Source organism: Euleptes europaea, chromosome 11, assembly GCF_029931775.1.
Source record: "Euleptes europaea isolate rEulEur1 chromosome 11, rEulEur1.hap1, whole genome shotgun sequence".
Classification (NCBI taxonomy): domain Eukaryota; kingdom Metazoa; phylum Chordata; class Lepidosauria; order Squamata; family Sphaerodactylidae; genus Euleptes; species Euleptes europaea.
The window spans coordinates 74,678,192-74,736,272 of NC_079322.1; the positions used below are offsets into that span (position 1 = coordinate 74,678,192).

Consider the following 58,081-nt stretch of genomic DNA (forward strand, 5'->3'; position numbering starts at 1 on the left):
TGTGCATCCGATGTTTACCAAGGAAGCCAACGTAATAGGACAGCATTACGACACAAAAGGCACCAGGAACCAAGACACGTCCCTTACGTTGATATCAAAGAAGAAGTTGCCAAGTGGGGAATGTTAGTCCAAGTTAAGATATTTATGCTTTAGGAATCTGTGAGGCTGGAGAGGATTAGGAGGGGGATTGGGACTCTTTCATCTAGGGGATAACCAAAAGTCCTAAGATGCCGAAGCATTGGGAATCAGAGGAATTGGGTGTTTCTGTGGGATTTATTATTGTGTGCTATGCCTCATTTAAGCCGCAAGTCCAGAGGTGAATGACTTTCACATAGGAAGCCTCCCTCTGGCTTAATCTCCTCTTGTGATCTTCCTGAATGAAGATTTTTCTCGAATTTTCAGCCCAGGTTCCGCCTTCCAGTATCTTACACACCCTCTGCTTCTGGCCCTGTCCTCAGTGGGTCAGATGAGCAAGCAGTTCTTTTCCTCATTCATAGCACCAGAGAGTTGGAAGGGACCACCACGGTCATCTAGTCCAACCCCCTGCACAATGCAGGAAATTCACAACTACCTCCCCCTACACACACCCCTGGTGACCCCTACTCCATGCCCAGAAGATGGCCACACAACCCCTCCAGGATTCCTGGCCAATCTGGCCTGGAGAAAATTACTTCCTGACCCCAAAGTGTTAATTGGCACTACCCTGGGCATGCAAAAAAGGGCCACGAGAGTCAAGTGCGGATGCAAACCTTTCTGCCCTCCCTCTCACGATCTGCCTAAGGTCACAGAATCAGCATTGCTGACAGATGGCCATCTAGCATTCCAGGAATGACTGAATTCCTCTTCTCTGCTATTTGGACTTGAAAATCCTTGTTTCGATTTGGCTTCTTCCTGGAACAAATTGAACCAGTGAGCCTTTATTTTCCCCATTTTCTCCCTCTTAGTGCTGTTATGTTTCCCATTAAATGTATCCCATTTCTAAACTTTCCCCAGAAGTGACATCATCACAATGGTGGCAACGCCCTCTCACCATGTCCTCACCATCACCCTTTGAAACTCCTAAAGGTAGAGAAAAGTGGTTTATAAAAACCAACTTTTCTTCTTATAGCATGCAGCAAATTCTGGACTATGCCATTTCATATTGCTGTGGATGGCTCCTTTTAATTTTTTATTTAAAAAAATTATAAATTTGCAGAAAACTGGTGTATGAGGAGGCTAGCTTTCTTCCTAGTGAGCTAGCTTTCTACATGCAAGGCCTTTTACATGAGTGAGCATTTATTTAAAAAGACACACACACCCTGAAGTGGGACAGTCGAGAATATTTATCACTTCAGTCTTCCAACCCATTCTGTGTTATGGGATGAAAGCAGGAAGAAGAAGAAGAAGAAGAAGAAGAAGAAGAAGAAGACCACCACCACCACCACCACCAGGAGGAGGAGGAGGAGTTGGAGTTCGGCCATTTATGCAGGATCGATTCTGCTCCTCGCTCAATGCTGATTTTTTAAATCTTACCTTTAAAATGACTATTCACGGTCCTGATGCAAGAGGAGAAAGTCAAACAAATTCCACCCCCCCACTCACCTGCTCCTTCGTTCCTTCGTTTGCATAGCTATTAGAATCATAGAATCATAGAGTTGGAAGGGACCACCATGGTCATCTAGTCCAACCCCCTGCACAATGCATGAATTAACAACTACCTCCCCCCAACATCTAGTCCCCTGCGCAATGCATGAATTAACAACTACCTCCCCCCCACATCCCCCCAGCCTCTGCTTAAAGACCACCAAAGACGGGGACTCCACCACCCTCCGAGGCAGAGCATTCCACCATCAAACAGCCCTCACCGTCAGGAAGTTCTTCCTAATGTTTACGTGGAATCACTTTTCTCTTAGTTTAAATCCATTACTCCATGTCCTAGTCTCTGGAGCAACAGAGAACAAGCTAGTTCCCTCTTTAACATGAAATCCCTTCAAATATTTAAACATGGCTATCATGTCTCTCCTTAACCTTCTCTTCTCCAAACTAAACAAACCCAACTCCCTAAGTCTCTCCTCATAGGGCATGGATTCCAGACCTTTGACTATTCTGGTCGCCCCCCTTTGGACACGCTCCAACTTGTCAACATCCTTCTTAAATTGTGGAGCCCAAAACTGGACACAGTATTCCAAGTGAGGTCTGACCAATGCAGAATACAGTGGTAGTATTACTTCCCTTGATCTAGACACAATACTTTTTTTGATGCAGCCCAGAATTGCATTGGCCTTCTTAGCCGCCATATCACACTGTTGACTCATGTTCAGTTTGTGGTCCACTAAGACTCCCAGATCTCTTTCACATGTACTGTTGTCAAGCCAACTATCTCCCATCCCGTACCTGTGCCTTAAGTTGTTTCTGCCTAGGTGAAGTACCTTACACTTCTCCCTATTGAAATCCATTTTATTACTTATGGGCCAGCTCTCCAGTCTATCAAGGTCATTCTGAACTCTCACCCTACCCTCCGGGGTATTAACTACCCCTTCTAACTTGGTGTAATCTGCAAATTTGATTAGCATGCTCTCTATCCCATCATCCAAGTCATTTATAAAAATATTAAATAGTACCGGTCCCAGGACAGACCCCTGTGGCACCCCACTGGTCACTCCTCTCCAGGATGAAGTTGTGTCATTAATGAGCACCCTTTGGGTTCGGTTGGTCAACCAATTGCCAATCCACCTAACAGTAGCAGTGTCCAGCCCACATTTTACTAGCTTTGTTTCAAGAAGATCATGGGGGACTTTATCAAAGGCTTTACTGAAATCAAAGTACACTACATCTACAGCATTCCCTTCATCTACCATACTTGTCACTCTTTCAAAAAAAGATATGAGATTAGTTTGGCATGACCTGTTTTTGAGAAACCCATGTTGACTGTCAGTGATCACGGCATTTCTTTCTAAGTGCTTACAGACTGTCTGTTTAATTATCTGTTCTAGTATTTTACCTGGTACTGATGTCAGGCTGAATGGGCGATAATTGTTTGGGATTTCTTTTTCCCCCTTTTTAAAGATGGGGACCACATTTGCCCTCCTCCAGTAGGAGAACATGTGGAAGAATGTTACTTCTGCTCTCCAATGTAGGAATAGGCGAGTGTTGGTTATTGTTATTTGACCCTCCTCCTCTTGCCCTCCCAAGAGGCTTTCAAGAGTTTGGTCCATGAACTCCTCCCCCTTAGCAATAGTCGTTTGCAATAGTCGTTTGCATAGCTAAGCCGCAGTTGTGATTCTTCATGCTTCCTTCAGAAGAAGAGTTGGTTTGTATATGCCGACTTCTCCACTGCTTAAGGGAGAATCAAACCAGTTTACAATCACCTTCCCTTCCCCTCCCCACAACAGACCCCTTGTGAGGTAGGTTGGGGCTGAGAGAGAGTGACTTGCCAAAGGTCACCCAGCTAGCATCATGTGGAAGAGTGGGGAAACCAACCCAGGTCACCAGATTAGCCTCCACCACTCATGTGGAGGAGTGGGGAATCAGACCCGGTTCTCTAGATCAGAGTCCACCACTCCAAACCACCGCTTTTAACCATTACACCACGCTAACCTACTCTCATGCCTTCAACAGCAACTCAGTTTGCCGAAATAAGGAGGGGACACTTTATAGTGCATGGAAGTCAGAGTCATCACCATCCCGAGCCTGCAGATTGAGCTGTTGCTAAAGGCATAGGAGCAGAGGCCAGTAAGAAACTTGGCAACACTACCGTGCATGCCTCCTCCCAGCCTCGAGGGAGCTGACTTCGGCCATCGCCTGAAGCCAAATTATTTTCCAGCTTCCCTTGAAAAGGCCGTGGCCTTCGCAACCTGTGGGACCAGCACTGGGTTACTTTGTCTGGATATCTCATTAACTGTGTAGCCTTCCAGAAGTCCGCACTCCCTGGACAGGATATGGAGGCAGCCAGCAGAATCGCTGAACTCTTTAAAAAGCCATGTTTTTTCCCACAGAATGAAGAAGTGATTTTTTAAAACATGGGGTTGCCAACCTCAAGGGGAGGCCTGGAGACCTCCCAGAATTACAACTGATCTCCAGGCTACAAATAGCAGTTCGGAAGAAAATGGCTGCTGTGGAGGGTGGACCCTATGGCATTGTACGTACCCCAATGAGGTCCCTCCCCTTCCCAACCCCTGCCTTCTCTAAGCTCCACCCCCAAAATCTCCAGGAATTTCCCAACCCAGAGCTGGCAACCCTACATTCCAATGTCAAAATTGTCAACAGACATAAGAATCTGCCATATGATACAAATTTCTCTTGTACGAATAAATGTAGCCTTAAAAAAAAAAAAAGTCAGGAAATGCAATCCCTGCTTTTTTCACCATATGTGGGCTCTTTGCTTCAGGAGCCAGCATGGCGTAGTGGTTAAGAGTGGTGCACTCTATTCTGGCGAACCAGGTTTGATTCCCCAGTCCTCCACATGAGTGGCAGACTCTGACCTGGAGAACTGGGTTTGATTCCCCACTCATGAAGCCTGCTGGGTGACCTTGGGCTAGTCACAGTTCTCTCTGAGCTCTCTCAGCCCCACCTACCTCACAGGGTGCCTATTGTGGGGAGAGGAAGGCAAGGAGAGTGTAAGCCAGTTTGATCCTTAAAAGGTAGAGAAAGTTGGCATATAAAAACCAACTCTTCTTAAGAACATAAGAAAAGCCCTGCTGGATCAGACCAAGGCCCATCAAGTCCAGCAGTTCGTTCACACAGTGGCCAACCAGGTGCCTCTTCTTCTCCTTCTTCTTTCCAGTAGCCCCAATGGCCGCTGCTGTAATTAAAATAAAATAAAAAAACTCCTACCATTCCACTCAGTAATGTTTTTCCAATAGGACCCAAGCCACGTCCAGGATCTTCTAACGTTGCTGTTAAAAATATATCACATTAAAGAACCATCTAGTTCACATTAGAGATGCTTACTAAAGCCTTGGGTGTGGTTTGTCCACAAATGAACAAGCATGTGCAAGAAAAAGAAATAACCTACTGCCGGCAGATATCAGGAACTTGGGAGGGGGAACTGCGGAGTTGTTATTCCTGCCCTCCCTGGATTACAGGATTGATAGGGCTGCCAACCTCCAGGTTGTAATAGAAAAAGCAGACACCACTGCACTGATACTGAGTTAGTTAGGAAATTAGCACAGGAGCGACACAATATCAAGTTGCAAGGTGCAAAAAAGTTCTATTAGAAAAGTTACACATGGTAAAGAACATCAATGCAAAAAAAAAACAATTTATCCAATGTGATCCTATATCTACAAAGTCCAATAGTTACTGATGTATGTATCTTCAAGGTAATAAAGCAGAAGCAACGCTGCAACTTGATATTGTGTCGCTCCTGTGCTAATTTCCTAACCTCCAAGTGGTAGCTGGAGATCTCCTGGTATTTCAGCTAATCTCCAGGTAACAGAGAGCAGTTCACCTGGAGAAAATGGCCACTTTGGAAGGTGGACTCCATGCCATTATACCTCAATGAAGTCTCTCCCCTCCCCAACCTGGATTAATTCCCCACTCCTCCACATGAGCGGCAGACTCTAATCTGGTGAACCGGGTTTGATTCCCCACTCCTCTATACGAAGCCTGCTGGTGGGTGACCTTGGGCCAGTCACAGTTCTCTTCGAGCTCTCTCAACCCCACCTACCTCACAAGGTGTCTGTTGTTGGGAGAGGAAGAAGAGGAGATAGTAAGCTGGTTTGAGACTCCTTGAAAGGTAGAGAAAGTCAGCATATAAAAACCAACTCTTCTTTAAACCCTGCCCTCCTCAGGATCCACCCCCAAAATCTCCAGGTATTTCCCATCCCAGAGCTGGCAACCCTAAAGTTTGAGGAAGCACCCATACAATTTTCATTAGAGATCTCAGCCATGTAAACATTAAGGCATTTTAAAAGGGGGAGGGTTTCTAGATTCCTTTGGCTATTGAAGATGAATGGGAGATCCTTGAAATCTGTGGGATGATCATCAGATCGAATTCCAAAAAGTAAACAGACACTGGATGAAGACAGTGTATACTGCCCACCCCTTGATTTCTTTGTCTTCATTCAGCTGCTTAGATTTGTTGGCAGGAAATTAAATCCTATGTTATGCTTGTGTGCATCCTATTTTAATTGCTTCACTTCAATTTTTTAATAGAAGAAAGTCAGTTTATATCTTGATGCTATTTTTGAGAGCTGGTATGGAGTTGTGGTTAGATTGTCAGACTAGGAGCTGGGAGGCTCAGGTTAGAATCCCCACTCTGACATGGAAGCTTGCCAGGTGAACTGGGGCCAGTTGTACACTCTTGGCCTAAGCTACCTCACAGAGTGGTTGTGTTAGTCCCCATTTGGGAGGAAGGGGGTTTACAAATGAAGTTGCTAACTAAATAAGTTAGTGACCAGTGGGGTGCCACAGGGTCTGTCCTGGGACTGGTGCTATTTAATATTTTTATAAATGACTTGGAGGATGGAATAGAGGACATGATAATTACATTTGCAGATGATACCAAGTTGGGAGGGGTAATTAATACCCCAGAGAACAGGGTCAGAGTTCAGAATGACCTTGGTAGACTGGAGAGCTAGGCCATAAACAATAAAATGGTTTTCTATAGGGAGAAGTGTAAGGTACTTCACCTAGGCAGAAACAACTTAAGGCACAGGTACAGGATGGGAGAGAGTTGGCTTGACAACAGTACACGTGAAAGAGATCTGGGAGTCTTAGTGGACCACAAACTGAACATGAGTCAACAGTGTGATATGGTGGCTAAGAAGGCCAATGCAATTCTGGGCTGAATCAATAGGAGTATTGTGTCTAGATCAAGGGAAGTAAAACTACCACTGTATTCTGCATTGGTCAGACCTCACTTGGAATACTGTATCCAGTTTTGGGCTCCACAATTTAAGAAGGATGTTGTGTCCAGAGGAGAGTGACCAGAATGGTCAAAGGTCTGGAATCCATGCCCTATGAGGAGAGACTTAAGGAGCTGGGTTTGTTTAGTCTGGAGAAGAGAAGGTTAAGGGGTGACATGATATCCATGTTTAAATATTTGAAGGCATGTCATGTTAATGAGGGAACTAGCTTGTTCTCTGTTGCTTCAGAGACTAGGACACGGAGTAATGGATTTAAACTCAGAGAAAAGCGATTCCACCTAAACATTAGGAAGAGCTTTCTGACGGTGAGGGCTGTTTGATGGTGGAATGCTCTGCCTCGGAGGGTGGTGGAGTTCCCGTCTTTGGAGGTCTTTAAGCTCAGGTTGAATGGCCATCTGTCGGGAGCGCTTTGATTGTGGGATCCTGCATGGCAGGGGTTGGACTGGATGGCCTTTGTGGTCTCTTTCAACCTTTTGTGATTTTTGTGAAATAATTGGAAGTTTTAATATTGTGCCTTGCCTGATGACTGATGATCAATAATCAGAACAAATGACCTGATTTGAGGCAGCTTCACATGTTCCCTGTGAGTTTCTCATGGGTCCCTGCATGTCAAAGCCTGTAAACCAGGCTTGTCCAAACTGCGGCCCCTTGGCTGCATGCGGCCCAGGATGACTCTGAATGTGGCCCAACACAAAATCGTAAACTTGCTTAAAATATTATGAATCAGCTATCGTTAGTGTGAGGGTCTCTGTGTCTCTGCTTTCCATCACCTGCTTTGTTATCAGTGAACTCGTAAAAGCAGTTCACACCTTCTGGTCCCAGGCGCCTGGCCTGATTGCCCCAAGTATCTCCCCCCCGCTGTTCTTCCTGCCAGTACTCCCTCAGGCCGATGCGGCCTTGGAAGTGTGATAGCTTCAGCAGACTTCCTGGGACTCGTTTGATGTTTTGTATTATGCCAAGCTTGTAACTTCCCATAACAATAAGTGTGAACCCCAGTGCCCCTGTGCCCTGGAGTCAATATATTCTGTAAACCCGATAAGCCCCTCACTTGCAACTTTCTACCTGTGCCTGTCTCATCTCCTGATGTCTTCAATAAATCTGTTGTTTCCGTATCAACGTCTGAGCAATTGATTTGGAGAAATAGACTCAGAGAGGGGGAACTCTCACATTAAGTTGCAAGTCCTTGCCTCTCGGACTGCAGCTGTACCTGTTGGGACAGAATGTCAGCCGACGAGGAAACCACCCCTACCCCGGAGGAACCGGAGGTGCCGGAGAAACCGGACCCCAAGGAGGAAGGCGCCAAGCCAAAGATTCCTAGGGGTCCCATCCCCGACCAGGGCCGGGAAGGGCGCCCCCGGGGACTCTTCAACAACTGGCTGGACTCCCCCAAAGGTTGGTCTCTTTCGCGGACTGCGGCGAAGGAACGCCGGTTGGCCTTTCCCAGTACGGGACTCGAGGGAGATCCGGCACGCAAGGAGGCCGTAATGGAGGAAGAACGGCGGCAGTGGCAGGAGGACCGCCAAGCTATGCAGGAGCAGATGGAGACCATGCAGCGCGTGATGGGTGAGATGGCAGCGGCCCTCGACGCACTGAAAGTGCAACCGCCCGCCGGCAACCCCCCGGACGGGGCGCCGGCAGCTCCTCCCGCACCTCCTAGCCTCCCGTCCCGTCGGGACCTGAAAGTCACGTATGACGGTTCAGGGGACCAGTTGACCTTTTTTATGGTCCAAGTGGACATTTTTATGCGAGAACAAGGTCGGACCTTCACTTCCGAGGAGTCCCGGGTGCAGTACGTGGCTTCCTTACTGCAAGGGGAGGCGGCCGCCTGGATGGTGTTGCAGTATGAACTCCGTTCGCCGGTACTGCGGACCCTGGACGAGTTTATGATAGCACTCCGAAACCGCTTCGAGGACCCGACTCTGGGTGAGCGGGCTAAAGCCTCCCTGATGCAGCTGCGCCAAGGGACCAAGTCGGTGGCGCAGTATGCAAGTGAGTTCCAGTCACTGGCTAGCCGAATCCTGGACTGGAGTGAGGCCACTCTGGTACAGTGTTTCAGGGAGGGTCTCAACCCAGACCTCCAACATTGGGCCTTCATGCAAGGGAACCCCCCGGATGTGGAAGGTTGGGTTCGCCACGCTGCGGACATTGAGAATCGTAAACAGCTCCTGAATTTGTCTAAGCAGCGCATCGGACGAGACCCGAGACCCCGGAGTGACCGGGGCCGGGACTTCCGACCGGGAGGAAGCGGGGGTCCCTCGGCCGCTGAACGCCGCAAGCGTTTTGAAACCGGTGTCTGCCTGACCTGCGGAGGAAAGGGACACTTTGCGTCGCAATGCCCCTCTCGTTCGGGCCGTCCCAACCCCCCACGCCAAGCCCCGACCGAACCGCAGAAGGCAGCTGCCGAGGACCAGCCCCGCCGCAGGAGCGGACCACCGGGCCGACGTTCAGGCGCACCCTCCGCTCTCCATGCGCGCCCCCAGGACGGGGTTTCCACCTCTACAGGCCCAACGGGGTCCCGGATTACAAGTACTACCTTTGATTCGGACGGGTCCCCGACCGCCACCACTCCATCCCCCTCTTCCAGCAAGGAGGAAGAGTGGGAACAGCTGGCAAAAAACGCCGTCGGTCTGCTGTAGAGGGGGCTCCGCAGCAGACCGCCCCTGTCGTTGTGCAAGGAGCTCCACCGATGGTAAGCGCCCAAGAGGACAATGTGTATGTGCGTGTTCACTTATCCCTACCAAAAGGGGGTCCCAGTTTAGAATTCCCCGCTTTGGTTGACTCGGGGTGTGCCCGCACCATGATTAGTGAGGAAGCTGCCAAGAAACTGGGTGTCCGGCGCAAGCGGCTTCCGGGACCCCTCCGCTTTTCCCAAATGGACGGGAGTGATTTTAAACGGGGCCCGGTGACCCACAGAACTGCAGCAGTGATTATGTCGGTGGGGGAACATTGGGAACGCTTGTATTTTACCATCGCCCCTATTGTAACCCCTGTGGTGTTGGGGATGAACTGGCTACGGGGACACAACCCCTCCATCGACTGGGTTAAACGGGTGCTCTCGTTTCCCGAAAGCCCCTGTGGGTTACATGACAAGGAACGGGTACTCAGGACGCCGGCCGCCGCATTGGTAGGGTCCCCCACCCAAGCCTCCGTTCCTCCCCAACTGCCCACCGAATACTCGCAGTTTGCAGATGTTTTTGATGTTAGGGAATGTGACGAACTACCCCCCCACAGAGAGACGGACTGTGCCATCGAAATAGTGGGGGAAGGCAAGCTGTCCAAAGGGAAGGTCTACCCCATGAGCCCTAGTGAGAAGGCGGTGTTACGGGACTATCTGGATGCCAACTTGGCGAGGGGTTTCATACGCCCTTCCAAGGCTCCTTATTCGGCCCCAGCCTTCTTTGTGAAGAAAAAGACGGGAGATTTAAGACTGTGTATTGACTTTCGTAGGCTAAACGCAGTCACCCAGTCTAACGCTTACCCTCTCCCTCTTATTCCCGACCTTCTAGCACAATTAAAGGAGGGCCGAATCTTCACCAAACTGGACTTAGTGGAAGCATACCACCGCATTCGCATTAAAGAAGGAGACGAGCCCAAAACGGCCTTTTCCAGTTGTTTTGGAATGTTTGAATACCTAGTCATGCCGTTCGGACTTTCGGGGGCTCCCAGTGTTTTTATGCAATTAATTAATGAGGTTTTACATGATTTGCTGTTTCGGGGGGTGGTGGTATTTCTCGATGACATCCTTATTTACTCTGAAACCATGGAAGAACATGTGCGTCTGGTGCGAGACGTGCTCCAGCGGCTGCGGGAGCACAAACTGTATGCTAAAGTGTCCAAATGTGAATTCCACCAACCTTCCATTACTTTTCTTGGGTACGTGATCTCCCACCAGGGTTTGGAAATGGACCCCGCTAAGGTCCAAGCGGTGCGGGAATGGGAAACCCCCACTACCCGTCGCCAACTTCAGCAGTTTTTGGGGTTCGCCAACTTTTACCGCAACTTCATTCCTAACTTTGCCCAAGTTGCGCTTCCCCTCACTGCCCTGTTGCGTACCAAAGACAAGGGGGCTAGCGCCGCGCTTCCCTCGGCCCGTTTGCAATGGTCCCCCCAGTGCCAGCAGGCTTTTGAACGTTTAAAGCTACTTTTTTCATCCGAGCCCGTTTTAGCACACCCGGATTGCACCAAGCCTTTTGTGGTGCAAGTGGATGCCTCGGATGTGGCCATGGGCGGGGCCTTATTGCAAAGGGATGAAGGGGGGCGGCTGCGGCCATGCGCCTACTTCTCCAAGAAGTTTTCCCAGTCCGAAATCAACTGGGCTATTTGGGAGAAGGAGGCGGCAGCGGTCAAACATGCCCTCACCATATGGAGGCACTTCTTAGAAGGAGCCGAACTGCCCTTTGAAGTGTGTACCGATCACAAGAATCTTGAGGCTCTCAAGGGAGCTAGAAAGCTCAACGCCAAACAAATTCGGTGGGCTCAATTTTTCGCTAAATTCCGGTTCACCCTCAAACATGTCCCTGGCAAAGAAAACGCCCTAGCCGATGCTCTGTCACGACTTCCCCAGTATCGCAACGATTTCGATCGCCCGGTCGACTCCCTGTTCACTCCCGAGCAGCGAGGGGAGGTCCCAAGCTTAGCCGTCACTACCCGGTCCCAAGCCCATCAACCAGGGACCCCCCCTACGCTCAAGGGTATCCCAGAAGCTTTCCAACAGCGGCTCCGGAACGCCTCCTTACAGGAGGAGGAGCACCATCTCCTCCCCACTGGCATGGAACGAACGAACACCTGGTGGGTACAAGGGGGAAAGCTATATGTCCCATCTTCCCTTCGCAAAGAGGTGTTGGGACTCGTACATGGTGCCAGGTTGGCGGGTCATTTTGGCTTCATAAAGACTCTTCACCTAGTAAGGAGGCAATTCTGGTGGCCCGGTATGAGATCCGATGTGGAGTTGTATGTGCGCAGCTGCCCCACTTGCGCCACAGCTAAGAAACGGATGGGAAAACCCCCCGGGCTTCTCAAACCGCTTGAGAACCCCTCCCGTCCCTGGGAAGTCATAGCCATGGATTTTATCACCGACCTACCTCCCAGTCGGGGAAAGACGGTTCTTTGGGTAATCACGGACCTTTTCTCCAAACAGGTCCATTTCGTTCCATGTGCGGGTCTTCCTTCGGCCCAGGGCTTGGCCAAACTATTTGTCACGCACGTCCTTAGACTACACTCGATCCCGAGGAAGGTCCTCTCCGACCGGGGGGTCCAGTTTGTAGCCAAATTCTGGCGAGCCTTCCTAAAATTGATGGGGGTGGAGGAACAGGGCCTCTCTTCCGCCTACCACCCCCAAACTGATGGTCAAACTGAACGTGTAAACGCGGTGGTAGAATGTTATTTGCGTTGCTATGTAAATTTTCACCAGGACGACTGGGTGGACCTGCTGCCATTTGCCGAATATGCGTACAACAACGCGCCCCATTCCTCTACCGGCTTTAGTCCCTTCCAAGTGATATACGGGACGGAATTCGGTCCTTTCGGTTCCGCCCCCGTCACGCCAGATCTCCAGTCCACCCCTGATCTTCAGGAGTGGATTCAGGTAGTTAAATCTACCTGGCCGTGGCTGCTCAAAAACCTTGAGAGGGCAAAAAGCAAGTACAAGGAACAGGCAGACAAACACCGGTCTCCGGGATGGGAACTTAAGGTGGGGGAGCAAGTTTATCTGTCCACCAAAAACCTCCGCTCTCTTCGTCCCTGCAAAAAACTGAGCGACCGTTATGTGGGACCTTTCCCCATTACCAGAGTGATCAACGAAGTTACCGTGGAACTTGAACTCCCAAAGACCCTCAAGGGAGTCCATCCGGTCTTTCACATAAGCCTCCTCAAACCTTATGTGGCAGCTCCCCAGTTCCACCCCCCTCCCGAACACGAGATTCCTACCGTGGTGGGAGGGGATACCCATTTGGAAGTGTCCAAGGTTTTAGATTCCAAATGGAAGAAAGGGAAACTGTTTTACTTTGTTCGTTGGAAAAACCTTGGGTCCGCGCACGACGAGTGGGTGGCCGCACCCCACATGGCGGCCCCTCGCTTGATCCGAGAATTCCACCTCGCTTATCCCGATAAGCCTCGCCCTCTCGAGGACCCCGGAGGGGGGCCTTAAGGGGGGCAGAATGTGAGGGTCTCTGTGTCTCTGCTTTCCATCACCTGCTTTGTTATCAGTGAACTCGTAAAAGCAGTTCACACCTTCTGGTCCCAGGCGCCTGGCCTGATTGCCCCAAGTATCTCCCCCCCGCTGTTCTTCCTGCCAGTACTCCCTCAGGCCGATGCGGCCTTGGAAGTGTGATAGCTTCAGCAGACTTCCTGGGACTCGTTTGATGTTTTGTATTATGCCAAGCTTGTAACTTCCCATAACAATAAGTGTGAACCCCAGTGCCCCTGTGCCCTGGAGTCAATATATTCTGTAAACCCGATAAGCCCCTCACTTGCAACTTTCTACCTGTGCCTGTCTCATCTCCTGATGTCTTCAATAAATCTGTTGTTTCCGTATCAACGTCTGAGCAATTGATTTGGAGAAATAGACTCAGAGAGGGGGAACTCTCACAGTTAGTGTATTTTATGTGTGGCCCAAGACAATTCTTCTTCTTCCAATGTGGCCCAGGGAAGCCAAAAGATTGGACACCCCTGCTGTAAACCATGATGAGTACATGGAACCTCCATGTTCAGGAGCAATGTACCTCTGAATGCCAATGACCACTAGTGCTTGCTTGAAGGCTTTCCATCAGCATGTGGTTGGCCACTGTGGGAAACTGCATGTTGGACTGATCCAGCATAGCTCTCTTGCTATTCCGATGAGTTAGTTCAGAACTGAAGATCAAGTGGTTTTTAAAATATATATATGTGTTTTTTTTTAATTTCCCAAGTCAGAGATTACAGACTTGGGAGGGTTGTGGCGCAAGTCTCCCTTTCCACACCCGACGATTGATGCAAAGCATATGTGCTCTGGTACACTGGAGAAATTGTTCGAGAACATTTTCTCCTAGTGGAAACATTCCTTCTGCATTTTTGCCAAAGATCTTGAGAACCAAGGTAAGGAATTGGCTTAGGAAATGAGGCCGATGCAAGCAAGACCCACCTGCAGGGCCGGGAGAGCATCTGGCAGTTAATCCAGGCCAAACATGCACCGAACAGTAGATGAGGATGGACAGCTGCCCGTCGCTGATGGGGCATGTGCCCAGAGACATGCCACAGACATGGCTGGCCTTCTGCAGCGGTTTTGCCTATTTTTCTAACTGTTAGAAAGTTCTTCCTAATGTCTAGATGGACAGCTGTTCATCCCAGTGGTTGGGAGGGAGGGGAGTGTTGCTAGCTCCAGGTTTGGAATTACCTGGAGATTTTAGGGGTGGATCCTGAGAAGGGTGGAGTTTGGGGAAAGGAGGGACTTCAGTGCAAGAGTCCACCTTCCAAAACAGCCATTTTCTCCAGGTGAACTGATCTCTATTGCCTGGAGCTCAGCTGTAATAGCAGGAGATCTCCAGCCACCAGCTGGAGGCTGGCAACCCTATGGGAGGGGGATGTCTTGGCATCGGAAACAAACCGGCCAGAAAATGAGACTTACCATGCCAGATTATGCAGTGGGTTGTTGAAATTCACCTGTGTGACAATTACGTCCTAGTGGTGGTGGAAAGTGCTGACTTATGGCAACCCCCATGGGGTTTTCAAGGCAAGAAATATTCAGAAGTGGTTTGCCATTGCCCGCCTATGCATTGCAACCCTCTACTTCCTTGGTGGTCTCCCATCCAAACACTAAACAGGGCCAACCCTGCTTAGCTTCTGAGATCTGAGGAGATAGAGATCGGGCTAGCCTGGGCCATCCAGATGGGGGCAATTACATCCTAGATATCCCATAATACTCTAGCGCAACTCAATCAGCTATGCAATGACTTTGCAATCTTGTTTGCCGGGGTTGTAGAATATATAAAGTTTCTAGTGGCATTTTCCATAGGTCCCAATGTTGAAATAGAAATCTAGGGGAGGGGCTGTGGCTCAGTGGTGGAACATCTGCTTGGCATGCAGAAGGTCCCCGGTTCAATCCCCAGCATCTCCAGTTAAAGGGACTAGTCAAGTAGGTAATGTGAAAGACCTTTGCCTGAGACGCTGGAGAGCCGCTGCCGGTCTGAGTAGATGATGCTGACTTTGATGGACCACGAGTCTGATTCAGTATAAGGCAGCTTCATGTGTTCATTTGTGTGTTTAATTTCCGGGTTGGCATCTCGACAGGTTGTAAAGCAGGTATTTTCTTCCTTGTGTGCTAGGATCCCCAGCACGGCCTAGGCAGATGCCAGCAGAATTGGAGGGCAGTGCCGGAGGAGCCTTCTGAGGAGGGTTAATTGAAAGGGGCTGTGGCTCAGTGGAAGGGCCTCTGCTTTGCATGCAGAAGGTTCCCAATCCGTGACATCTCCAGTTAAAAGGGCCAGGCAGTAGGTGATACCAAAGACCTCTGCCACCTGGAGAGCCACGGTCAGTCTAAGCACACAATACTGACCTTGATGGACCAATGGTCTGATTCAGTATAAGGCAAATTCATGTGTAAATATTGGGGAAGGGCTGTGGCTCAGTGGTAGAGCATCTGCTTGGCATGCAGAAGGTCCCAGGTTCAGTCCCCAGCATCTTCAGCTAAAAGGACCAGGTGGTAGGTGAGGTGAAAAGTCTCTGCCTTAGACCCTGGAGAACGTCTGCCAGTCTGAGTAGACAACACTGACCTTGATGGACTGATGGTGTGAGTCAGTGTAAGGCAGCTTCATCTGTGTAGTTGGTGACACAAAAGATCTTCACCTGAGTCCGTGGGGAGCCCCAGCCAGTCTGAGTAGACAATACTGGCTTTAATGGACCAATGGTCTAAGTCAGTAGAAGGCAGCTTCCTGTCTGTTCTTGAGAAATAGCAGCAAGTAGCTCATGGATACATAGGGAGGGACCATGGCTCATTGGCAAAGCATCTGCTTGGCATGCAGAAGGTCCCAGGTTCAATCCCTGGCATCTCCAGTTAAAGGGACTAGGCAAGTAGGTGATGGGAAAGTCCTCTGCCTGAGACCCTGGAGAGCCACTGCCGGTCTGAGTAGACAATACTGACTTTGATGGACCGAGGGTCTGATTCAGTATAAGGCAGCTTCATGTGTTCATGTGTGGTTTGTGGCTAAGCAGGGATCTGAACCCTGGTTTCCCAAAGCCTAAAGCCTACCACCACACTGGCTATCTCACACTGGTGAGTGAGAACATTTTGTAAAGGTCGAGACAAGTATTCCTCCTCTCTTGGCTGAGCGGGCCTGTCCCTCTCAGTGTTTCATTTCAAAGGCCATTCTTCTCAAAATCACAGTGGGGCACCGAGTCCCCCCATCCTGCTGCTTGTATCGGCCCTTTGATGGAGATAATTTCAGCCTCCTAAAGCTTATTATGTGTGTCGCCTTTCAGAATATATTGAGATCACTTCATTCCAATTTCCCACTGACAAGCTTTCCATTATATGCCTAGGAACATTAATTATGGCGTTGGGGCTGAGTGCTTGGGGTTTTTCATCAAACGCCTTCTAACCTCCGACAATTGCCTGGGCCTCTGAGCTGACGTCCAGATGGTAGCATGGGGAACTGGGGAAAGGCAATGACAAACCACCACATAAACATAGTCAGTCTAGTAAATGTTGGGATGTGACATCACTCCGTGGGTCAGTAAGCCAGCAAGGTGTAGTGGTTAAGAGCAGTGGTTTGGAGCAGTGGACTGTGATCTGGAGAACCGGGTTTGATTTCCCACTCCTCCACATGAGCGGCGGAGGCTAATGTGGTGAACTGGATTTGTGTCCCCGCTCCCACACACGAAGCCAGCTGGGTGACCTTGGCCAAGTTACAGCTCTCTTAGAGCTCTCTCAGTCCCACCTACCACACAGGGTGTCTGTTGTGGGGAGGGGAAAGGAAGGTTGTTTGAGTCTCCTTTAAGAGAAAGTCGGCATATAAAAACCAACTCTTCTTCTTCTTCTTCTTCCTCCTCCTCCTCCTCCTCCACAGGGGACTACCTTTACCTTTTTAATGTACCTTCTGGTTGTAGACTGTAATAATAAAGGTCAGATCAGGCAAGAGAAAAACCTTTTTATTCTCTTTCAAAAGAAGTTATCTTTCATCTCTCTCTGATTTGTCTTATATTTTTCTGTTACACCTCTACGAGCCCTTTTGTAACTTCAGCCGAAAGTTGCCAGCTCCAGGTTGGGAAATACCTGGAGATTTTTGAGGCAGAGCCTGAGCAGGGCGCAGTTTGGGGAGGGGAGGGACTTCAGTGCCATAGAGTCCAATGGCCAAAGAGGCCATTTTATCCAGTGGGAGTTCTCCAGCCACAACCTGGAGGCTGGCAACCCTTCTTCAGCCCTTGCAATCCCACAGGGTAGGTGGAAGCCCCTGGGGGCATCTAAAGTCAAGCTTTGGATCCAGCACATTGCTAATACCTTCCAAATTCGTAAGGAGCTGGAAGCCTGTATATGCACAGTCGGTTGCTTTATGTAACTGAATCTGCTCACCAAACATGAATTTCCTTGGCACCGAATGTCCACCAACCTGATATAAAAACTTGCTTGCTAATTATCTTTTCTTTACTTTGCAATATGCTGTAATGTAGATGTACAATTCATCTATGGATTAAGAATCTGGAACCCAAACAGTTCTACTGCTAGTGGATTCCATGTACTTTTTAAAAAAGAGAAAATATCCATTTGCCCCCCCCCCTTTTTTTTTGATGATATAAAATACGGTGCTCTAGCAGGAGGGTAGGAACATTTCGGAAGACGCTGTCTGCCTCTGAGCCTCTGCAGAGTGAAATTCCAAAATGTTGTAGAACCTCCCCTCTTGCCAATCCTCTTTTCAGGTTTCTCTTTTGATTAAAATTGAATTGATTTGAAACTGACTCCAGATTCCTAAAAAGAGGAAAAGAAAGTGTTGGAATTGAAGGAGAAATTGGGTAATTAGGAGTTAACAGAATTCCTGTTTACAATGCTAGTTGTTATTCCTGCTGCCTGGAAAGAAATGGGATCATTCACATACCCCAAGCCTACTTTGAGCACTGCCTTGCCTTTAATTGACATGTGTTTAAACTGCCAGGAGATGTGCCTAATTGCCAATAAAGCTGCAATTCTTGCCCAATCTGCCTGCAAATTTGCTAGGAGTTTCCTTTGGGGAGAATCTTTGAAGTTGGAAATTGTTTCCCATCGAAAGCAACAGAAGTGAAAGCCAAAGAAATAATAACAAACAGGAATAATAAAGCATGCAATAAAATCTAACAACACCTTGGAAACAAATGTTGTGAGCTGTTGGGGTGGGATCTAAATCAAATAAATAAATAGATTAGGGTTGCCAACTCTGGGTTGGGAAATACCTGGAGATTTTTGGGGTGAAGCCTGAGGCGGGCTGGGTTTGGGGAGGGACTTCAATGCCGTAGAGTCCAATTGCCAAAGTGGCGATTTTCTCCAGGTGAACTGATCTCTATCGGCTGGAGGTCAGTTGTAATAGCTGGAGATCTCCAGCTAGTACCTGGAAGTTGGCAACCCTTAGATAGATAGATAGATAGATAGATAGATAGATAGATAGATAGACAGACAGACAGACAGACAGACAGAATTTGTTTTTTATATGCCGACTTTATCTTTTTTAAGGAGTCTCAAACCGGTTTACGATCTCTTTCCCTTCCTCTCCCCACAACAGACACCCTGTGAGGTAGGTGGGGCTGAGAGAGCTCAGAGAGAACTGTGACTAGCCCAAGGTCACCCAGCAGGCTTCATGTGGAGTGGGGAAACCAACCCGGTTCACCAGATTAGAGTCTGCCACTCACGTGGAGGAGTGGGGAATCAAACCTGGTTGGTTCTCCAGATTAGAGTCCACCGCTCTTATCCACTACACCACATTTGGAAAATGTTTGCCTATGCTTAGAGATTAGGGTTGTTTTTCCCCATGGCAGGGGTCCTTTGCCATTCACTGATGTCACTTTCCCTTGACTTATATTGGAAAAATTATTGCCCATCTTTGCAGAACAGAGAGGCCTATGCAATATCAAAAAAATAAAAACCATATCACAAGAAGAACACTGGAATGCAAACGGGCTACTTTGCCAACAGAAAACACATTCTACAGATGCCTTTACGACCCCACTCCTGAAGCTATCTGATGGGAACAATTTCTGCTTTTACATTCCCATTACTGGAGATGAAGATCTCCCAATTGCCTTCAGCTTCCCCAATCGGCTCTGGAGTTTTGGCCAAGTGGAATAACATTACGTTGGACATAAATCCAACATGAAAAACCACAATACTCAAATCCAGTGGGAGACCATTTTAATCATACCATTGCTGACCTAAGAGTATCAGTCCTCTAACAGAGAAGCTTCAAGGGGTGATTTCAATGTGAGATTGATGAACTTGAGAGTTCATTTGCAAGTTAAGAAGAATGGACCCCCAGGGCTGAATAGGGACGTAGGATTCTTATCTCACTACAGATGATAATTTTCTGTCCCCAAGTATTTCCCCTGTGTGCTAATCAAGCTGATCACATTTTGCATTGTACCTCAGCATCCTGAGTTCCTTTTTTGCAACACCCCTCCCACCTTCTGAAAGGGATAGGAGGACTCAGAGATCTCCATTCCAACTTGTATCTGAGGAAGGGAGTTTTGACTCTTGAAAGCTCATACCCCCCAAATCTCGTCAGTCTCTAAGGTGCTACTGGACTTGAATCTGGCTGTTCTACTGCAGACCAACATGGCTACACTCTAAAACTATCATTCCCTTCGGCGCCAAAACTAGGGTTGCCAACCTCCAGGTACTAGCTGGAGATCTCCTGCTATTACAGCTGATCTCCAGGTGACAGAGGTCAGTTCACCTGGAGAAAATGGCCACTTTGGCAATTGGACTCTATGGCATTGAAGTCCCTCCCCTCCCCAAACCCCGCCCTCCTCAGACTCCACCCCCAAAACCTCCTGCCGGTGGTGAAAAGGAACCTGGCCACCCTAGCCAAAACTCAGCAAGGAGGAAAGGTAGGGTTGCCAGATCCTACCTTTCCTCCAGCGAGAGCTTGCTTCGTGCAGGACTCCTTACTAGCGATGCGTGCGCGTGTGTGAGCATGATTCAGCATCATGCGGGGACGCTCTAGCACTTCCCTCCAAAAACCCTATGGAAACCACAGAATTTTTTCGGGGGGGGGGAGAGCTAGAGCGCCGCTGGCACTTCTGGGTCAAACACGGAAGTGTCAAAATTGTGCCACATGCGTACCCCGTGCGTGGATTGCCACCCCCCTGCTGGCCTACTTCAGCCCGCCAGCCAGCTGAGGGGCAGCAGGCAGCTTGATAAGTTGGCGGGCAATTGCCACAGTCACTGGGCAGTTGGGAGGGGCTGTGGCTCAGTTTGTCGAGCATCTGCTTGGCATGCAGAAGGTCCCAGGTTCAATCCCCAGCATCCCCAGTTAAAGGGACTAGGCAAGTAGGTGATGTGAAAGACCCCTGCCTGAGACCCTGGAGAGCCGCTGCAGGTCAGAGTAGACGATACTGGCTTTGATGGACCAAGAGTCTGATTCAGTATAAGGTATCTTCATGGGTTCATGTGTTCATGATAGGAAGGTTGGGGAGGGGCTGTGGCTCAGTGGTGGAACCTCTGCTTGGCATGCAGAAGGTCCCAGGTTCAATCCCCGGCATCTCCAGTTAAAAGGGACTAGGCAAGTAGGTATTGTGAAAGACCTCTGCATGAGACCCTGGAGAGTTTAAGGGAGGGGCTGTGGCTCAGCGGTAGAGCCTCTGCGTGGCATGCAGAAGGCCCCAGGTTCAATCCCTGGCATCTCCAGTTAAAGGGACTAGGCAAGTAGGTGATGTGAAAGACCTCTGCCTGAGACCCAGGAGAACCGCTCCCGGTCTGAGTAGACAAGACTGACTTTGTCGGACCAAGGGTCTGATTCAGTACAAGGTAGCTTCATGTGTTACTTCCGCTACTTGCTCTTCTTTTCACTGAGGGTTTCCCGAAAACGTCTGACTCCTAGGACAGCATTTGCAAACCACTGCCCTTGGATACCTTGGCTAGATGACCTCTCGGGATTTCAATCTCGCTCTGCCGCAGGACCTCGGTCACACTCCCTGTCCCCATTTAATGACTTGGCTCAAAGGCTGGCGCCCTTTGCCAGTGTCATCGGGTTCTCATTAGCAGAGATAGGGGAAAGAACATTGCTCCACGGGTATCTGTAACTCTAGGAATGTGTTCCTGGCATCCAAAGAGATGAAGAGGATTAAGGAGAAAGGTAGAAAGGTAGAAAGAGAAATCAAGGACAGGGGAAGCAGGGAGAAGATTGGAAGGGGTACGGGAACTCTGCTGCTATTTAAGGCTGACTACGTAAGTGCAAAGATGTGCGTAAACCTAACTGTTTGGGGAATACACCTTCATCCTCAGATGCCTCAGAAGGCTTGTGAATAGGGTTGCCAACCTCCAGGTGGTGGCTCGAGATCTCCAGGCATCAGAGATAAGTCCTCCTGGAGAAAATGACTGCTTTGAGAAGTGGATTCGATGGCATTATTCCCCAATGAAGTCCCTCCCCTCCCCAAACCCTCCCCTCCTCAGGCTCCAACCCCAAAATCTCCAGGTATTTCCCAACCTGGACCTGGCAACCCTACTTGTGAATTAGGCCTACCTGGGTTCTTATCAATACACCCTACTCCAGCCATCCTGTGTTATGGTCTAACCTGTCATAGGGCCAGGCTAAGGTTGCCAGCTTCAAGGTGGTGGCTGGAGGTCTCCTGCTATTACAACTAATCTCCAGGTGACAGAGATCAGTTCCCCTGGAGATAATGGCCACTTTGGCCATTGGATTCTATGACACTGAAGTCCCTCCTCTCTCCAAGCTCCGCCCTCCTCAGGCTCCACCCCCAGAATCTCCAGGTAATTCCCAACCCGGAGCTGGCAATAGAGTTGCCAGGTCCCTCTTTGCAACCGGTGGGATTTTTGGGGCGGCGGGGCCTGAGTAGGGCAAGGTTTGGCAAGGGGAGGGACTTCAATGCCATAGAGTCCAATTGTTAAAATGGCCATTTTTCTAGGTGAACTGATCTCTATCGGCTGGAGAACCTGGAGGTTGCAACCATAGCTGACAACCCTTGCTTTCAGGGAAGGGAAAGAGGAAGCAGTGGGGAAGGGGGAATTAGATGTTCCCTGCACATCTTTGCAGGTCTTCCACTTGTATTTTACAAACAAACAGCAAACCTTATGGAAACTCAACAGGATGTGCTTAAAAATTAAAAGCCAGCTGAATCTGAATGGGTTTCATGTTCCAAGGTTTCTTTTTGTTCCTTGCTGGATCCGCTCAGCTGAGAAAAGGGCTGTCAGCATTTCACAAAGAATATACAAAAACTCTTTTAAAAATAATTCTGCAAAAAGTGTTAAGGCTCCGATAGGCAACAGTATTACACAGACCAAAATGCATTCGTGGGGGAGGTTTCTTCGTGGTCTTAAAAAGATTCTTCAGTTTGGCACCGGCAGGAAACTTTCTTTGCAAATGTAGCCTGGCCTGCCCTTTATTTTATTTTATTTTATTTTTCACCCTCTGCTCTCTGTCATCGCTTGTCTCTGTGGGCCTACGTGGAATAGATGCAGAATCCAGGCTCCCTGGTAATAGCAGAGGCAGCTGCCTTTGGGGAAAAAAGGTCTGCTCTAAAATATGCGGTGTGAAATTTAAGCAAGGAGTTCCTGGAGAGTCATTTAAGAAAGGGGGGAGGGAAAATATCTTGCACACTTCTTGCTGGTCTATACTCTAAGGTTGCCAACCTCTAGGTAGTAGCTGGAGATCTCCTGCTATTGCAACTGATCTCCAGCCGATAGAGATCAGTTCAGGGAGGGGAGGGGCCATGGCTCAGTGGTAGAGCATCTGCTTGGCATGCAGAAGTTCCCAGGTTAAATCACCAGCATCTCCAGTTAAAGGGAACAGGCAGGTAGGTGATGTAAAAGATTTCTGCCTGCGATCCTGGAGAGCCGCTGCCGGTCTGAGTAGACAATACTGACTCTGATGGACCGAGGGTCTGATTCAGTACAAGGCAGCTTCATGTGTTCATGCGTTCACAAAGTGGTTGTGAGGATAAAAGAGGGGGTAACTGAACTTTTGGGGAGGGGCTGTGGCTCAGAGGTAGAGCATCTGCTTGGCATCTGCTTGGCATGCAGAAGGTCCCAGGTTCAATCCCCGGCATCTCCAGTTAAAGGGAACAGGCAAGTAGGCGATGTGAAAGACCCCTGCCTGAGACCCTGGAAAGCTGCTGCTGGTCTGAGTAGACAATACTGACTTTGATGGACCGAGGGTCCGATTCAGTATAAGGCAGCTTCATGTGTTCACCTGGAGAAAATGGCTGTGGTGGGTAGGACTATGGTTGGCACGCTGAGCTTCTTGGAAGAAGATTTGGATAAAAACGCAGAATGTAGAATGAAGTGAAGTCCTGGACTGGGTTTGGAGGTTTCTGCTCAGAAGAAAGATGTATGGAATTTCCAGTGAAGGAAAAAGAGTTCTGATAGAGCCAGCAATAATTTCTCATGGGCAATGCTCACAGAGATCAGAACATACATTGAGCCCTGCTGCATTAGATGAAAGGGCCACCTAGGCCAGGGTTTTTCAACCCCACAGTGACAAATCGGATGCCTCCGGAAACCCACAAGCAGGTCATCATGGCAACAGCCTCCCCCCCAGGTTGCCCCTCCCCAGCAAGGTGGCATTCTGCCACCGACATTAGGGTTACGAGCCTCCAGGTGGGGCCGGGAAGTCTCATACACACATATGAACACATGAAGCTGCCTCATACTGAATCAGACCCTCAGTCCATCAAAGTCAGTATTGTCTACTCAGACCGGCAGCGGCTCTCCAGGGTCTCAGGCAGAGGTCTTTCCCATCACCTACTCGCCTAGTCCCTTTAACTGGAGATACCAGGGATTGAACCTGGGGCCTTCTGCATTTCAAGCAGAGGCTCTGCCACTGAGCCACAACCCCTCCCTTCCACATCACCTACTGCCAGATCCTTTTAACTGGAGAAGCCGGGGATTGAACCTGGGACCTTCGGCGTACCAATCAGATGTCCTGCCTCTGACCCACAGCCCCTCCCCTAGCCAATAGCTATTGATCAGCCTCTCCTCCATGAGTTTGCCCCCTGTTCAATCCATAGATGCTCGAGGCTATCACTACCTCTTGTGGCGAGGGATCCCACACGTCAATTATACATTGTGCAAAGCGCTGCAAAAGCGTGTGCAAATTGGGCAATTTCTTTCATCAAGGACTTGTTCGCAGAAGGGTTCTTTAAAAAATTTTCTTTTACTGTGTTCATCTAGTGGGCCATCCACACAGAAATGCAGACAGCTGTCAAGATCGGAAGCAAATGTTTAAACGACGCAGATCAAACTTGGCAGACTCTTCCTAGAAGTCCTTGGAGGAAAGTCCCTGGGGAAAGACTGAGACATATTTCAGAAACCTCACCAAATTCCCTGGAGTAAAAATAAACTGGAGTCTTGTAGCACCTTTATTTTATTCTACCACAAGCTTTCTTAGACTACAGTCGTGTGGAATGATCTCCCCAGACTCTAACAGATGCCTCCGCATTTTATTATCAAGAAAACTTGCCCTCTTTGGGCAGTCTGAATTCGCAATCCTGTCTACCCTATTTATGCACCACAGATAGTGCTAAACAGGGAGCCAGCGTGGTGTAGTGGTTAAGAGCGGTGGTTTGGAGCAGTGGAGTCTGATCTGGAGAACCGGGTTTGATTCCCCACTCCTCCACATGAGCGGGAGGTGAACAGGATTTGTTTCCCCGCTCTGGTGAACTGGATTTGTTTCCACATGAAGCCAGCTGGGTGACCTCGGGCTAGTCACAGCTCTCTCAGCCCCACCCACCTCACGGGGTGTCTGTTGTGGGGAGGGGAAGGGAAGGAGATTGTAAGCTGGTTTGAGTCTCCCGTAAGTGGTAGAGAAAGTCGGCATATAAAAACCAACTCTTCTTCTTCTAAAGATGCCAGTCTTGATTTCTTGAGTTCAGGCATTCCTCTACATCCCCTACAGCAAGAACAAAACCGGTAGCCCGCGAGCATGTCAAGAGACCTCATCCAGTCCCTGGAGAGATGAGAAAGTCCGGTAAGAGATTTCACTCCTGTCCGTTTGCTAGATCTAGAGAGTGAATGAAGGATGCCCTGGATTCCTGAGGCATGCATTCCCCATCTCCTTTTGAATAAGGATTTCTTTAAAAGCCTTTTTTAAAAATACAGCATCAGGGAGCGGAGAGTTTGCTAAGGAAGATGGGGGAGGAGGATGGGGGGCGAAGCCAAAGAGGAGGGGAAAAAATGATCTGGCAAGCAACTGGTGCTGTGTGTGTTTCAGTCAGCATCTCCCTCCACTTTCTTTCCTCCCTTTGTGTAACACCCCTTCCCTCCTACAGACCACCCAAAGCCCTATAAATAATTGGAGCGCTCTGCTTCTTCCACAGTCTTCAGCCTGGCAGCCGGTTCAGAGGGAGAGAGGTAGGTGATAAGAGAGGAGGGAGGGAAGGAAGAGAGAGACGGAGAAGAAGAAGAAGAAGAAGAGAGGAGTAGAGAAGTAGAGGAAAGAGTGGGCCAGCAGAAGGGGCCGGGAGAAGCCACAATGGCCAGCGAATTCAAGAAGAAGGTCTTCTGGAGGGCGGTGGTGGCCGAGTTCTTCGCCATGACCCTCTTCATCTTCATCAGCATCGGTGCGGCCCTGGGCTTCGAGTTCCCCATCGAGAGCAACCCGGGCAACGTGAGCAAGACGCGTGTCCAGGACAACGTGAAGGTCTCGCTGGCCTTCGGGCTCTCCATCGCTACCATGGCCCAAAGCGTCGGCCACATCAGCGGGGCCCACCTGAACCCGGCCGTCACCCTGGGCCTTCTCCTGAACTGCCAGATCAGCATCTTGCGGGCGATCATGTACATTATTGCCCAGTGCCTGGGCGCCATCGTAGGCACGGCGATTCTTTCGGGAGTCACCAGCTCTCTGAAGGACAACACGCTTGGCCTCAATACGGTAAGGGGACCTTTCTTTTTCTATTCCTCCTTTTGTGTGCCGTCGAACAGACTGGAACACACGGCTTCCAGCCGATTGAGTGTCTCTCCCTGAGCTGTATATCACAGCTGGTTATGTTCGGTGTGATCTTTCAGTTAGGGTTGCCAGCTCCGGGTTTATTCTGGAGCAGAGGAGGTTGAGGGGTGGACAAGATTGCTCTCTTGAAGTATTTGAAGGGCTGTCACTTAGAGGAGGGCAGGGAGCTGTTCCTGTTGGCAGCAGAGGACAGGTCTCACAATAATGGGTTTAAACTGAGGGTGGAGAGGTACTGGCTGGATATTAGGAAAAAATTTTTTTACAGTAAGAGTTGTTTGATAGTCGAATCAGCTACCTAGGGAGGTAGTGAGCTCCTCCTCCCTGGCAGTCTTTAAGCAGAGGTTAGATGAACACTTGTCAGGGATGCTGTAGGCTGATCCTGCATTGAGCAGGGGGTTGGACTAGATGGCCTGTATGGCCCCTTCTAACTCTATGATTCTATAAACCAGGGGAAAACCAATGGTGCTTCTTTGGTGCAATGAAGTCATCCATAGACTACTCTGGAGCAGAGGAGGATGAGGGGGGCCATGATTGCTTTCTTTAAGTATTTGAAGGGCTGCCACTTGGGGAAGGGCTGCTCCTGTTGGCAGCAGAGGATAGGATTCACAATAATGGGTTTACATTGCGGGAGGAAAGGTACCGATTGAATATTAGGGAAACATTTTTTACAGTAAGAGTTTGACAGTGGAATCCGCTACCCAGGGAGGTGGTGAGCTCCTCCCTCATTGGCAGTCTTTAAGCAGAGGCTGGACAAGCACTTGTCAGGGATGCTCTAGGTTGACCCTGCATTAAGCAGGGGGTTGGACTAGATGGCCTGTCTGGCCCCTTCCAAATCTATGATTCTATGAAATACCTGGAGATTTGTGGGGCAGAGCCTGGGGAGGGCAGGGTTTGGGGAAGGACTCCCCAGGGTATAATGCCATGGAGTCCACCTTCTAGAGGGGATATTTTCTCCTGGGGAACTGATCTCTATTGCCTGGAGATCAGTTGTAATAGTGAGAGATCTCCAGGTGCCACCTGGAGGTTGGCCACCCTACTTTTAATGCACTCTGTTAGCAATTGATCATTTGGCCATTGACTGCTGTGAAGCCTTGGTTTAAACTCGTCCCAACTTTCTTCTGTGAGGGGACTGGAAGTTGCAGATTCGGGAGAGCAAGGGCTGGCAAAGAGGGGTGAGTGGAGAAAGCTTAGGGCTGCCAACTTTTCTTTGCTAGGGCTTCTGCACAGGGTGAGACCGAAATCGAGCAGGGGAAGCTTTTTTCCTAACTGTGTGGGAGAGGAAAACAGGGCTGTCCCGTGCCTTTAGTCATTCTGTAGGCAGATGGAATTCGTCATACCAAGGTCACCAAAACTGAATCTGCTAGAAAGTCCCTGTTTTACAGAATTGTTCTGGGGTTGCATCCTTGCTGGGGTTGCCAACCGCCAGGTGGGGCCTGAAGACCTTCTTTCAATTATAGTTGCTCTCCGGGTGACAGAGATCAGTTCACCTGGAGAAAATGGGTGGGCTCCATGGGCGCTTTCACACATGCTAAATAATGCACTTTCAATCTACTTTCAATGCACTTTAATGATTGTTTGCAAGTGGGTTTTGCTGTTTCACACAGTAAATTCCAGCAGCAAGGTGCATTGAAAGTGGATTGAAAGGGCATTATTTGGCATGTGTGGAAAGTGCAGTATGGCAATATACCCCACTGAGCTCCCTTCTCCTTCCCAAACCACACTATCTGTGGCTCTGACCCCAAAATCTACCGGAATTTCTCAATGTGGAGTTGGCAACCCTAATCCTCGCTGGGAAAGCTTCTTGGATTTCTGCTTGCCACATGGCTGTCAAAGGCACAGGGTGGCTACCAGAACAAAGCTGGCAACCGGTGTGTGTCTGTTCTTTTCTGCACTGGTTTTGGAAACTGTCAAGCTAGGAGCCTTGAATATGAGATTAAGGTGTTCATAGAATCATAGACTCATAGAGTTGGAAGGGACCACCAGGGTCATCTAGTCCCTGCACAGTGCAGGAAATTCACAACTACCGCCCTCCCCCCCACACCCCCAGTGACCCCTATTCCATGCCCAGAGGATGGCCAAGATGCCCTCCCTCTCATGATCTGCCTAAGGTCATAGAATAAGCATTGCTGACAGATGGCCATCTAGCCTCTGCTTAAAAACCTCCAGGGAAGGAGAGCCCACCACCTCCCGAGGAAGCCTGTTCCACTGAGGAACCGCTCTAACTGTCAGAAAATTCTTGCTAATGTTTAGATGGAAACTCTTTGGATTTAATTTCAACCCGTTGGTTCTGGTCCGACCTTCTGGGGCAACAGAAAACAACTCTGCACCATCCTGTATATGACAGCCCTTCAAGTGTTTGGTGTATGTGTGTGTACAGTGCCATCAAGTCGTAGCCAACTTCTGGCGACCCTGTAGGGTTGTCAAGGCACGAGTCTAACAGAGGTGGTTTGCCAGTGCCTTCCTCTGCATAGCGACTCTGGTATTCCTTGGTGGTCTCCCATCCAAGTACTAACCAGGACTGACCTTGGTTAACTTCTGAGATCTGACGTTCTAGGTACTTAAAAAAAAATCCCACCTTTCATCTGGCAGGGCTTATATGGTTTAAAGGCTGCAGCAACAGGCAGAAATCGAACAGCATTTCCCCAGTGATGCAACCCCACCAGTTGATTTTCTGCCTGTGATGCAGCCGGGAGCCAGGAGTGAAAAGCACCGGCCTTTATCTTCGGCCTGCCTGCTCTTTCAGGCGCTGTTTCAGAAAGGCTTTTACCAATGTGGGTTTTTTTTTTCTTTAATGGATGTACTAATTACTGTTGCTTGCTAGAGAAAGTAGTGCCCTAAATGAAGGATCTGATGAATGCATTTGAAGAAAAAAACAAAACAGGGAACGGTTCCATTTCTCTGAGTCCAGCAGGTCATTATATTGTAATTATCCATATTGGATTAATTCTTATCTTATCTCACTGTCTAACTGTCGTGAGATACTAGAAATCACCAAAACCTTTTAGGGCTTCTCTACCATTACAGCCAGCGTGGTGTAGTGGTTAAAAGCAGTGGACTCTATTCTGGAGAACCGGGTTTGATTCCCCACTCCTCCACATGAAGCCTGTCCTTGGGCTGGTCACAGTTCTCTCAGGACTCTCTCAACCGCACCTACCTCACAAGGTGTCTGTTGTGGGGAGGGGGAGGCGTCTGTAAGCCGGTTTGAGACTCCTCAAAGGTAGAGAAAATCGTGGTATAAAAACCATTTCTTCTTCTTCTTCTTCTTATCTTTCTTCCTCTTCTTTAAGAGATGCGAACAGGAGAGGATATTGCTGGATGTAGATTTTCCTATATGTTTACAGCCAGAGGAAAAGCTCGACTTCTGTACTTATGGTCTCTGACCATACTTGCCCAAGACAAACAATCCTTTGCTGAACCATGCATAGAAAAAGATCCAAATCTGCATGTAGGAGTTTCTCAGCTATCCACCTATGCATTTTTTAAAAATCAAATCTGTCCTCTGAGAAGCTCCCATTTTATCCCTACAGTAACCCTGTGAAGTAGGTCAGGCTCAGAGAAATGGAGAGACTGGCTCAGAGTCATTCAGTGAACTTCAGAGCAGAGTGCAGAATTTGAACCCACATCTCCCAGGGTCTAGTCCAATGCTCTAACCACTACAGACAGTGTGGTGCAATGGTTAAGAGCGGTGGTTTGGTGTGGTGGAGTCTGATCTGGAGAACCGGGTTTGATTCCCCACTCCTCCACGCAAGTGGCGGAGGCTAATCTGGTGAACCGGATTGGTTTCCCCACTCCTACACACGTCACATCACAACGTTTGCTAGGCAGACTGTGGTTACAGGGTGGTTTGCCATTGCCTGCCCCAGTCATCTAGGGTCTGGAGAAAATATCCTTTACATTTAATCAAGGCTTAACATGTGGAAATGGGCAGCTGAAGTTATTCATGGTAAATAAGTTCCCCCGATAAATTCCCTTTACCATTGATTCTCTATTAAAGGGAAGAACATCTTTCCCCAGGCCAGATGGCCACGTAACATTTGTGAGAGACACTTCTAGTGTCGACTAGTGACATGTTCCTCCTTGCAAGCAGTAATCACTATATTATCGGCTGGGGGGACCATCTCTAGCAGTGATAGTGGGCGTGGAAAGTGCTGTCTAGTCACAGCCAACTTATGGCGATCCAGGGCTGTCGAACTCAGTTGTTATGAGGGCTGGATATGACATAAATGTCACTTGGTCAGCTGGGCCATGCCTCGCCAGCCCAGATGGAGAGTGGGGTGGGGGTGGGTGGCTGCCTTGGCTGCCTCGTGGGCTGGATAAGGGGCCAGATCCGTCCCTTGGGCCTTATGTTTGACACCCCTGCTGTAGGGTTTTCAAGGCCAAAGACATTCAGAGGTGGTTTGCCATTGTCTGTCCCTGCATAGCAGCCCTGGGTGTCCTTGGTGGTCTCCCATCCAAGTACTAAACAGGGCCGATCGTGCTTCGCTTCCAAGATCTGATGAGATTGGGCTAGTCGGGGCCATCCAGGTCAGGGCTTTTGTAGCAGTAGCTGGAACGAATCCCCTGGAGTCTACAACCTAGTGTGTGTGTATATGTTAAGTGCAGTCAAGTCGCTTCCGACTCATGGTGACCCTCTGAATCAATGTCCTCCAAAATGTCCTGCCCTTAACAGCCTTGCTCAGGTCTTGCAAACTGATGGCCGTGGCTGCCTTTATAGAGTCAATCCATCTCTTGTTGGGTCTTCCTCTTTTCCTGCTGCCTTCCACTTTTCCTAGCATGATTGTCTTTTCTAGTGACTCTTGTCTTCTCATAATGTGACCATAATGTGACTCAGTTTAGTCATTTTAGCTTCTAGGCTTGATTCGATTTATAACCCTTCAACCTACAACCTAGTAGAAAGAGAGAGTCTACTCTGAGTGGACAGCAGCTTCTCTCCAGCAGCCTTATGGGGTACAGTTGCTACAGTGGCAACCCAGTTTTCCCTGCAAAGCCGCTGATGGGGCTGGTGAGGCATGGAGTTAAAGAAAACCCTCAATCCTAAATGGATTTTTCATCAGTGGGAACAAACGTCTTTGTATCCCCCCCCAGCAACAGGTGAAAAACATGTTCGAGTAGGTGAGTTTAAGCAGGAAAAAGACTGGGGGTGGGGGGAAGAGTTATGCAGCTCCCTTTTCCTTCCTTTCTTCAGCTCAGATAGGGCTTCCCCCAGGGCTGCTTTGGGTTAAGAACAACCACCCGTGGAGGAGCGGGGCGAGCCGAGGACCTTGGCCCAATGTTGAGCTCGAGTCTCGGAGCCCTTTGGAATACTGAAAAGCTGGGGAGGAGCTCTCTCCCCTCAACCAGCTGGCTGGCCTCTAAAGCACCAGTGCAAAAAAACCAAAATAAAACAAGAACCCTGCCAAAGTGCTCCAAACATTGACTCGACTTAAGCAAATCTGTTATCCGCGGCTACTGCGGAGTCATAAACGTTGGGCTACCGCTGCTGGGAATTCTGACGGAGGGAGCATGCGTGGGGAAGGGCTCCTCCCCTAAATACTTTCTTAATATATGGACACATGAAGCTGCCTTATACTGAGTCAGACCCTTGGTCATCAAGGTCAGTATTGTCTACTCAGACGGGCAGTGGCTCTCCACGGTCTCATCTTCTACCTGGTCCTTTTAACTGGAGATGCCAGGGATCGAACTGGGGACCTTCTGTGTGCAAAGTAGAGGCTCTTCCACTGAGCCGCAGCCCCTCACGTGAAGTTGCCTTATATTGAATCAGACCGTTGGTCCATCAAAACCAGTATTTTCTACTTAGACTGGCAGCAGCTCTCCAGGGTCTCAGGTAGAGATAATCTTCTACCTGGTCCTTTTAACTGGAGATGCCGGGGATCGAACTGGGGACCTTCTGTGTGCAAAGTAGAGGCTCTTCCACTGAGCCGCAGCCCCTCAAGTGAAGTTGCCTTATATTGAATCAGACCGTTGGTCCATCAAAACCAGTATTTTCTACTCAGACTGGCAGCAGCTCTCCAGGGTCTCAGGTAGAGATAATCTTCTACCTGGTCCTTTTAACTGGAGATGCCGGGGATTGAACTGGGGACCTTCTGTGTGCAAAGCAGAGGCTCTTCCACTGAGCCGCAGCCCATCACAGGAAGGTAGCTTGTATTGAATCTGACCATTGGTACATCAAAGTCAGTATTTTCTACTCAGACTGGCAGGGGCTCTCCTGGGTCTCAGGCTGAGGTCTTTCACATCTCCTGTGCCACCTGATCCTTTTAACTGGAGATACTGGGGATCGAACTGGGGTCCTTCTGCATGCCAAGCAGATGCTCTGCCACTGAGCCACACCCCTTCCACAAGGACAGATGGGCTGCAGAGCAAGGAAAGAGACCATGGAGAATGACGGACGGTCAGAGCTAGCAGTAGCGAGCCAGCTGGCCCGACTCAGGTGGCTGAAGAGAACCGCAACGGAGAGTTCAGCACGCTGCCAACAGCCGCGTCTGATCTCCTTTCAGATTAACATCTGTCTCTAGCACAACAGGGCACTGCAATTTAAGAAGGATGTAGACAAACTGGAGAGTGTCCAGAGAAGGGCATCAAAGATGGTGAGGAGTCTGGGGACCAAGAAGAAAGGTTGAAAGAGCTGGTTATGTTTAGCCTGGAGAGGAGAAGACTGAGAGGGGACACGATAACCATCTTCAAGTACTTGAAGGGCTGCCATATAGAGGACGGTGTCAAGTTGTTTTCTGTTGCCCCAGAATACCAGAACCGATGGGTTGAAATTAAATCAAAAGAGTTTTTGTCTAAACATTAGGAAGAACTTTCTGACAGTTAGAGCGGTTCCTCAGTGGAACAGGCTTCCTCGGGAGGTGGTGGGCTCTCCTTCCCTGTAGGTTTTGAAGCAAAGGCTAGATGGCCATCTGTCAGCAATGCTGATTCTATGACCTTAGGCAGATGAAGAGAGGGAGGGCATCTTGGCCATCTTCTGGGCATGGAGTAGGGGTCACTGGGGGTGTGAGGGGGGAGGTAGTTGTGAATTTCCTGCATTGTTCAGGAAGTTGGACTAGATGACCCTGGTGGTCCCATCCAACTCTATGATTCTGTGATTCTAGGAAATCACACCCTGAGAGTCCATGCTTATAAATTCTTGCACACCTCCCTGGTTGCTGCTCCAGCCGCTGATTCCTTCTCTCTCTTTGGCTGAGAAACAAACCGCCGTGCAGCTGTGCACCACAAATGGAAAGAGGTTGCCCCCACTTCCAGCACAAGGATGAATTACTCATGACTTTCCCCTCTTCCTCTGTGACCATGACATGATTTTGTGATCTTCTGCCAATGCAGCCGGTGGGGGCGGGTGGGCGGGCAGGCTGCTTTTTCAAGGAGGAGGAAAATTAGGGAAGAGGAGTCCTTTAGGCCGCTTACTTCCCCAGTCTTTTTCCTGTTGAAAAACCCATAGTCAAATTCGCTTCTGCCCCCACCCCCCATTCTTGTTTCTCGAGGTTTATTTTCAACAGGGAAATGGCAGGAAAGAAAAACACGACTGCTTCTCTTGTCTCCCCGACTATTGTTTCCTCCTTTTTAGTAGTAAACTCTGGCAGCTGCGTTTTTCAAAAAGAAAAAAAAAGTTGTGTAAAGTGAAAACGGGGGCGGCGTGGGTGGGTGGTGGGTGGGAGAGAACTAATGAGGGCGAGTGTGGGATTGTGGTTAGCAGGTTAGTATGGGATCTTAGACTCCCAGGTTCAAATCCCCACCCTATGGCCATTTATTCAAGACTGTTTCCCTCATAGTCACCCCACTGACTGTTTCGGGATCCCTCGCCAATCTGTCCTGGAGGAAAATTGCTTCCTGAACCCCAAAGTGGAGATCGGCATTTCCCTGGGCATGTAAGAAGGGCTTCTGATGAAGCCCACTGCACACAATGAGAATTACTTCTGAGTAATCATGCATTGGATCGGGATTAAAGGAGACAGTCCGGAGGGGTAGCTGCATCACACTGAAACCCTACATAGGGTTTCTTTCTTTCTTTCTTTCTTTCTTTCTTTCTTTCTTTCTTTCTTTCTTTCTTGCTTGCTTGCTTGCTTGCTTGCTTGCTTGCTTGCTTGCTTGCTTGCTTGCTTTCGCCATCAAGTCACAGCCGACTTATGGAACCACCATGGGGCTAGCAAGACAAGAGACGGACAGAAGTGGTTTGCCATTGCCTGCCTCTGAGTAGCGACTCTGGACTCTGGATTATGACATGTACAGTTAGAAAAGATGGATCGGTTCTATAAAGGAAGCCAGGGCGCTCAGTGCCTTATCCAGTTCTTCCTCCACCATTTTTCTCCACACAACAATCCTGGGAGGTAGATTAGGCCAAGAGAAAATGCCCGAAATTGCCTGGTGAGTTTCATAGCTGACAGGTGGATGTGAATTGGGGTGTCCCAGGTTCTGGTCTGACATTCAGACCATTACCTCATGCTTGGGAGTAAATTCCACTGAAAGTACCAGGACGCACTTCCAAGTCGACATGTTTAACCGTTGGCTTCAACGCCCAAACTGAATTCCAGCTGCTCTCCAAAGCAGCCATCCCATTAACCTGAAAGCGCTCGGGCCGGGGCCGTCAAACAGAGGCTTGCTCATTCCCTCCGAAACCGCTGCCCTGGAGAACTCACCCACGCGGCAGAAAAAACGGGCCTCCCGAAAAGGGCTAACGGACAGCGTCTCCGACAGATGTGTGGTCTGGTTTCCAAGGGTGTTGGCATCTGGGTTGCTCAGCCCGCATTCGCACGTGTCATTCAGCTCAGGGGCTCTGGGTTTCCTCGGTGTGGAGACAGCTCTGGAAAGTAAAGGCAAGCAGCTGCCTGAGAGAGAATTCCCCCTGAACCTCTGAGTCCCATTGCAAAGTTTTAAAGCAGAAATGCTTGCCCAGATGCATCAGTGGAAAGCCCTCTTGGGAATGGGTATTAGGGGGTATAGTTAAAGGTGTGGGAGTGAGGCACCTTTCCGCACCTTATTCTGCAGGTATCAGAAAGGTATCGGAGGAAAAAAATGCCCAAATAGCATCAAAATTCCCATGAAAATCCAGGGACGAGCTACAAAGATCCTCTGCCAGACCCTCTCCGCTTTGCTCAAAATGCTCATACTTTTCTTCAAAGACTCTTTTTGACGTCTGTCGAAATTCCTCCGAGGGTTCACCTGTGGCAAAATCCCCCCACCCCAATTTGCTTTGAATTTTGCTTCTGGTCAAATTTCAGTGGTGATTTCAGAGAGGGGGAGAGGAGACGAGAGGGTGGAAAGACGGTTTGGAGAACGAATCGCGCATTATTCCTGCATGGAGGGACAGACAAGAAAACTAAAAATATTATACTCTCTTGGGGTGGGGGGGGGGAGAAAACCACATTCTTAAGTAGCTCTCAGGACTAAGCTTTTAGTTACATACCTGAATATTTAATGGTAAGTTCTCCAGCCCCGTCTGCCCCCCCCGCCCCCATCTCCTGCCTGCCAGTCACTCTATTTATACTGTTTCTCACTATATTATTAACTGTCCCTGGAGTCTTAAACATTTCCACAGACGTGCAGGAACATATGAATAACACTGAAGGAGGCCAAATGTGGGCAGCCAGATACCTCTGGGAAGCTCGCTCGCTGGATACACAATGGATGTAGCCCTCCTGGCCTCATATAGTCCCAGCATCTGGGAATCAGGTACACTGTTTTTAAGCATGGAGTTTCTACTCTTAGCTTATTCTTTTGCTACTTAACAAAAATGCAATAAGGTCAAGCGTGCCATGTCGCAGAACATACTGCTGGGTCATTTTTCAGGCTTGGATCATGTGTCAGGCTTCGTTCCCTCGAGTTGCTGGGGAAATGTAATTTTGTGTTCCTTGATGGAGCTTTGTTGGTTGCTATATGAGTCTGGGGGCTGACATGGTAAGCCTCTGAGTCCACACTGAATGGAGAAAAGTGGATTAAAATGCCTGTGGGTGTTCTTTGCTGTCAAGTTGCTTCGATTTGTGGTGGCGCTATGAATTAAAGACCTCCAAAATGTCCTATTATTAACAGCCATGCTCAGGTCTTGCAAATGGAAGGCAGGGGCTGCTTCCTTTATCGGGTCAATCCATCTCATGTTGGGTCATTCTCCTACCACCTTCAACTTTTCCTAGCATTAATGTCTTCTCCAGTGCATCTGGTCCTCTCAGAACGTGTCTAAAGTACGATAGCCTCAGTTGAGTCATTTTGGCTCCTAGGGAAAAGTTAGACTTCATTTGATCTCGAATCCACTTATTTGTCTTTTTGGTGGTCCACGGTATCTGTAAAACTCTCCCCCAGAGCCACATTTCAAATTAATCACACAGGTCATTTATACATGGGAGATTTTGCCTTGAATTTGCCCCTCTCTAGATGCACATTTTCCCCATCTGAATTCTCAAAACTCTGCCTGGGGGCTTATTTTTGAGTTCTGAGAATTCGGATGGGGAAAATGTGCATCTAGAGAGGGGCAAATCCTAGGCAAAACTTCCCATGCATAAACAGCCACAGAGAATCTCCCTTGTGCTTGGCGTGCGCTTGTCACTTGAGGCTTGTCGCTCGAGGTAGGAGAGGAGGCGGGATCGGCATGGAGATGGGTAGGGCACAGCAGCTGTTGTTTCCTGCAAAGAGAACAAGAGGAGGAAGTTTATACACCCCGAGATTGGTTTTGTAGGAAAGGCAGTAATGGTAGGAGGTCACATTCAGCACGGGAGGAAACAATGCTATAGAAGTCTGGAAGTAGATTTCCCAGGACTGATCACAAAATGTGCTATGGAAAAATTATCACTTGGGCTCAAGCCGTCACTATGATAACCACAAATGGCACAGGGTGAAATGGCGACCATGGCCTTGCACAGACATAACCTAAGGTTGCTGAGATGTCATCTAATGTTCACCTACATTCCAACTTCTGAGGGGGAAGGGACATTCAGGGAATGTTGACATTAAGCTTCAAGGGGAGAGGAGGATGCTGGTAGTAGGAGCAATAGTTACCTAGGATGAGGGTTGCCAGCTCTGGGTTGGGAGATTTTGTGGGTGGAGGTATAATACTATACAGTCCACCTTCCAAAGCCGCCATTTTTTCCAGGGGATCTCTGTTGCCTAGAGATCAGTTGTAATAGTGGGAGATCTAGGGTTGCCAACCTCCTGGTACTAGCTGGTAGGTTTGCCAGGTCCCTCTTCGCCACCGGCAGGAGATTTTTGGGGGCGGAGCCTGAGGAGGGCAGGGTTTGGGGAGGGGAGGGACTTCAATGCCGTAGAGTCCAGTTGCCAAAGCAGCCATTTTCTACAGGTGAACTGATCTCTATTGGCTGGAGATCAGTTGTAATAGCAGGCGATCTCCAGCTAGAACCTGGAGGTTGGCAACTCTATAAAGCAGCCATGGTAGTATTCAAAAGTATGATTGAGCTGAGAAAACAACTGCTATAAAACTTAAAGCTTATAAAAATAAGGCTTATAAAATCAATAAAGACTGGCAGCTAGGGTTGCCAGCCCTGGAGATTTTGGGAGTGGAGCCTGAGGAGGGAGGGGTTTGGGGAAGGGAAGGACCTCAGCAGGGTACAATGCCATAGAGTCCGCCCTCCAAAGCAGCCATTTTCACCAGGGGAACTAGAGATCAGTTGTTTTAGTGGGAGATTTCCAGGCCCTACCTGGAGATTGGCATCCTTACATCCAGCAGATGATACTGAATTATAAGAAATGTGTTTTTAAGGCCAGGAGCTGGATTTGCAATATAATAATGAAAAGAGTACATTTGCGCACGCAAAGAGTGCCTTTCCTTCACCAGTAGGGTTGCCATCTCTGGGTTGGGAAATACCTGGAGATTTTGGGATTGGAGCCTGAGGAGGGCAGGGTTTGGGGAGGGGAGGGGGACTTCAATGTCACAGAGTCCAATTGCCAAAGCAGCCATTTTCTCCAGGGGAACTGATCTCTATCGGCTGGAGATCAGTTGTAATAGCGGGAGATCTCCAGCTACTACCTAGAGCAGCAATGGCGAACCTTTCACAGACCGAGTGCCCAAACTGCAACCCAAAACCCACTTATTTATTGCAAAGTGCCAACACTTTGTGCAGGGAAGGAGGCGGGAGTTCTGAACCGCTCCGCGCAGCAGCGCACCGCGGTTCAAAGCCCCAGCTGCCCAGCTGGGCGGCGGGGAGTGCAGGGAAGGGGGCGGGAGTTTTGAACCGCTCTGCGCCGCATCGCTGCGCGGTTCAAAGCCCCTGCCGCCCAGCTGGGTGGCGGGGAGTGCAGGGAAGGGGGTGGGAGCCGCGCATACCGGCAGAGAGGGCTACGCATGCCGGAGTTGGCACGCGTGCCATAGGTTCGCCAACACGGACCTAGAAGTTGGCAACCCTATTCACCAGTCAGTGACTGTTTCCTAACCCTGTTCAGCTGGGATTTTGGCAAAGGATTTACAGAACCGAAGGACTGGCTTCCTGGCACGTTCCTTATGTTCTGGAAACTTTCGTTTTGGAAAAGGTCACCTTTTTGCCTTCCAAACTGTAGCAGGCGCTCAGCCGAGGAGCAAAATAGTCCAAGAAGGATGGGAGAGCCGAACGAAAAGGTGTCTGTGTCTTACAAAGTGTTTGCTTACATCTGTCAAGTGCCAGACTTACCACGGGAATGGTCGAAAAGGCTTCATTCAACCTTTGTCGTGTCCCCTGGAAATGCCTTTTGATTTGGAGCCAGCAGCTAAAAGTAGGGAATGCAAATATGTGTATTTAAATGGTCTGACCCCTTCAGATGTCTAGGCAGGCAAAGGTGATTGACGGTGACCCCAGTGCTCTTTTCTTGACGTCTCTCTTCCAGCTGGCTTCTGGGTTTTTCCTAATATCTCAGATGCTTTTGCAGGGTGGGGGGCTGGGGGGGATCCCTCACAGTTTTCAATATTACAGTAAGAAATATTTCAGTATTTCAATAACATTTCACTACGAAAGCCAGTGTGGTCTAGGGGTTTGTGTGTTGGACTAGGATCTAGGAATAGGGTTGCCAACTTCCGGGTACTGAAATCAACCTGCAAAACTAGTGCCAAAGATAGAAGGTCATGCAAACAAAACGGCACTTATGGCAAAAAAGCAAGGAACTACTAAAGGCTTAACCATGAATTTCAATATAATGTAAGCACAAAAATGCAAGCACAAAACATGACAGCACAAAACATGACACAAAACATGACTCTTCCAGAACCAAGGCATGCCGTAGATTCGCCATCCGCTTGTATTAGGTGGCTACATGCCTTGTTTCTGGAAGATATGTTCTGTGGAATTATGATTGATTGTCGCTGGATTGCCAGAGTTGAAAAAGCTAACGCGAAATAGGACTCAGTACCGGAAACCTATCTTATTCTTGGCATTCTTGGACTTTATCTATTCTTTTATGTCTTCTATGGACATTGTTGTCATATTTTGTGCTTGCATTTTTGTGCTTACATTATATTGAAATTCATGGTTAAGCCTTTAGTAGTTCCTTGCTTTTTTGCCATAAGTGCCATTTTGTTTGCATGAACTTTCAGGTACTAGCTGGAGATCTCCTGCTATGACAACTGATCTCCAGCCGATAGAGATCAGTTCACCTGGAGAAAATGGCTGCTTTGGCAATTGGACTCTAAGGCATTGAAGTCCCTCCCCTCCCCAAACTTTGCCCTCCTCAGGCTCTGCCCCCCAAAATCTCCCGGTATTTCCCATCCCAAAGTTGGCAACCCTATCCAGGAAGCCCAGGTTAAAATGGAGGAGAAGAATGCAAGCCATCTTGGATTCCCAATTGGAGTGATAGGTGGGATATAAATGGAGTAAATAAATAAGTAATATTAAAGGATTTCCCAATATGTGGGAGGATTCTGTCATACAACCTGCTGTGTAATGTGGTACAGTCCACACACGTTTATCAAGTCCCTAAGAACATGGCTTAAACATTCTTTAGAACGGTTGAGTTGGAGGTGGTGGAGATCTTTTTATTGCATTGTAGATCTTACCGTTGCCAGCTCCAGGTTGGGAAATACGTGGAGTACAGTGCAATAGAGTCCACCCTCCAAAGCAGCCATTTTCTCCAGGGGAACTGATCTCTATTGTCTGGAGATGAGTTGCAATAGCAGGAGAGCTCCAGGACCCCTGGAGGTTGGCATCCCAATGTATTGTAGGTCTTTCTCTCTCCCAAGAAACATGAGGCCAGTGAGGAGTAATGTCCTAGGCAGAGCATGAGAAAATTACAGGTTTGGAAAAGCTGGCACGGCCGTTGCTATGTTAGGAAATCTGTTTATGTAGCGAGATGGAATCCATCATTCAGATGATACATACAGTTGTGGTTATTGGAGGGTGCCATGGGACAAACCAGGAAGCTGCAGCTGATGGAGGGTGTTACCCAGATTCCCCTAAAACATGATCCATCCTTCCTTCCTGCAGCCCCACCCACGAAGTCTCCTTGGTGATGAGTTTCATTCTGTCGGCAGTGGTTCAGTTCGTGGTGAATTGTTCTTTTTGAAGTTTGCATTCAGTTTCCGTTGCTTGGCAAACGTTGCTTTTATATATATGTCTTTGTGTGGGTGTGTGCATTTGTATGTATTAATAATTTCCTATCATTTTTTGTGAATTTAGAATCATAGGAAGGGACCACCAGGGTCTAGTCTTCACTATGCAGGAAATTCACAACTACCTCCCCTCCCACACCCCCAGTGACCCCTGCTCCATGTCCAGAAGATGGCCAAGATGCCCTCTCATGATCAGCAGCAGAGGATAGGACTCATAATAATGGGTTTAAATTGAGGGCGGAGAGGTACCAGCTGGATATTGGGGGGGGGAATTACAGTAAGAGTTGTTCGACAGTAGAAGCAGCTACCTAGGGAGGTGGTGTGCTCCCCCTCACTGGCATTCTTTAAGCAGCGGCTGGACAAACATTTGTCAGGGATGCTGTAGGCTGATCCTTCATTGAGCAGGGGGGTGGACTAGATGGCCTATATGGCCCCTTCCAACTCTATGATTCTGTGATCTGCCTAAGTTCATAGAATCAGCATTGCTGACAGATGGCCATCTAGCTTCTGCTTAAAAACCTCCAGGGAAGGAGAGCTTACCACCTCCTGAGGAAGCCTGTTCCACTGAGGTACCATTACCACTCCATTAGAAAATTCTTCCTGATGTCTAGACAGAAACTCTTTTGATTTAATTTCAACCCGTTGGTTCTGGTCCGACCTTCTGGGGCAACAGAAAACAACTCGGCCTCATCCTCTAGATGACCGCCCTTCAGGTACTTGAAGATGGTTATCATATCACCTCTCTTCTCCTCTTTAGGCTAAACATACCCAGCTCCTTCAACTTTTCGTCATAGGACTTGGTCTCCAGACCCCTCACCATTTTTGTTGCCCTCCTCTGGACATGTTCCAGCTTGTCTACATCCTTCTTAAATTGCAGTGCCCAAATGTGGAAGACCTTTGCCTGAGATCCTGGAGAACTGCTGCCAGTATGAGTAGACAATACTGACCTTGATGTACTGATGGTGTGAGTCAGTATAAGGCAGCTTCATCTGTGCAGTTGGTGACGCAAAAGACCTTCACCTGAGCCTGTGGGAAGCAGCAGCCAGTCTGAGTAGATAATACTGACCTTGATGGACCAATGGTCTAAGTCATTAGAATAGCAGGAGATCTCCAGGGCCCACCTGGAAGAGGGCAACCCTTCCCTGGGTCACCGAGCAAAATTCATGGCAGAGCAAGGATTTGAACTCAGGTCTCTCAGATACTAGTCTGTAACCACTACACCGTACTGCCCTGCCCAGCATTCCTGCCTATTCTATAAATCAAGTTTAGAGATGGAGCAATTTGCCCGAGAATGAGTTGGGCCCAGGTAGCCTAGGCTCACACCCAACTAGGGTTGCCAGGTCCCTCTTCGCCACTGGTGGGAAGTTTTTTGGGGCGGAGCCTGAAGAGGGCAGGGCTTGGGGAGGGGAGGGACTTCAATGCCATAGAGTCTAATTGCCAAAGCGGCAATTTTCTCCAGGTGAACTGGTCTCTATCGGCTAGAGATCAGTGGTAATAGCAGATCTCCAGCTAGTACCTGGAGGTTGGCAACCCTATACCCAACATTCTGTGCAGCAGTTCCTGTTTCCCAATTGCAACGCCATTATCCAGCCATTAATGCTGCTGAGTGGTTTCCAGAATCCATCAGACAAGACAAACACATTTGTTTTCCCCAGGCGTACTGCGGCATCGGTAATGATCGCAGCCATGTCTGGTCTGTCGTTCGGAAGATAGATTGCCTCTCTCGACACAAACAAGGAACCCAAACCGATCGGCGCTTTTCCACGCTTCCCAAGTTAGTTCGTGCAACAGTTGGATAGACAAGCTGTTACTATAGTGCAGTGATGGCGAACCTTTTAGAGACCGATTGCCCAAACTGCAACCCAAAACCCACTTATTTATCGCAAAGTGCCAACACGGCAATTTAACCTGAATACTGAGGTTTTAGTTTAGAAAAAACAACACATACATTAACATCTTTTGCCTTAAAAGAAAAACACTATAACAGAGCTTTCAATGATACAAACAACTTTTTATTGAAAGGTAAAAGTTTGCATTTGGCATGCTTTTGAACAATTAATGTTTGTTCAAAGCCCCTAAGCTTGGCGGCGGGCAGTCCAGGGAAGGCAGACACGACGGCTACGTGCCCACAGAGAGGGCTAGGCGTGCCAAGTCTGGCACTCGTGCCGTAGGTTCGCCAACACGGCTATAGTGTCTGCTTTGCACAGAGAATTTAAGGAGGGTTGAAAAACTCCTTCTGCTCCCTTTCTGTGTTGGCTCCTGGTGAGAATAGGAGACCTTGGAATATTTCCCAAAGATATAATGTGGGGAGAGGGCCATGGTTTATTGGGAGGGGTTTTTGCTTTGGTGGTTTAGGCTGCATGAAAGAGACTGGTGAGGTTAATAGCTGCATAGCTTCCGAGATCTGATGATGGGCTAGCCTGGGCTATCCAGGTCAGGTCTGCCTGAAAATTACTCTGGACCTTTTTTGCCTAACCCTTGCATTTGTTTTCAACAAAATTGCGGTGGCCATGCTAATCCCAGCGCTGGGAGCCATTCATATTGAGATCTTTTGCCCGCTGGTGGTTCTCGTGTGTGTACTGAGTCGATAACCATGGCGACTGCAGAAGGGAAGAGGCAGCCGTAAAGAAATATTTCAAACTGGATTGAGAAACCTCCTTGCTCCGTCTGTTTGGTTCATACTTTGAACAAGCCTCCTGATTTATTCCCTAACATTTCCCCCCACTCCAAGAAAAACTTTCCCACAGGGAAGAGACAGTAAATGAGACAATCGGAATGTCTCGGGCTGGCAACCTTGAATGAAAGGCTCTGAGAAATGCCACTATTTGCAATCTCCAACGGCAATTGTACTTTACAGACATTTATGCATGGCTGTTTCCTCACGGTCACCCCGCTGACTACTTTGGGGCTACTTTGATTAGGCTTGCATTTTCCGTAGGGTTGCCATCCTCCAGATACTGGACTCAAGGACAGTTATGGACAATATATGCATAATTCATGAAAGAAAGACACCACAAGTCAATTGCTAATTTCTGTTGAATTTGATTTTTTATGAATTTTGCCTTGTTGTATATATAAAACTGTACATTTAATTTTGTTGATTGAAAAGGCACTATGAAGCAATAGTGTAATCTGAGGAAATTATATTTATAAACATTGATATAAGTGAATCATTAGCCTACATCTGTGATTTTTGAATCCTCCAGATACTAGCTGGAGATCTCGTGCTATTAAAGCTGATCTCCAGCCGATAGAGATCAGTTCCCATGGCGAAAATGGCTGCTTTGGCAGTTGAACTCTATGGTATTGAAGTCTCTCCCCAAACCCCGTCCTCCTCAGGCTCCACCCAAAAAACCTCCCGCCGGTGGCAAAGAGGGACCCGGCAACCCTAATTTTCTGATCATCAGAGGTCTTCACATAACACATAGTTCAATTGTGGAACTCCCTGCCCCAGGATGTGGTGACGGCTGCCGACTTGGAAGGCTTTAAGAGGGGAGTGGAGATGTTCACAGAGGAGAGGGCTATTCATGGGTATTCATGGCTACTAGTAAAAAAATACTAGTCATGATACATACCTATTTTCTCCAGGTTCAGAGGAGCATGCTTATTATATGAGGTGCTGTGGAACCCAGCCAGGAGAATGCTGCTGCAGTCGTCTTGTTTGTGGGCTTCCTAGAGGCACCTGGTTGGCCACTGTGTGAACAGACTGCTGGACTTGATGGACTTTGGTCTGATCCAGCAGGGCCTTTCTTATGTTCTTAATTTGCCTTGCTATCCCTGGGCGTTTCTGTGCATTTTGCTTGTGGTTTCTGGATTTGTGTTTAGCCAGTATCCAGAAAACACAGGGGAAATTCGCGGAAAATGCATAATCAAAGCAAAGCCTTGAAATAGTCGGTGGGGTGACCAGGAGGAAGCAGCCATGCATAAATGGCCTATGTTTTATACCCTTTCGGTTCATATAAACGGAACCATCATTCTTCTTTTTACAGTATTTCATGCCCCTTGCCACACACAAAGAAAATTACTGGTTTCTCACCATACTTTGGAGTTGTTGGAGATATGAAAGTTGAGGCATTACCTGCTGGTGCCAGTGAGTTTTGCTCACATTAAGGGGCTAGTTTTGATAAGCAGCAAAGAGTAAAGTTTAACAGGTTTTACCACTCCACGGTTTACGTGGGGGTCTGAATGGTTGTGTGCTTTCTATTTTTTAAAATAATTATTTTCATGCAGAAAACTAGGTTGGGGAGAGGAAGGAAAGGAGACTGTAAGCCAGCTTGATTCTCTTTAAAAGAAAATCGGCATATAAAAAGCAACACTTCTTCTTCTTCTTCTTTACTAACCCTGTTTAATCATTTATCATTAGAGAGGCCCTTAATAGCATTTTGCACTTGTGGTTTGGTACGAGTGCATCTAAAAAGTCTCTTTTTTTAAAGTGTATGCTTTATAGAATTTGATAGGCAGTTTTAATTATGTGGGCCCATTGGGATTGCTTCATGGAGTTTTGAAATTTGAGAAAGGCGAACGGTATTAACAGAGGGGTCGTGACTCAGTGGTAGAGCATCTGCTTGGCATGCAGAAGGTCCCACGTTCAATCCCCGGCATCTCCAGTTAAGGACCTGGTAGGAGGTGATGTGGAAGACCTCAGTCTGAGACCCTGGAGAGCAGCTGCCCATCTGAGCAGACAGTATTGACCTTGATAAATCAAGGTTCTGATTCAGTATAAGGCAGCTTCTTGTGTTCCATCTCTGGTGTCTCCAGCAAGAGGTGCTCACCTAGTAGATGTTAAGAAAGAAATGTCCTGATGGTGAAAGTGCTGGGTGGATTGTCCTGCTCTGAGGTCATAAAGTGGAGTCTGACCAGTCACGTATCTGGGATGCTTGTGGTTTGGGGTTCCTAGATGGCCTCTGAGTGTGTATTTCTCACTTGATGACCCTTGGCTGGAGAGCTGCTGTCCCTCAAAGAAAATAACCCTGAGCCACTTGGACTGACAGTTTGATCTGGAGATGTTAGGTTCCCATGTATTGGGTATTGAGAGCCAATGTGGTGTAGTGATTAGTGTTTGACAAGGATCTGGGAGAACCAGGTTCATATCTGCACTGCCATGGACCTGATTGGAGCCTAATGGCATAGACTCCACTCTCTGAAGTGGCCATTTTCTCCAGGGGAACTGTTCTCGGTCATCTGGAGAACAAGTGTAATTCTATGAGATCTCCAGGCCCCACCAGAAGGTTGGCAACCCTGTTATAGCTGATTAAGTGACAGAGAGTCTGCCACTGAGCCAGAGGTCATTTGATCTTAATGGAGCACCTTTTCTTGTTGCAATACCATCCTTTGTAACAAACAAATAGCATCATTTTGACAGCAATGTTTTTGCAATGAAAACTGCACCCCCGCACACACACACACTTGATATCCTTTTCTCTTTGCTAATGGGGAAAAAACAACATCTAGGCACTGGGAACGGACACAGCTTGATTTACCTTGGTCCAGTTTAATTTCCTGTTTCCTCTTTCTGTATTTTTTTTTAAATTTAAAAAAGGCAGAGAACCCATTAGGATCTTGAATCTCAACTATGCTGTTTGTTACCCACATTCCTGCTGACATGTCTGAAAATAGGGCCACAAGCAAAATCTAGATCCCGATCACGTTTACGAAACCCAAGTTCAGAAGTTCTACCTGCAGGCTAGGGCCTGTGAAGGTTTCTCCTGCCAACGGTCTCGTTTTCACTGCTGTGCCGCTTCAGACTGCTAGCCGCCCAGAGCCCCGCTTGGCAGCGAAAGGTGCGGGGTAAAAGTCAAATTAAATAAATAAATAAATAAATGCAACAAAGTGAGTCTCATGTGGCCAAACACTCCTCAATAAGAAAAAAAAAAAAAACACCACGTAGATAGAAATCTAGCATGTCAGGATTCTAGTTAGGACTTTCCCCTGATAGATTTCTTTTCTGTGTGCAGGATTTTGTTGCTGTTGTTGCACGGAGAGCCATTCCATTAGGTGAGCTTTCAAGGCAAGTGATTAAGCAGAGGCAGTCTGCCGTTGCCTTCCTATTCAGCGACTTCCTTGGTAGTTTCCCATCCAAGTACTGACTCTGTTTAGCGTCTGAGATCTGATGAGATCAGGCTGTACCTTTCCACCTTCCCTTCTCTTAAGAGTATGGTCCGTAGAATATCGCTGACTTTCTATTCCACAGTTTCCACCTTACCTCCCCAGTGAAAACTCACGTTTCATTCATACCCTCTGACAAATACATGTAGGAAACCAATGTTCGCTCAAGCACTTCCAGGTTTTCTTTGATTTCCTGCAGCCTATCAATGAGTGTTGATTACTGGGGGAAATGGAAAGACAGACGGGACTTGCAGGTCTCTTTTCAGGACTGTTGCCTGCTTGATGGGGTTGCCAACCTCCAGGTAGTAGCTGGAGATCTCCTGCTGCTACAATTGATCCAGCCGATAGAGATCAGTTCCCCTGGAGAACTGCTTTGGCAATTGGACTCTATGGCATTGACATCCCTCTCCTCCCCAAACCCCGCCCTCTTCAGGCTCTGCCCCAAAAACCTCCCGCCGGTAGCAAAGAGGGACCTGGCAACCCAACTGGTTGAGTCTTTCAGAGCCTGTTTGATTGAGAGCTACAGCCCCACCTTTTCTTGGCTGACAACCTGATTCGCCACTCTGACTATTTCACCTGCCTCCTGGGACAACCAGTTCTCTAACACATTCCAGCCCTGACCTGAATGGTCCAGGCTAGCCTGATCTCATCAGATCTCGGAAGCTAAGCAGTGTCAGCCGTGGTTAAGGTTGCCCGGTCCCTTTTCCCCACCGGTGGGAGGTTTTTGGGGCGGAGCCTGAGGAGGGAAGGGGTTTAGGGACGAGAGAGACTTCAATGCCGTAGAGTCCAATTGCCAAAGCGGCCATTTTCTCCAGGTGAACTGATCTCTATTGGCCGGAGATCAGTTGTAATAGCAGGAGACCTCCTGCTAGTACCTGGAGGTTGGCAACCCTATGGAACACTCTGGCTGCCATCTTGATGGACTGGAACAGGTCTGTGGGTTGGGTTTGCCTGTCCTAGTGATGCATTCCATGAAGCGTGCACTTTGTGGTTCAGACATGTGCCATTGACACATACACGGATGTAAATGTTCTTGTTCTTTTTAGATTCGTATAACTTCGAGACAGCCAGAGGTTGTTGTTTTTTAAAGAAGGAAAGTAACAAGTATGATTTGAAAGTGAAAACATTCTATTAAGCATGAGCTATCTCCCGGAAATTAGACTGGAAATGCAAGAGATGAGGTTTTCTTTCAAGCCCGATTTCCTCTGCATTCTCTAACCCCAACTTGGCCATGAGATCAATTCAACACAATGCTGAAAAGTATGGTAAACACCAAAGGCCTGCCAGATGAGATAACTTCTGCCTGGCAGGAATTTAATCTTTGAAAAGAATCTCCTGTACAAAAACACACATGCACTCGCTGTTCAAATCATGATGCTGTCAATGCAGTGCGACCTACAGGGCAGGCGTGCGCTGAAGCTACCACACATCATGTGCTTTTATGCATGGACTGTTTTGTTTGTGTAAAAGCGCACCTCACCGTGATTTAGAAAAAGAAGAAGAGTTGGTTTTGATATGCCGATTTTTTCTACTACTTAAGAAAGAAGCAAACCAGCTTACCATCACCTTCCCCTCTCCTCCCCACAACAGACACCCTGTGAGGTAGGTGGGGCTGAGAGAGCTGTGACTAGCCCAAGGTCACCCAGCAGGCTTCATGTAGAGGAGTGGGGAAACCAACCCTGTTCACCAGATTAGCATCCGCAGATCATATGGAGGAGTGGGGAATCAAACCCAGTGGTCCTTAAATCCTGGTGTGTGAATGGGTCCTTCCAGATGGAGACAGAATTCGGTGAGCGTGAAGCCCGTTGAAGGAGCCCCATTTTGCAGTTCTATTATTCGACAGAGGATTCTTGAGGTTAAGAACATAAGAAAAGCCCTGCTGGATCAGACCCAGGCCCATCAAGTCCAGCAGTCTGTTCATGCAGTGGCCAAGCAGGTGCCTCTAGGAAGCCCCCAATCAACACGACTGCAGCAGCACCATCCTGCCTGTGTTCCCCAGCACCTCATATAATAGGCATGCTCCTCTGATGCTGGAGAGAACAGGTATACATCATGACTAGTATTCATTTTGACTAATAGCTATGGATACCCCTCTCCTCCATGAACATGTCTACTCCCCTCTTAAAAACCTTCCAATTTGGCTGCCATCACCACATCCAGGGGCAGGGAGTTCCACAAATAAACTATGCATTGTGTGAAGGTTTCAGGCTGAGTGCAATTTCACTGAACATTCATGATTCCTTAGTTTAAGCCTAAAGATGGCTGGTTGTACCATATCATGGGCTCTATAGTTTCAAGGCTGTGGAAACAGTGAGTTAAGGATTAACAGATGATCTTCTTCCCAGAAAGAAATTGGTTTGGCGTGTTCCGCCTTATTCCCAAAGTAAAACAAGCGTGCTAAAGGTGAGCCTCCCCATTCCAAGGATTCCACCTGCTTAATGTAAATTTTTAACTGTTCCCAAATACAGAGTGCTTTTCTCCAAGACCAGGTTAAATGCCCTGCCATTGGGTGAGTTAGCAGTCAGGTTTTCGGGGGTCCTCTTTTCTGAGCGATTTTGTGATTTTGGATCAGGGAATTTGGACAGTTTGGCATTTTTTTGTTGATTGTAAAAAGCATGATCTCGCCAGAGACAAATGGATCACAGTATACGTTCAGAGGTGGGGATGTGCCCTAAAGCAAGAGATAGTTGCAAAGCTGATACTGGTCCAAATGTAACCCTCGCCGTGGCAAAAAAAATATCTATGTTTTTTCATGATACTTCCTTTTAATTGTACTGCTCAGAGATTGTATTCCCGTACATTTGGTTATTTCTGTACAATTGAACTTACTGATTTTGTTTTGCTCATGACCTGTTGGTCTGCGAGCATAAAGAACAGAATAAAGGAATAAAAGGGTGGGGTGCAATCATAATTTTGTCTCAGAAAATGGAACATTTTAAATTAACAAAATGTGTGTGTAAGCTCATTTATCCAGCATGCTCCGAGCACAGCTTGGTCTGAGCCCAACATTGAGGGCTTTTTTCTAAAATGCAGAAAACGAAGGCGAGACGGTTCAGCTGATCATCCTCGTAGATACTGATGACCTTTTACTACAAGAACAAGCTTCTGCTTCCAATTAACACCTTTTTTTTTTGCAAAAGCTGCTGATAACGAAGTGCTTGTGCCAATTCCCACGATGCTCAAGTCAGATCAGCCCATGTTCTCCACACCCAGTTCCATATTGTTGGGGTGTTAATGGCAGACAGTATCAGTGTATGGTCAGAATTACAGTCATTGCATCCCTTATGAATAGGGTTGCCAGGTTCCTCTTCGCCACTGGTGGGAGGTTGTTGGTGTGGATCCGGAGGAGGGCGGGGTTTGGAGAGAGGAGGGACGTCAATGCCATAGAATCCAATTGCCAGAGCGGCCATTTTCTCCAGGTGAACTGATCTACGTCGCCTGGAGATCTCCAGCCACCACCTGGAGGTTGGGAACCCTAGGAGGCATGCTAGGAGCAAGTAACCACTCAGTCCTTCAGATGCACGTGTGAACCAGTCCTGTAGCTTTGTGGCTCGGCCCTCCACTCTTTGGAGTGCCTCCCTTGCCTAACTGTTGACGAGAGTAATCATTTGTCCTCTTCTTCATCTCCTTCCCTCACAGCTGAGCAATGGAATCAATGCAGGGCAAGGCCTGGGCATCGAAATCTTTGCCACCCTGCAGCTGGTGCTGTGCGTGCTCGCCACAACAGACCGGAGGAGGACTGACCTCTCTGGATCGGCTCCTTTGGCCATTGGTCTGTCTGTGGCCTTGGGGCATCTTCTTGCGGTGAGTATAAACTCTTATCTATCTATCTATCCATCCATCCATCCATCCATCCATCCATCCATCCATCCATCCATCCATCCATCATCTATCATCTATCTTCTCTCTGTCTGTCTCTCTGTCCTAATCTAATCTATTTTATTTATTTAATTATTTTGATTTGTTTCTCTCTCTCTCTCTCTCTCTCTCTCTCTCTCTCTCTCTCTCTCTCTCTCTCTCTCTCTCTCTCTCTCTCTCTCTCTCTCTCTCTCTCTCTCTCTCTCTCTCTCTTGTTTATTGGTCCTGATTTCCCCCCCCCCCCCCGGGAAACCCGAAATAAGCCTAATACCCATACCGGTTAATGGTATTTCAGCTTTTTTCTGGGTCTCTCCCCCCCCTTCAATTCAGGTCCATTACAGTCAATGGGGATTTTTTTCATGGTGCTCAGGGAGGGGGCTTTTTCAAGGTAGAGTCACCCAATCTGCAGTGTAGCTGTGGGGGACTCTCCCTAGACAAACCCTGAAGTTTGGTAACGTTTGGATCAGAGGGGTCCAATTTTATGGGCCCCTGAAGGGGTCACCCCTATCCTCCATTGGAAACTATTGGAAACTTTACCAGACTTCGAGCCCAGGTCTACCATTTTTCCCCCTCAAGCCACAGAACTGGTGGTGACAGGGAGGGCATCTTGGCCATCTTCTGATGGCTTGAGTGCTATCTCAGTTGAGTGATGGCCCCTGTCCTTAATCTTGCAAACATGAAGACCAGTCTCATATTGAAAGACAGCATTGATCCCACTAGCCAAGTGCTGGGGTGGTTACCCTAACTGATAGCTGCTTTGCTAGGCATGGGAGATATTCCTCCTGGACAGGATCAATCTGCAGAATGTCTGTTTCTGGTGGTTTTTGGTGGAGCGTGTGCCCTTTCCTAATTGTGCTTTTCTTTGCCTCTCACAGATTGATTATACCGGTTGCGGAATTAACCCAGCCAGATCTTTTGGTTCAGCCGTGGTTACAGGTGTATTTATGAATCACTGGGTAGGTTTCGATTTAACAGGGTTTCTGTGTACGCGACTATGTCCAATGTGAACTCTCGTTGGCTTTGCCTTTCAGATCTTCACACAACCCATAGTTAAATTGTGGAACCCCCTGCCCCCGGATGTGGTGATGGCTGCCAACTTGGAAGGCTTTAAGAGGGGAGTGGACATGTTCATGGAGGAGAGGGCTGCCTATGGCTATTAGTCCAAATGGATACTAGTCATGATGCATACTTATACTCTCCAAGATCAGAGGAGCATGCCTATTCTATTAGGTGCTGTGGGACACAGGCAGGATAATGCTGCTGCAATCATCTTGTTTGTGGGCTTCCTACAGTTACCTGGTTGGCCATTGTGTGAACAGACTGCTGGACTTGATGGGCCTTGGTCTGATCCAGCAGGGCCTTTCTTATGTCCTTATGTTATGTTCTATTTTGTCTTGTGAGCATCACATTGAAATCCAGATTTACATGGAAATGGGGTGGAGGGACTGAATTACTGGGAAAATGTGTCCAAATAATTGCTTATGACCAGTTGGTCCTCAAGCATAAGGACTGGAATAAAGGAAGTGTATCCAAATAATTTCTTCTCTATTTACAGAGGGTTTTTTTTTTTTTTACCATAGCTCTAAAGCAGCAGGTCAGTGCAAAGCACAAGAAGTGCAAAGTCTGGGGTTTATGTTTGCGTGGAAAAATTGACCCATCGAAGTATTGCAGTGCAATCCTAAGAAGAGTTAGACTCTTCTAAGCCCACTGACTTTAATGAAGGGTGTAACTCCCATTTAGGATTGCGCTGTTAGTGGGTTTAGGTTGGTGTAAGCCAGGGGTATTCGTGGGAGCATGGCAAAAAAAATTGTATGTAGTGGGTTGTATCTTACACTCTGCTCAGCTAAGTGTGAAGACCTCTTCCAGGAATGGAAACCTTCCTCCAGCTGTACAGAAAAGCTCTTTCTGGAAGAAGGTTCCTCCACAGTAAAGCAGTAGTATACAACCCTTTGAAGATAAACCTACTTCACACGTTGCAAGGAATCATTTATATCTGTGTCGAAAAGAACCTTAGCCCAATCTCGTCAGATTTCAGAAGCTAAGCAGGGTCGGCCCTGGCTAGGATTTGGATGGGAGACCTCCAAAGAACACCAGGGTCATGATGGGGAGGCAGGTGATGGCAAACCACCTCTGAATGTCTCTTGCCTTGGAAACTCCACCAGGGGTTGCCATAAGTCAGCTGTGACTCAATGGAACTTTCCACCACCACAGGAAAGATTCAATTACAAGAGGAATGAGGGTTTCTGTGTATTGTCCTATGTCCAATGTGAAGTCTCGTTGGCTTTGTCTTTCAGATCTTTTGGGTCGGCCCAATAATCGGAGGAGCCAGTGCTGCCCTCATCTATGACTTCATCCTGGCTCCCAGAACCAGCGACGTCATGGACCGCATGAAAGTCTGGACCAGCGGGCAGGTGGAAGAATACGATCTCGATGCAGATGACTCCCGAGTGGAGATGAAGCCAAAATAAAGGAGAATCGAGGGAAGGGTGGGGAAAGCAAAGCAAAAAAACACTACCCCAAGTTCTGGAGATTTTTATCAGTATTATAGACACTTTATAAAACAAGAAGCAGTTCTTCCAAATGGTTTTATAAGTCATTAGGGTTTTCTCTTTTCTCTTGTACTTCCTGGCCTTGTTATATGCATGGCTATTTTGGAAGCCCATATTTAGGTTTCTCTTTCCAAAGAGGTTGTCTTTCCCCTAAAATATATTGGTGTATAATGAAGTCCACATGCCCAACCAGTGGACAATCAAAAATGAATGCTGAAGAGAAGTTGCGTAAAAGAGATGCCACTGGAAAAAGATTGATTTGAGGCCCATATTCTGGAAATGAAAAATTATGGGGAAGAGAACAGATTGTCAATTTCAACATCCAATTGAACAGACGGTCAATTTCAACTTTCCCCGGGGCCATGGTGTTCTCTAGAAAGTGATCCAAGGTCCAAAGAAGTATTTTAGCATAAAAATCGGCCCTACATAAGTGACTAGTTAGTGCCCTCTGGCTGCAGGGCACATAAGAACATAAGTAGAACCACGTTGGATCAAACCAAAGGCCCATCAAGTCTAGAACTCTGTTCACACAGTTGCTGACAACTGTGTTTTTTTAGCATGACTTCATTCACAAGCATGAGCATGTAATATGCTTGGAAATTCTAGTAGAGAGGTTTGAAGAATGACTGCGTTTCTTACAACTGGAAATGATGCCTCTTATCTTTTCGAATGAAGCTGGGTGACCTTTTTCGACCTTACCTGAACTTTGGACAGGACTGTTGGTAGCTAGGTAAAATTAGCCCAGTGTCTTGATCTGGTCCATAAAACATCAGTTGGCGATTCATTCACAGATGCTTCCACAGACAGGGCTTCCACGAATCGAGCACAAGCCTTCAGGAAAAGATTCTTGCAGGGTTTCTCCATCCCACTCTGACCCAATCCAAGCATAATTTGAAAACAAACCTTGCCCAACTCCATGGGCCCGCCAGATGACCAGGTAGGGTCATCAGAATTCTGTCTGCAGAGTTTCTCAGTGGGGGTTACTGTTAAACACATCACAGTTTATGAGCTATAAGCCATGTTTCATTCTTGTATATCAATCAACATACATTTTCACAATGTCATACAGATATACAAAATCACCTAATCCCAGGCATGTTTACATAGAATCATAGAGTTGGAAGGGACCACCAGGGTCATCTAGTCCAACCCCCTGCACAATGCAGGAAATTCACAACTACCCCCCCAAACCCCCAGTGACCCCTACTCCATGCCCAGAAGATGGCCAAGATGCCCTCCCTCTCATCATCTGCCTAAGGTCACAGAATCAGCATTGCTGACAGATGGCCATCTAACCTCTTCTTAAAAACCTCCGGGGAAGGAGAGCTGACCACCTCCCGAGGAAGCCGGTTCCACTGAGGAACTGCTCTAACTGTTAGAAAATTCTTCCTAATGTCTAAACGGAAACTCTTTTGATTTAATTTTAACCCGTTGGTTCTGGTCCGACTTTCTTGGGCAACAGAAAACAACTCGGCCCCATCCTCAATATGACAGCCCCTCAAGTACTTGAACATGGTTATCATATCCCCTCTCAGTCTTCTCCTCTTCAGGCTACATTTAATGTATCCTTTCGGTATATACCCCTTAGTGTACCGACTACATAAAGAGTAAGCAAGAAAGAAGAAAGAAAGAAATGATTTTCTTGGAGACTGTGTAACTAAACATCAAACCAAAAGATCTGAAACGAAAATGAAATTTTGCACACTTTTTAAATTTGGCAAAGTATCAGAATTGCACTTGTTTGCTTTCCTTTTCCAATTTGACTTTGTAAATGGTTTAGCGTTGCCTACTATGTTTGGGGCCCTGTCCTGGATGGCCCAGGCTAGCCCAGTCACATCTGACCTTTGGAGCTAAGTAAGGTCGGCCCTGGTTAGTACTTGGATGGGAGACCACCAAGGAAATCCAGGATTGCTATGCAGAGGCAGGCAATGGCAAATCAATCTCTGCTCATCTCTTGTCTTGACCTGGATGGCCCAGGTGAACCTGATCTCATCAGATCTTCAAAGCTAAGTAAGGTCAGCCCTGGTTAGTACTTGGATGGGAGAAAACCAAAGAAGTCCAGGGTTGTTATGCAGAGGCAGGCAAAAGCAAACCACCTCTGAACATCTCTTGCCTTAAAAAAACCCCATGGGGACACCATAAATCGGTTGTGACTTGATGGCACTTTCGTCCACCACTGATTATTAAGGCAAAACCAATTATTTTACTCACTATCCCCCGCTCCAGGCCCCTAAATCAACAATAGCCCTGAATTGTAAGTCGGGGTGGGGGATAAATAGGAGAATAAGTGGGGGAGGGAGAGGCTGTGGCTCAGTGGTAGAGCATCTGCTTGGCATGCAGAAGGTCCCAGGTTCAATCCCCAGCATCTCCAGTTAAAGGGACTGGGCAAGTAGGTGATGTGAAAGACCCCTGCCTGAGACCCTGGAGAGCCGCTGCTGGTCTGAGTAGACAATATTGACTTGGATGGACCAAGGGTCTGTTTCAGTATATTGCAGCTTCATGTGTTCAAAGAATTAACATTTAATAAGAAACTTTAAGTCAGGAGGATCTTCATCTGAATCTCCTCCCTCAGCTTTCCCCAGGCTTTTACCTATGGGGATTTTTTTAATGCACTCTGGCGGAGGCATTTTTTTGAGGTAGAGTCACCAAATTCACAGCGTAGTTGCAAGGGACTCTCCTTTGATGAACCTGACAGTTTGGTAAAGTTTGGGACAGGGGGTCTAATTTTATGGGCCTCCAAAGGGGTCACCCCCCCCATTCTCCATAGGAAAGCACGGTGAAATTTACAAACACTCTTTACATGTGAGATAATCTATAAATTATGGTGGTGGAAAGTGGTGTCGGGCTGCAGCCAACTTACAGCAACCCCTCATGGGGTTTTCAAGGGAAGAGACATTCAGAGGTGGTTTGCCATTGCCCGCCTTTGCATAGCAGCCCTGGACTTCCTTGGTGGCGTCCCATCCAAATCCTGACCATGGTTGATCCTGCTTAGCTTCCAGGATCTGATGAGGTCAGGCCAACCTGGGTCAACCAGCTCAGGGTAACCATATGTATACTGAAGTAGTAATCTTCTCTAGCCTTTCACTCTCTGCTATATGTATGTGGCAGAATCTCAGAGGGTCCATTCATACACATTTGCAGTGCTGTCATGGGCTTCCTTGGGGTATAACTCCGTGGCAAGTCTTTCCACCTCAGTAGTCGACTAGGATGGATAGAAAGAACTCAATGGGGCAGATCCGTGATCAGAAGATCTGCTTACTAACAGCTGGATTAAAACCACAACCGTCTAACAGTTAGAACCCCGTTCTCCCTCTTCTCTCCACAGTCTCTCTGCTTTTAATGGCTCAGGCATTTACTGTGCAAAAAGAAGCCCCCTCCCCCATTTTGCTGGCTAATACTGGGAAATTCAGGGACAACACAGCACAAAGGAATATATTAAATGGGCACAATATTTAAACCTCTGTACCTAGAAACTGTCTTTCTTTGTAAGACCTTGGACTTGTTTCCTGTTATTTATGTCTAGAAAGACCAATCTCATTTGCAGGAACATAGAAACATGAGACGAAACCCAACCCCCGCCCCCAGATGAAAAAAAGTGAGTGGAATCCATCATACTGCATTTGTGGAATGGAATTCACACCCTCCCACTGTAGGCCATTACAACTTCCAAACTAGGCCATTTGGGATCCTGGAGACCCACCCCCCTGGAACACCACTGGACAAGATGTGGTGATCTGGAATAGGTTGAGAAATTGTCCTCTTTCCTCACCTATTAGAAGTGCCCCTGTACCAAGAACAGGATCCAACTATTGACACTGGAAATGCCGGGAAAGTCAACACATGACACATAACGGTCACATTACAATCCTAAAAACGCTTAGGGAGGAGTTAATCCATAGAACACACATGAACATATGAACACATGAAGCTGCCTTCTGCTGAATCAGACCCTTGGTCCGTCAAAGTCAGCGTTGTCTACTCAGACTGGCAGTGGCTCTCAGGCAGAGAGGTCTTTCACATCACCTAGTTCCTTTAACTGGAGATGCCGGGGATTGAACCTGGGTCCTTCTGCATGCCAAGCAGATGCTCCATCACTGAGCAACAGCCCCAGGCCAACAAACAAACACTAAAGTTTACATTTGCTTGTCAGGACTTTGAGCTGATTGCCACACCAATATATCCGTGGCACTCGTGATCATCTAGGCCCTTTCCCTTTATCATGTGCTTACTCTTGAGTAGGATTCCAAGTAGACTTGCTTAGGATTGCTCGTGAAATGCCTTTGTATTACTTAATGGATCACTTGTTGAATATATGATCAAACATGTTATCAGAACAGAAGTTCCCTACATGCCCTTCAAACTTTGCTTGAGGTGACGTCCAGCGGTGACTGACGAAAAACTGCACCAGCCCCCTTGCGAAATGTCGCTTGGCTGATCAAATCTTGTGTAGCTTCCCTCAATAAATTGTCAATTTGTTTAGTCTAAATAGAAACAGCTAGATTTACCTGAATTTAGCCAGTTTCAGGTAGCCGGCTCAAGGTTGACTCAGCCTTCCATCCTTCCAAGGTTGGTCAAATGAGTACCCAGCTGGGTTGGGGTAAAGTGTAGATGACTGGGGAAGGCAATGGCAAACCTCCTCGCAAACATAGTCTGCTTAGCAAACTTCGGGATGTGACGTCACCCCATGGGTCAGAAATGACCTGGCGTTTGCCCAGAGGACTACCTTTACCTTTAGACTCAGGGAGGGGTAGAATTTGGGGGCAAATCTATTTCAGAAACAATTTTCTTATTACCTCATTGTGACTCCAAATGATGCTTTTCAGGGCACATTCACCTATAAAGCAGGGAGGCCAAAATTTTGTTTGCTATCACCCCCCAACACACACACACTGTTGTTCTCCATACTCTATCTCTTAGGCATTTTTCTCCTCAGCCTGGCTTGTTGGACTGATCTGGAAGAAAAGTGTCTGAAGCAATGGAGTATGGGGAATAACGTGGATGAGGATTAAATTCCTATCACCTGTAGTCTCCATTTTGCTGTAAAAACTGGACTCCCTGCCGAATTTATATATGAATGGTATGGATAACAAACATGGCCAT

The 58,081-nt window shown here is 47.9% G+C and overlaps 1 protein-coding gene and 1 non-coding gene across 2 annotated transcripts; one reads left to right on the top strand and one right to left on the bottom strand.

Moving 5' to 3' along the window:
• Positions 1-23,779: 23,779 nt before the first annotated feature.
• Positions 23,780-23,851, bottom strand: TRNAF-GAA (transfer RNA phenylalanine (anticodon GAA)). The gene has a single exon. It is a non-coding gene; the product is annotated as a tRNA-Phe (tRNA).
• Positions 23,852-25,481: 1,630 nt separating this feature from the next.
• On the top strand, positions 25,482-52,909 carry AQP1 (aquaporin 1 (Colton blood group)). The gene is made up of 4 exons (XM_056857269.1): positions 25,482-25,885; positions 50,214-50,378; positions 51,308-51,388; positions 52,727-52,909. The coding sequence occupies exons 1-4, from the start codon at positions 25,487-25,489 to the stop codon at positions 52,898-52,900; spliced, it is 819 nt and encodes a 272-aa protein (XP_056713247.1). The 5' UTR covers positions 25,482-25,486; the 3' UTR covers positions 52,901-52,909.
• The last annotated feature ends 5,172 nt before the right edge of the window (positions 52,910-58,081 follow it).

Excerpts from the sequence above, each read along its gene's own strand:
- AQP1 (XM_056857269.1), top strand. The coding sequence starts at position 25,487 with ATGGCCAGCGAATTCAAGAAGAAGGTCTTCTGGAGGGCGGTGGTGGCC. Across the intron at positions 25,886-50,213 it reads ACACGCTTGGCCTCAATACG|CTGAGCAATGGAATCAATGC; the intron begins GTAAGGGGACCT and ends CTTCCCTCACAG. Across the intron at positions 51,389-52,726 it reads GTGTATTTATGAATCACTGG|ATCTTTTGGGTCGGCCCAAT; the intron begins GTAGGTTTCGAT and ends TTTGTCTTTCAG.